This window comes from Castor canadensis, chromosome 3 (genome assembly GCF_047511655.1).
Source record: "Castor canadensis chromosome 3, mCasCan1.hap1v2, whole genome shotgun sequence".
NCBI classification, from domain to species: Eukaryota; Metazoa; Chordata; class Mammalia; order Rodentia; family Castoridae; genus Castor; species Castor canadensis.
In genome coordinates, this window is record NC_133388.1 from 117,525,219 (window position 1) to 117,597,307 (window position 72,089).

The 72,089-nt window shown below is 39.7% G+C and overlaps 1 protein-coding gene across 2 annotated transcripts; it reads right to left on the reverse strand.

The window, feature by feature from the left end:
• Positions 1-8,965: 8,965 nt before the first annotated feature.
• Oprk1 (opioid receptor kappa 1) lies at positions 8,966-35,034 on the reverse strand. 2 transcript variants are annotated; one of them, XM_074068535.1, is made up of 4 exons: positions 34,843-35,034; positions 34,078-34,381; positions 17,796-18,148; positions 8,966-12,589 (listed from the first exon to the last, which is right to left on the reverse strand). In XM_074068535.1, exons 2-4 carry the CDS (start codon positions 34,332-34,334, stop codon positions 12,057-12,059), a joined length of 1,143 nt encoding a protein of 380 aa, XP_073924636.1. In that variant the 5' UTR covers positions 34,335-34,381; positions 34,843-35,034; the 3' UTR covers positions 8,966-12,056. The 2 variants fall into 2 exon arrangements, with proteins under 2 accessions (XP_073924636.1, XP_020010989.1); XM_020155400.2 differs by having other exon boundaries at positions 34,758-35,034.
• Between the last annotated feature and the right edge of the window lie 37,055 nt (positions 35,035-72,089).

Consider the following 72,089-nt stretch of genomic DNA (forward strand, 5'->3'; position numbering starts at 1 on the left):
CCCATAGGTGATGGGTTTATTAGCAGAAATTCTATAAACAGGACATCCTGCTAAGGACATTCTCTAGATAAAGTCTCTTCTACACAAGGATCACTATTTATTGGAGGTTCAGTTGACAAGTTAGAAAGTCACTTGTTTTCTTTTCTGTCCCCACCTAGGGGATGGAAGAGCTCCCCTATAAAGCAAGTGAATTAGTTATAGACCAGCTATTTTAACTCTTTTCTCCTGAGTTACATTAAACAATGCTAAAATTAACTAACTACACTAGACCTTATAGATTTGCTTGGATCTTACATATTCCTTTACAGCATAGATCATGATTATAAATTTCTTATTCTCTGGTATGTTATTTCTAAATTATTTAACTTCGAATATATTGGATTTCTTTGCTAATTCAACCTCAGATAAGTGACATATTATGTACTAGTTGTTGTCATTTTAACTGTCTCCAAATATTGGAACAACTAGTTATTTTAACTTTTCCAGTAATTTCAAACATAATATAAAGATACATATAAAACAGGAATGTAAATCTAGGTATCTGGACAGCACCCCTTTTAGAAGTGGTTACATGCACCAATTTGTGCCTGTTTTGCAATCTACTGCATTTACTCGCTCGGTTGTTTGTCTTTCTTAGATTATAAGAATCAAAGTGTATCTGCTTTGTTTTCCTCTGTTTACCCAAAATCTAGCATAGTTCCTGTAAGTATATGAGTAAAATTCTCTCAATTGCCAGTTATTGAAAAACTTCAGATTATGATGTTTTCTTATTTGTTTTATATTGTTATAACTAGTTTCCACAAACTTTGAGGTTATCAGCAAAAATGTACAACACTGCAAAAATAATTACAGATGGAAGATATGATTTTTACCTAAAACTTGCTGGATATTGAGTTTTTTCCAAATATTAATTCCCTTCAAAAATAATATTCTAGTCACATTCAACATACCCTGACTTTTATTTGCCCAGATATAGAGCATCCAGCAAAAGAAAGGATCTTGTTTCAAATGAAAAGCTATTGATATCCTCATTTCCTCAGACTTTTCCTGATTTTTTTTGTTCCTATTTTACACAGACCAAGAATCCACTAAAATAATGGAAGTGGAAGTTCATAACACTCTTAGGCTCTAATACTGATGAAATTGAATTATCAATCAAGGATAAATAGGAATAAGAAGTTTGCTGCTGATGTGTTCTTCCCAATGAGCAAGGTGAGTCCCTTTTTACTTCCCTAAGTTTTTGCTTCTATTTACAGAAAACTTTTGTCAATGTATTGACTTCAAAATTACTCTTTAATTATGTGTACAAATGCCATGAAATTTTAAAGCAGTCTGTGACAGTGGTGTGGTTATATGGCATTGATAGTAGGGTAGAGGGCTGAATGCATTTGTAGGGTGAGTTTGATTTCTTTAAACTTTTAGTAGCAGGAAAGATAGATTTTGGATTTTGAATGTTTCCATACCAAAGAAGTAAATTTTCATGGAAATGACATGATTTAACATAATTCTGGGATTCTGACGGCATTATTGTGAAAACAGGTAAATTTCCTAAGTGATTCTACCAGTCTGGGCATTGAAGCTCATAGTTTAGAATGCTACATGTTTTGCTCCATTCCATTAATCATTTACAACATTTTTATGGCTAGATCGTTAAAGTGGCAGAGGTTGAGAAACAGTTTACATTGTTCTTCATGTACAGTAACACTGAAGTCACTGAAGAATAAATGAGGATTCCAAGATGGCGGCTAGAGGGAGGAAGCAGAAAGCGAGCCTCCTATAGTGAAATCTTGGAGAGACGCTGGAGACACACTTTGCAGGCATAATCACTGAGAAGAGGCACAACTTTGACCCTCCACACCTCCAGTCAGCGCAGAGCATCTCCACTTCACATTAAATGGAGAAACCAGGAGAGCCCCTGGGCCACCAGTCACCCGTGCCCAGATGGCTTGGGAAGATGAGGACCAGGTGAGCTTCGCGGTACTGTGGTACTCCCACAGACAAGCCTGGGCCAGAGCAGCATAGCCCCGTGGACAGACTGACCTCCACCTGGGGGAAAAAAAGAGAAACTGACTAATAAGCAATAAGAACAATAAAGATATGCAGGAAAGAGGGTGGGGCGCACTGAGCGCCAAAGATTGGGGGAAGGGAATCCTTCTCGGGACTATAAATAAACAAGCCAGGCAGGCTGGAGAGGCTCTGGCCGAAGCAGGGTGCATGCCCAGCAACCAGGAGTGGGAAAGCTTGTGAGAGTGGTGGAAGGAGGAAAACTCCACAGGAGAGGAGGGAAGACCCACTTCCCATGTGATCTATAAGCAAACATGGCGGCTGGCAGGAGCAGCAGCACCACCCAGTAATTAAGAGCAGGAAAGCTTGTGAAAGTGGCGGTGGGAGGAAAACTCCACAGGAGAGGGGGGAAGACCCACCTCCCACATGAACTGTAAATAAATACGCAGGCCTGAGAACGCAGGTGCAGTGTTACCTTTCCCAGTGTGCTTGGAAAGGGGAAAGCTTGTAGCAGAGGCTCATGCAAAGAACTCTGAGTAAAGAAAGCCTACAGGGCCAGGTGAGGGCTAAGCTCACCCCAGAGATCTGCATAAATAATGCCGCCAGTGACAGCAGGCTGAGAGCAGCGGGCAGGCAAGCCACAGTTGCAGATACCATTCTCAGAACTGTCTCGAGACTCTCTTTTTTTTTCTTTTTCTCCCTACCTTTGATGAGAGAACAACTGAATTACACCTGCATGCTGAAAAACTTACTGAAACTGTATTGCATTTGAACTAGGGACACTTGGTGGGGTTTTGTGTGTGTTTGTGTGTGTGTGTGTGTGTGTGTGTGTGTGTGTGTGTGTGTGTAGTTTTGTTCTACTTTATGCATCCCCTTTGATGAGACAACTACAGAACAACATCTGAGGTGCCATCTCCAGGACTGGAGACTGAGACAGACACCCAAATTATTAAGACTGAAACTTCATTGAATTTGAACTTGGAGGTTTTTTGGTTTTTTGGGTTTTTTAAAAAATTCTCTATTCTTCATTTTATTTTAATTTATTTTTATATATAGATATTTCTTTCATTTACTTATTTTTTATTTTTTTCTTCTTTATTTTTTTTATTTTCGATTTTCAATCCTCTCTCTGTCTCTCTAATGTCTGTTCAGCTTACTGTCAATTAGTACACTAACGCTCCCTGTTTATACCTTTGAAACTTTCTTGTCTGATACCTTGTTCTGTTTTCTCCTTCTTGTCTATGTATTTGTTTTTCCCTTTTCTTTAACTTCCTGTATTCCATCTCAGCTCACCCTTCCATTCTAAATATTACCATTGTTATTATTACAAGCTAGAAAATACTTAACTGCACACAGTACAGAGACAGTAACAACACTAAAGACAATGATGGGAAGACAGAAAAAACAGGGAAACCAGTTTCCCCACAACAAAAAATTAGTACAGGAACCAGAGGGGAATGAAGAAAACAGATACTCAGATCCAGACTCCAACAAAATGAAGATAAACTATGCCAAAGGACCCAATGAAGCCCACAAGAATAATTTAAAAGAAGACATACTACAGGTACTCAATGAGAATTTTATAGAGATGATACTGGATAAAGTCAACCAAAATGTACAGGAGACACTCAAGAAATTCCAAGAAAATAAAAATAGAGAATTTGAACAAGCAAAAGAAGAAATAAAGGAAACCATAGAAGCACTGTATAAACACCAAAGTGAAACAGAGAACACGATGAATAAACAGATAAATGAACTCAGGACAAAAATAGACAACATTAAAGAGGAAACCACCCAGGATATGGAAAACCTCAGAAAAAAGAATGAAACAGAACTGCAAAACAAAAGGGAAGGCCAATCCAGCAGAATAGAACAAACAGAAGACAGAATCTCAGAACTTCAAGATGAAATGGTAATTAAAGGAAAAACTGAAGAACTATTAATTAAACAACTCAAGACCTGTGAAAAAAAATGCAAGAACTCATGGACTCCATCAAAAGACCAAACTTGAGAATCATGGGCATCGAAGAAGGAGAAGAGGTGAAAGTGAAGGGAATGCGTAATATATTCAACAAAATAATAATGGAAAATTTCACAAATCTAGAGAAAGATATTCCCATACAGATGCAAGAGGCCTCCAGGACACCAAACAGACCAGATCAAAATAGAACTACCCCATGACATATCATCATTAAAACAACAAGTTCAGAAACTAAGGAAAGACTATTGAAGGCTGTAAGAGAGAAAAAACAAGTAACATACAAAGGTAAACCCATCAAAATCACAGCAGACTTCTGAACAGAAACATTAAAAGCAAGAAGAGCTTGGGAAGAGATCTTCTGGGCACTGAATGAAAATAACTTCAACCCCAGGATACTCTACCCAGCAAAACTATCATTCAAAATAGATGGGGCACTAAAAGTCTTCCATGATAAGCAGAAACTAAAACAATATGTGACCACAAAGCCACCACTACAAAAGATTCTGCAAGGGATTCTGCACACAGAAAGTGAAACCCAACTTAACCATGAAAAGACAGGCAGCACCAAGCCACACAGGAAAAGAAAAAGCAAGACAGTAGAGAGTAACCTCAACTTAGGTACACACAATCAAACCTTCAAACAACTAAGACAACTAAATCACAGGAATCACCACATACCTATCAGTACTAACGCTTAATGTTAATGGACTTAATTCACCCATCAAAAGGCACTGCTTAATGAAATGGATTAAAAAGGAAGATCCAACAATTTGTTAGTTACAGGAGACCCATCTCACCAACAGAAATAAGCATAGGCTTAGGATGAAAGGTTGGAAGAAGATTTACCAAGCCAGTGGCCCCCTAAAACAGGCAGGAGTAACAATACTTATTTCTGACAAAGTAGACTTCAAACCTACATTGATCAAATGAGATAAAGAAGGACATTCCATACTAATGAAAGGGGAAATAGGCCAAAAGGAAATAATAATCATCAACCGGTATGCACCCAATGTCAACGCACCCACTTTCATCAAACATACCCTGAAAGACCTAAAAGCATATATAAATGTCAACACGGTGGTTGTGGGAGACTTTAACACCCCATTATCATCAATAGATAGGTCATCCAAACAAAAAATCAATAAAGAAATCCAAGATCTAAAATATAGAATAGATCAAATGGACCTAGTAGATGTCTACAGAACATTTCACCAACTTCTACACAATATACATTCTTCTCAGCTGCCCACAGAACCTTCTCCAAAATAGATCATATCCTAGGGCACAAAGCAAGCCTCAGCAAGTATAAGAAAATAGAAATTATACTGTGCATACTATCTGATCACAATGCAGTAAAAGCAGAACTCAACAACAAAAGTAAAGACAAAAAAACAGCTGGCAACTAAATAACTCATTACTAAATGAAGAATGGATCATCGATGAAATAAAAGAGGAAATTAAGAAGTTACTGGAAGTCAATGAAAATGAAAACACAACCTACCAGAACCTATGGGACACAGCTAAGGCAGTCCTGAGAGGAAAGTTTATAGCCATGAGTGCATATATTAAAAAGACTGAAAGATCCCAAATCAATGACCTAATGATACATCTCAAACTCCTAGAAAAACAAGAACAAGCAAATGCCAAAACAAATAGAAGGAGAGAAATAATAAAAATAAGACCTGAAATCAACGAAATAGAAACAAAAAGAAAAACACAAAGAATTAATGAAACAAAAAGTTGGTTCTTTGAAGAAATAAACAAGATCGATAGACCCCTGGCAAACCTGACTAAAATGAGGAGAGAAAAAAACCCAAGTTAGTAGAATCAGGAATGCAAAAGGGAGATAACAACAAACACCATGGAAGTCCAGGAAATCATCAGAGACTACTTCAAGAACCTATATTTAAATAAATTTGAAAATCTTAAAGAAATGGACAGATTTCTAGATACATATAATCATCCAAAACTGAACCAAGAGGAAATTAATCACCTGAATAGATCTATAACACAAAATGAAATTGAAGCAGCAATCAAGAATCTCCCTAAAAAGAAAAGTCCAGGACCTGATGGATTCTCTGCTGAATTCTATCAGACCTTTAAAGAAGAACTGATACCAACCCTCCTTAAACTGTTCCATGAAATAGAAAGGAAAGGAAAACTGCCAAACACATTTTATGAAGCCAGTATTACACTTATCCCAAAACCAGGCAAAGACACCTCCAAAAAGGAGAACTATAGGCCAATCTCCTTAACGAACATTGATGCAAAAATCCTCAACAAAATAATGGCAAACTGAATTCAACAACACATCAAAAAGATTATTCACCACGACCAAGTATGCTTCATCCCAGGGATGCAGGGGTGGTTCAACATATGAAAATCAATCAATGTAATAAACCACATTAACAGAAGCAAAGACAAAAACCACTTGATCATCTCAATAGATGCAGAAAAAGCCTTTGATAAGATCCAACACCATTTCATGATAAAAGCTCTAAGAAAACTAGGAATAGAAGGAAAGTACCTCAACATTATAAAAGCTATATATGACAAACCTACAGCCAGCATTATACTTAATGGAGAAAAACTGAAACCATTCCTTCTTAAATCAGGAACCAGACAAGGATGCCCACCTATCTCTACTCCTATTCAACATAGTACTGGAATTCCTAGTCAGAGCAATTAGGCAAGAAGAAGGAATAAAAAAAATACAAATAGGTAAAGAAACTGCCAAAATATCCCTATTTGCAGATGACATGATCCTATACCTTAAAGACCCAAAAATCTCTACTCAGAAGCTTGTAGACATCATCAATAGCTATAGCAAAGTAGCAGGATATAAAATCAACATAGAAAAATCATTAGCATTTCTATACACTAACAATGAGCAAACTGAAAAAGAATGTATGAAAACAATTCCATTTACAATAGCCTCAAAAAAAAGTCAAATACCTAGGTGTAAACCTAACAAAAGTTGTGAAAGACCTCTACAAGGAAAACTATACACTTCTGAAGAAAGAGATTGAAGAAGACTATAGAAATTGGAGAGATCTCCCATGCTCATGGATTGGTAGAATCAACATAGTAAAAATGTCGATACTCCCAAAAGTAATCTACATGTTTAATGCAATTCCCATCAAAATTCCAATGACATGGAAACACATGATATGGAAACACAAGAGGCCACGAATAGCCAAGGCAATACTCAGTCAAAAGAACAATGCTGGAGGTATCACAATACCTGACTTCAAAGTATATTACAAAGCAATAACAATAAAAACACATGGTACTGGCACAAAAACAGACATGAGGACCAGTGGAACAGAATAGAGGACCCAGATAGGAAGCCAAACAACTATAACCAACTTGTCTTTGACAAAGGAGCTAAAAATATACAATGGAGAAATAGCAGCCCCTTCAACAAAAACTGCTGGGAAAACTGGTTAGCAGTCTGAAAAAAACTGAAACTAGATCCATGTATATCACCCTATACCAAGATTAACTCAAAATGGATCAAGGATCTTAATATCAGACCACAAACTAAAGTTAATAAGGAAAGACTAGGAAATACTCTGGAGTTAGTAGGTATAGGTAAGAACTTTCTCAACGAAACTCAAGCAGCACAGCAACTAAGAGATAGTATAGATAAACGGGACCTCATAAAGCTAAAAAACTTCTGTTCATCAAAAGAAATGGTCTCTAAACTGAAGAGAACACCCACAGAGTGGGAGAAAATATTTGCCAACTATACATCAGACAAAGGACTGATAACAAGAATATATAGGGAACTTAAAAAACTAAATTCTTCCAAAACTAATGAACCAATAAAGAAATGGGCAAGTGAACTAAACAGAACTTTCTCAAAAGAAGAAATTCAAATGGCCAAAAAACACATGAAAAAATGCTCACCATCTCTAGCAATAAAGGAAATGCAAATTAAAACCAAGCTAAGATTCCACCTCACCCCTGTTAGAATAGCCATCATCAGCAACACCACCAACAACAGGTGTTGGCGAGGATGCGGGGAAAAAGGAACCCTCTTACACTGTTGGTGGGAATGTAAACTAGTACAACCACTCTGGAAAAAAATTTGGAGGCTACTTAAAAAGCTAGACATTGATCTACCATTTGATCCAGCAATACCACTCTTGGGGATATACCCAAAAGACTGTGACGCAGGTCACTCCAGAGGCACCTGCACACCCATGTTTATTGCAGCACTATTCACAATAGCCAAGTTATGGAAACAGCCAAGATGCCCCACCACCGACGAATGGATTAAGAAAATGTGGTATCTATACACAATGGAATTTTATGCAGCCATGAAGAAGAACGAAATGTTCTCATTCGCTGGTAAATGGATGGAATTGGAGAACATCATTCTGAGTGAGGTTAGCCTGCCCAAAAGACCAAAAATCGTATGTTCTCCCTCATATGTGGACATTAGATCAAGGACAAACACAACAATGGGATTGGATTTTGATCACATGATAAAAGCGAGAGCACACACGGGAGGGGTGAGGATAGGTAAGACAACTAAAAAATTAGCTAGCATTTGTTGCCCTTAACGCAGAGAAACTAAAGCAGATACCTTAAAAGCAACTGAGGCCAATAGGAAAAGGGGACCAGGAACTAGAGAAAATGTGAAATCAAAAAGAATTAACCTAGAAGTTAACACACACGCACAGGAAATTAATGTGATCAACTCCCTGTATAGCTATCCCTATTTCAACCAGCAAAAACCCTTGTTCCTTCCTATTATGGCTTATACTCTGTCTACAACAAAATTAGAAATAAGGGCAAAATAGTTTCTGCTGGGTATTGGGGGGGGAGAGGGAGGGGGCGGAGTGGGTGGTAAGGGAGGGGGTGGTGGCAGGGGGGAGAAATGACCCAAGCGTTGTATGCACATATGAATAATAAAATAAAAAAAAGAAGAAATGACTTATTGAGACAATGACTATTGCAAATTTTTGGCAGTTATGATTTTGGTTTTATTTCAAGGCACACAATCATATATACAATGCATTATCATCTAAAAGTACAAGATACAAACAGTATACATATATGACTATTTTCATTCAGAGAAAAGTTTCTTGGGGCAAGCTTGTTTATTGTTTTTTTTTTGGATAGAATTTTCATATTAATGCTGAAACATCCAAACAACTCTGGCTTAGTAAATAAATCTCTCTGCGTGGGCATATAATCTTGTCCTAGATTTTTCCTTGAAATGCTCTCATTTAAACCCAGCTAAATGTATTCCTTTTTTCTTCAGTTATTCACCTTATGCCCCAGTACTGGTTGAAACATCTATAAATTATTGCATCCAAGTTTAAGAACTTTTATTTGTCAGTAATACATCATCAAATGAAATCATCATCTCAAGATGTATGTGAAAATTCCTAGGGTGCTCCTGGATTCATAAGTAGTCTGATACCTTATGTGGGGGGAGTTTCTACTTTCCTTCCTGTTAGAATAGTGGGTTTCATCCTCATGGCTGCCTCCTGCATAGCTGTTCATTGCTCTGTACTTTCTGTCATGAGGTCCTGCCTTTGTGGAAGATAGAGCTCATGTGGTGTCATTCTCAAGGTTAGGTGCAGTTCTGATCTTGAGATACAGCAAGTAAGCAGCGCTGTGTGATGGAGAACAGGAATCTCAGCAATGGGAGATACCAGAGAGGTGGTGGGTCTTTGACAAATTGATGCTTTGTCTGGAAGGATGAAAGAATGGCCACATGACCACTGCTTCACAGCAACACACGTACACACACACACTCACACACATGTGCACACATGCTTTTTCTCATACACACATACATACTTTTGACAAAGAAACACATTTGTGTAAATGGTATTTTTCCTACCATATATAATTTACCTTATCATTATTGAAAGCAGTGCCCTCAAATGATATTGGCATCTTTTCTCCTGATCAGTTTGAGGAAATCAGAGTTACCAAAGATCAGGCAGCTTGGATCACACCTCATGGTATTAAAGCTACTTCTTGCTCTCCTTGGGCTGCAGACTTACATAGGAAGAGATGGAGGGCAATCGGATAAAGGTTCAGATTCCTGAAATGGCAATTAATGCTTAGAGAGCATGCGCAGTGCTCATTTAGAGAGAGCACACTGCTGTAATTTCATCACATGGTGGTGGGTACCTCTGTTGTATTTTCGTTCTGGGTAAGAATCCAACAAGAAAATCTGGGTTTTGCCTTGTTTTATTTCACTTGTTCCTTGTATAACAGTCAAGATTTTAAACTACTGGGTTAATGTCAATCAATATTTAAGCCATTCTTATTTACACTTTTACAAGAATACGGGGGCACCTAAGAATTTCAGTAACAGTTAAGAAATACTCAAAAGAGCACTTTATTTACCTTAGGGAAAATCCCTGCCATGCTGCCATACATCAGCTGCATGTATGGAGACAAACAGTTATAGAAAATTCTGAGGCCATGTGTAAACCTTCGGTGCAAGACTTTGTTTCCAGAAGGAGAGGGGGTCTGTCTAGAGAGACAGTGTGTGGCAAGAGCTCATAGACGGAGTGAAGGCTACCGTCGTACAAGTCCACACATTAAATTCTCCTATTAAACTGCAAAGGGTGCTGCCCTAATAAAAGACAGACTTAGAGATGGGTGTTATTTCAAAAGTATCCCTCTCTTCTTCCCAGGCAAATTACAGCAAAAGCCATTACCTCTAAAACCAGGAGTTTCGGGATAAAGAAGAGAGAGTTTATACGTCATCTGGAAGTTTTAGCAAAATCATCCTAAATGCAGTGGTCAGGGCATTATCCTCAGCAGGTACACCCTTCTCATCATGCAAGTTATGTCAAGGCACACTGAGTAGCATCATGTCCTCATCCAGCACACATTTAGGAATAATTCTACTACTGATGAAAGCCACAAAATAGTATCTGGGATGCATATAATCAAAACACCTTCCTCTCCAAGAATAGATAGAATCTGGTAATAGCTCCATATTCATATAGAGATGCCACAAACAAACTAGACCCTGCCAAGGCTGTAACTTGGGAGTGTGTTCAAGGTTTGGGGATTTGTTAACACTAGTTATAAGCACTTGTGTTCAGGGAGTCTGGAAGAAATCACGCCATGATCAGCTCCCAAAGAGTAGCTTACACTGCAACTAAATGTCTTAACATCACCTCTTAACTCCTCAAGAGATGTCATTAGTGTGCCCTTGAGAATTTTTCTGGCTGGAAAGGGAGTCCATTCCTTATTTACACATAGACTATTATTTACAGATGAAGTTATGTACATTTTCAGTGGTATTTAAACCTCTTTATGTTTCTTGATATCAGTGCATGCTTTATCAGAAGATTATTTACCTGACTAGCATGCTAAAAAAAAAATAACCAAGCTAGTAACTGTAGTTTTCAAGATATTGATTATGTTAGAACCCACCTTTCACATGTTTAAATAAGTTCATAAATGTCAAGATGATGTTCTACCAGACGTGAGCATCAGAGGTGTCCTATGTGTACAAGTCTTACTTAGCCTGGAATTCTCTCCTCTCCACATGACCCATGAAATATGTGTCCATCTAGCAGAAAGTGAGCTGGGCATGAGCCCTGGAAATGGCCCTCATTCTTGTTGAGGTTGTTGTTGTCAGTGTTGAACATCTGGATTGGATCTCATTAAGCTCTGAAACCAATGTTTTCTTTTCCTTTTCCTTTTTTCTTAAACAGAGCTTTGAAACCACATTGCATAGGAAGGCCACAGAAGAGGGGGCTGAACTAAACCTAGGGAACTAGAAAAAAAAGCCTATTTCTTTTTTCATCAAAAGGACCAGGAGTCAGCTTGACTTCCCCACCCTAGAGAAGTGATGCTTTTGTTGCTGGGACCTTTTGTCCTCCATCTTTGCAGACTTCATGTTTCTACTGACCTGGGCCGCTAATAAACCTGCATCATACGACTTCAGACCATGAGATTTCTATAAGTTTATTAAAAACTTTATCTTCCCACCTCAAACTGCAGTAGTAATCTGGGTTAAACCTAGATCATTGAACTCTTCTCTTCCGGTAGAACTGTAAGAGGACATCTCCACGACTAGTCATACTGGCTTATTCATCCCATCCACATCCCTCATGTAAGTAGGATCCTGAACTGTGTTTCTCACTCTGCTAGTGCTCTGTCGCTCCATCCTCATCTTAATGGGGAAGCAGAAGTCCCTAAAACACCGCTTAAAGTTTTCATCCAGAAAGGCATAGAGAATGGGGTTCAGGCTGCTGTTGGTGTAGCCCAAGGCGATGCAGAAGTAGTAGCTGGAGAGGGCAGCTGTGCTGTGCGAGGTGCTGCCCAGAGCTTCCACAAGGATGAAAATGTGAATGGGGGTCCAACAGATGATGAAGACTGCCACCACCACCAGCACCAGCCTGGTGATGCGGCGGAGGTTGCGATCTTTCTCTCTCGAGCCGGAGAGGAGGCGGACGCTCTTCAGGCGTAGGATCATCAGGGTGTAGCAGACTATGATGATGAGGACCGGGATCACGAAGGCAAAGACAAAGACACAGATCTTCATGAAGAGGTCCCACCAAGAGTAGTCGTCATCTGGGAACTGCAAGGAGCACTCGATGATATCCACATCTGGATACAAAACCACAAAGACAAACCTACCATTGTTAGTATGTAACTATGTTATTGTAAATGTTAATCTGAATACCTTTGATTGCCAAGGTCCAATTACAGTGACATATTGCTTGGAGTGGACCAGCAAATCAGGAAAGGGTACCATATTGTAATAATCATCCAGTTGTTCATAAAACAGTGAAGCCATAAAGCTGCCTTTCTGTTGGTAATATTCACGAACCTGTGGAATAAATAGATTTCCAGCAAATAGGATTTATCTATCTGTGAAAGCTGGTTTGACATTGATGGCTTTCGGAAGAGCTAAGTCATTAATTTCTAGTATGGGCACTTACTTGTATTTCTGTGCACAAATGGTTCTTCCAGACTTAAGGCTCTGGCAATAGCAGTTGACACCTATCTGTAAATAAATGACTAAATGTTTTAAATCTAGCCATTGTATTTAACAAATACCAACTGTCTGAAAAACATTAATTGCTTATGGGAGTCATAAAACTCAATAATGAAATCTGTCTAAATATGACACAGGCATAGTGATTGAATGGAAACAATCATCTTCATTATAATTAAGGTATTAACTGAAATATGAACAGACTTTGTGAAGGAGATGAGAACAAAAAGAAAGAGAAAGAGAAGAGAAGGAAGAGGAGTAATCAAGAGAACTCTAAGCAAACCAGACATGTTTTTCATTTTAACCAACATTTAATCCCTGGCACTAGGGTAGTGCCTGAAGAGACTACATTGTTCAATAAATGAACAAACATATCCCATGTGTATAGGAACACTTGAAAGTATGTACTATTTACAGCAGGGAATGTGGAGGAGTCAGCTTCCAGCCCAAGCAACAGCAGCACAAGGGCTGTGAGCTGAATGCATCCTTCACTCAGGATCAGCTTTCTCTTGTGTGTATAGTAGGAATTGAATAAATTTTTGATGAGTAGGTAAAATAATCAGTAGCAGCTACCATACAAGTCCACTGGAAATAAACATCTAATGATGGAGTTGTAAATATTCTCCAGAAGGGTTAATGAAGCTAAATTTGTACCATTAAGGCAGAGGTAATCATCAAGAAATTCCAGGCCAAGCCTACCATTTTCCTTAAGCATTCTATTTCCTATTTAAAAAAAATGGGCAGTTTCAGGTTCAATTATGCTCCTAATTGTTTCAGTTTAGAAAGTAGTTTTTCCTATCTAGGTGCCTATAATGTGCCTGTTATCCTAGTGACAGCAGAAAATAACAGGAGGACCGCAGTCCAGGCTAACCAGTGCAAAAAGTGAGACACTCTCTCCAAAATCACCAGAGCAAAGGGCTGGGCATGTGGCTCAAGTGGTAGAGCACCTGCATAACAAGCTTGAAGCCCTGAGTTTAAACCTCACTACCACCAAAATTAAAAAAAGAAAAAGAAAGTAGTCTTTTGTCAAGTGTGAAATGATCTGTCTGAATCAAGAAAAGTTGATCTCATGGAAGTTAAGTGGAGAATAGTGGTTACCAGAGGTTGGGAAAAATAGAGGAGTGTGGGGGTGGGAGAGGTTGGTCAGTAAATACAAAGTTACAGCTAGATTACAATAATATATGCAACAGTATAAGGTATTTGTAAAAAACAGCTAGAGGAGAGGATTTTGAATAATCACCACAAAGAAATGGTAAGTGTTTAAGGTAATGGTTATGCCAATCACCCTGATTTGATCATTCCACCAGTATACATGTACTGAAACATCTTCTTGTAGCTCATAAATCTGAACAATTATTATGTATGAATCAAACTTTTTAAGTAGTCATTCTTTCCTTTTAGATTAATGCCAGAGGGTCACAGCTCCCACTGCCACATGTTCCAACATCTCCTGGCTTCCAAAATTACAGAGTTAGATATACCAGCCAAACTAAAGATTGTCTTCTGTGTATTACTTTTTGTTAAGAATGGCTCTGTTTCTCTTTGTAGGTGTAGTTGTTATAATAATTCTTAGCAATTATAATAATAGTAATAAGCAGGCATGAAATCCCAAAATAAATATACAAATACTTGTGAAATATCAGATTCAACATTTTATGTTCATGAAATGGAAGTGTTGCTGTGTACGGGAGCACTTCCTATTGAATATTGATAAACACAGATGTTAATAGATGTAGTAATATCCCGGACCTGGGAAGATCACTCTGGCAGAGGATGACGCTAACATGTATCCTGATCTGTTATCAGAGATTATCTAAAACACTCCTCTTGGTCATCCAAGGGTCTTAACACTCAGCTTGGGGCAATACTCCGAAATGAATGCAGGCTATGAAGACAGTCTTTCCTCATATAAACAAAATATGCTTTTGAAAATTAAAAAGGGAAGTAGGGCCTTTTTATAAGACTACTTCAATTTTCTCCCATTTTTCTCCTTTTTGCTGCACAAATTAATCTTCTTTGACATTGATGGGTCTTTTTGTCCATTGTATCTACACATTCATCTGCAGCAATGTCTTCCTGGAAAAACCACATCTATCTTCATTTTCTCTTTTAAAAACCTTATCAAAACCCATTTCTTCTAGGATATCATTTGCTGACAAAGATTAGAAGGAATATAGTGGTTAAGTCTACAAGTGCAACATGAAATATAAAAATCAGTTCTTCATTTGCCATGGGAAACCATCCATCTTTCACTATTTAGCTCATTCTTCTCACCCTCTATCCAGTGTACAATAGCTTTGCTCCTGATGTGAAGCTGTAATGCACAAGCACCCAAGCCTCAGAAGAATTTCTTGCAATTTATTTCCATTTGTTGTAGGCATGTAGAAGCAAAATCCTGTGTTAGGTTAATCATGTTTTAAAATGCTTGACTGATAGGGTTGTGTATTTCTTAAAACTTGCCAAGTATTATTGCTTATCACTTACTATGGCTATGCCAGAAATTCACCTTATAGTTCCAGAGGAAAAATATCAGATTTCATTATCTGAAATGTATGAAATATACATGTGACCAAACCCATAGAACATAAAACACCAAGACTGACCTCTAATGTAAACCAAGGACTTCAGGTGATAATGATGGGTTGATGTTGGTTCATCGTTTATAACAAATGTACCACTCTGGAGGGGGTGTGGATCATAGTGGAGGCTGTGTATGTGTGAGGACAGGAGATAAATGGGAACTCTCTATACTTTCCATTCAGTTTTGCAATGAACCTAAATCTGCTCTAAACATTGTCTAAAAACAAACAAAACTAAGCTATGCCTGTACCATACAAGATAAGCGATGATTTTAGCACCTATCCTTTTCCTCTGGCTTAGGAAGTCCTGCTGCTCAAATTCACCTATCAGTACTCACAGATGTCACAAGCCTCCCTAAAAAGGGGAAGCATTTTGACACAGGCTGGAGCATTAAATAGCACTTATGAAGTTCAAAGTGATTGCTCTTCTGTCCTCCCCCAGTGAATTTCTACTAAGACCAAAGATATTTTCCATAACCTCATTTTTTACTAGTAAAGCAAAACTCCAGAAACAATGATCTCTAGAGTCACTTGGAGAGGCCTTCAAAATCTTGACATCCAGGTCACACTCCACATCAATTAAACCAGACCCTCCAGGACTGGGACCGAGGCAGTAGTATATTTTAAAGTGCCCAGGCAAGTTTAATATGCAGCCCAGAGTGAGAAATGTAGGGGAAGCATCCCATATCCCAAGCACATGGGGCAAGAACTAATATGTCCAAAATATAATGGGTTTTGCTCATTTGTAACTGCCATCTGTGAGCCTGATTTTGAAGGGCCTATAGGCAAGAAAGCTGTCACAACAGTAATGTGGGGATTAGCCTTGAAGAAGAAAGGAGAACGTGCCAGCAATGTCTCCAGTAGTTTAGTCTCTTGTTAGGGAGAAATAAAAGAAAAGAGACAGTGTGTCCTGGAATTGCCAGGTTGCATTTTCACAATCCCTTATCTGTGCTTTCTTACTTCAGCCTCATGCTTACAGATTCTGTTGTCATTGTTAGAAATAAGAATTTATTGAGTATGTTGTGCTTTGGGGCACCTGGAAGGCTCACAGTCACACATCTCTCTTTCTTTGTCTTGTTATCCTCTGAAATGCTATTAGACTTATTCCTAAATACATTTTTGGTCTTTCCAAGTTGTTAATTAACATACAAATATCTAGGCCACAATCTCCCAAAATATGTTCTGAAAAACTCTAATCTCTCAAAATCTTCCATAGAAAAATGAGGAAGACAAATAAATAGGAAGCCACAGCATACTGTGTTCTCATCTTAGAGATTCATGGCCCCTCCATATTCCAACCAGCAGGTCCAGAATGAGAGACAGGCTGGGAGCTGTTCTGGTGATGCCATCACCTCATTCTACGTTTTGAGATGGAAGGAACACAAATTATTCTATTTATTCCACCTTGGGTAGATTTAGGGGTTATATTTCCATTGTTTTTTTATTTTTTCCCAATAGATATGACTTCTAGTTATTCCCAAATAAAGTTTGTATAATTAGAAGTTAGTGGTTTTTTTACTTAAGCATTTTTTATTTATGAGCATATAACATTGTGATATTTACATATGCACTTACAGTATAGCTTAATTAGATTCACCCCCTCCATCATTCTTCCTCATTCCTCCCCCCTTAGAACAATTTCAAGGTTTCATTGCTCTATTTTTATACACGTATGCAAAGTACAAGCATCATATTCGCCTTCCTTCACCTCCTCTGTTTATCCTCCCCCTTTCCACTGATACCAACCCCTGGACAGGACCCATTTTACCTTCCTTTTTCGTGTGTTGATTGTTTAAGTGGCTTTTGCCTTGGTATTTCACACATGTTTATATTGTCTTTTAATCATATTAACTCCCTCTATTACTTATTCTTTCTCTCTCGCCCTGCTCCCCAGTATTCGACAGCTTACAGTGCATCTTGTCTGTGCATATGTCTTCATAGACAGATGCATTGTGTTTGCACATTACTCCCTCTTATCATTCTCTTTCCTCTCCTGCCTCCCTGTAGTTCCCTCAGACAGACCTACTAATACAATCATGCTTCTCTCTCTTTTTCCACCCCCATATCTGTACATATATATATATACATGCATATGATGGCATCTATGTATTTATGTATACACCCAACTCATTAAGTCTAGCTTCCATGTATGAGGGAAAGCATATGACCTTTGACCATCTGAGCCTGACTTAAAGAGTTAGGCTTTTATATATGGGGTAAAAATGACTGCTCTTACCTTCTCTGACTTTAGTGCCTCCCAGGACTATTGCAGATATGCCAACAGATGATGACAGGAGCCAAATACAGATATTAATGATCTTCGCCTTCAAGGGTGTGCGGAAGTCCAAAGCCTTCACAGGGTGGCACACTGCAATGTAGCGGTCCACGCTCATCATGGTCAAGGTGAAGATGCTGGTGAACATGTTGTAGTAGTCAATGGAAATGACCATCTTGCACAGAACATCCCCAAATGGCCAGGAATTCATCAGGTAGACGGCGCTCTGGAAGGGCATGGTGGTCGTAACTAAAGCATCTGCCAGGGCCAGGTTAAATATGTAGATGTTGGTGGCTGTCTTCATCTTTGTGTATCTGAAAGATAAGAAACAACACTGTTTCTCTCTATTTTACAAGTTAAATTCATGAGATAAATATGTTTGTGACTGCCTTTGGATTATTAATTTTGCTCATTCATTCACTTCTTTACACAGACATTGAGTGTCTCGTATGTAAAAGGGCTGTCCTAGTCATTAGGGCTAATAGAAAAACAGTCACAAATCTAAGACTATTGAGTTTTTATTTTAGTGCTTTGTTCAAAAATCCTAAGTAAAACAGATAATGAATATGGCATAGGCAGATAAACAGAGAAAAAGACAAATATACACATAGATCTTTTCTGTTCTTTTTTTTTTTTTTTTGGTAGTACTAGGGTTTGAATTCAGGGCTTCATGCTTGCTAGGCAGGCACTTTACTGCTTGAGCCCCACTCCCAGCCCTACAAACAGATCTTTTCAACAGATTTGCATACAGTAGAGGTCTTTATTTTGTCCCTGACAATTCATTTTATTCCTTCCAGAGCTGCTTGGTTTCAAGCATTTTTTGAAATACTGTTTTTCTTCTCTTTGTATAAAATAAACATAAAATATTTTCTCTTCAAGTCCTTTTGAGAAATCAATCATTGTTAGTATTCAACCTTTTGAAAATGCAAAATGGTGTTCAATTTTTTTAATGTGTCCAATTGCAACAACTAAAACACAATTAGGCTTGTCGATTTTTGTTTGCTGCCATGCCACTAGCTTGCCATTTTAAGTATATTATATAAATAAAACAGGCTGCGTTCTCCACTTGCATGTGTCACAGCAGTAGCACAGTGGATGAGAAATAATTTTGTCTCTCCCTCCTCCAATCTTGAGAGATATTTAAAGCACATACTTGTCTCATCTTTCAATGGAGGAGACAATAATTTTCAAGATAGGTAAAAAGATTCCCTTTAAGCCCAAATTATTGTTGATAACACGAAGTTTAGAGCAATGTCACTTTCACCTAAATCTGATTTAAGAGGGCTATTTTGCTTGGAGAAATGCTTCCTCAGAAATACATTGAGCATTATACATTTCATACTATCCCATCAAGTTTTCAGAGGCCTATCTATGTTAACTATTTTCCACCCATCTCAGATTTGTAGACTTTATCACAACGAATTCATCCCTCCCCCATTCAATGCATAAATTTCTACCCTGGAAACATCTTTCAGCATTCAGCAATGGAACAGCCCTGGCTCCTTTGAGGCAGGGTGGTGTAATTGTGCAGTCAGACAGTCTTGAGTCTGAACTAAGTTATGTGACTTCCTGAGTCTCGGTTTCTGCTAGTAATGAGAATAAGTCCTCAGCTGCCAGTCCATGACACAGGGGCAGGACACGGGCTGGCTGAACATATTTGAAACATAGGATCACATTTCACCCTTGGTATCCACTGCCCTTCCTCCCCATCCAGTCTCTCCTCTCCCTTTTTGTTGGGAGGTGCACGTGTTCATGGTTGGATGGGGAGGCATTACAAAGCCTGGTGCCAGAGCCAAGATCTGTTTGTTTCTATTTTGATGTTCTGTTACCAAAGGAATAGTTTAATCTGTAGAGTGAGGAGTTTATTTAAAACTATGTTTTGCCTTTGTGCTTTTTTACTCAAGTGTTGTTAGATGACCTGTAAATTTTAGAAAGTGATGAAAACTCTGTGGACCAAGACTCATAACATAGGCTTTCTAAGAGCACAGATAATTTAAGCAAGTACTGAGAAGAAGCCAAATGTTTCCAATGAGAAAAACTGAAATGCAATCTATTCAGATATTATCTTTTTTAAAAATGTGATTTTGCTTGCAAGAAATACATTTTTATAAATCTGCCTTCTACTCTTTCAACTTTCTCCTCCATCTTCCAACAAAATCCTTAGTACTAGAAAAAATATTGGCAAGCAATATCTTTGATGCCTGCTATTCTGCTCTTTCTTTATGAAGTTAGACTGGAGTTCTTTGCTTTATACCTGGGTTCCAGTCTTTATTTTTTCCTCTATCTAACAGGTAGACTTTAGAGGTATGTGTTAGTCAGCTTTCCATCATTATAACAGATACTTGAGATAATAGCTTATAAAGAGAAAAGGTTTATTTGGGCTCACTGTTCTAGAGGTTCTACTCCATAATTTATTAGCCTTATTGCCAGACATCATATCATGACAGGAGCACATGGTGGAGAAGACCTACTCACCTCTTCACCAGGGAACAAAGAGTATGAGGAGGGGGCTAGGGTTCCAAAATCCTCTTCAAAGGTACACCTAAAATAACCTAAAGGCGCATAGGTCTTTTGGGAACATTCAAAGTCCAGACTATAACAAGGGATCATTAACTATCCTGAGTTTCATTTTCCTTAGCTATAAAATGGAAAATATGATGTTTATCTTATAGCTTTCCAGAGATAATTAATGAAATGCATGTGACCCAGAGAACATGTTTAATTTATTTCATTTACCCAACTCCTCCTCCCCCTCTTATATGGTAAAATCTACCAGATGGCACATGAAACAGAAGGGAATGAGTTTCCAGGTAACACCGATGGACATATTTACTCAATTTGGCTTGAATATGAAAGATGGGAATGAAAATGAAACTTAGGATCTGACATACTGAAAGAACATAAATGGAATGATACATAAATTACACAAAATATAACATGCATCTTTAAGTAGTCATAAAACATTGAGTGATATCATGCCTTTCGCTTTTCAAAATACTTATAACCAATAGATGTATGAAACTGCATAAGACTCAAACAGATAAAAAAATCAAATTTTGTCATCAGATCTCAGAATGAGAGATAGGAGTATGAACAGTAATCATAATAATCAGTTATTTCAAAAATTTCCCTGTGTCAGGCACTCTGTACATGCCACAGACTTTGCCTCATTTAGTCCTCACAGTTAACTCCACTGGTAGGTATTAGTGTCCCTAATCCATAGATGAGGCAACTAAGAATCACAGGATTTTCTTAAAAATACTCAAAGCTATATAGTTATAAAAGGCTTAGCAGAAATTCAGACCCAGGAGTTTGATCCCAATTCCTGTATTCGCACATATATTTTGTCTGCACTTTATAATTTACAAAATCCACTACTTTAAATTACATGTATCTTATTTGATTCTCACAACAGCCCTTCTAGCTGATCCTTGAGATTTGTGTCTTTTCCCTCCAATAGCTGAAGAAAATCAGGCTCAGGTAAGGTAGGTGCTCTATGTCTACAGGTAGAGGTAAGAACGTGTGAGGGGTGTTGTGGCAGAGCCCCAACCACGGTTCTAAAGATACGTGTTCACAAACCTGCAATACTAAAACAGCCCTCACAGGTATAATCAAAGTAATGAATAAACTGGGAACTTAATAAATATTTGCTGACGTGCTTTTATGTGCTATCCTGGACATAACATGTGAATCTAAAACAAGACCCTTTCCCTCAGAGGTAGTCTGGTTGAACCTTCCAGGTATTGTTTGTATTTAACTAATGATGAAAAACCAAATAAGCTTTCTTGCTATGATCAGAGATGGAATTCTTGCCCATTTCATCCACACTGCTTTATAAAAATTCGCAATCATTCCAAGTAAAATGGCACCATCTGGGTGGAAGTTTTGGCTTGGATGAGAAAGCTGGAGGTGGGCTGGCAGCAAGTGGTTGCACTTTTTAGCACACACACTGCGGGAGCATATGGCACCAAAAGAGCAAAGTCTGGGGGCTGTCCTCTCTAAACTCGACAATGATACAATCCTGGAATCAACAGAACAGTGCCCTGGACAGGATGCATAAGGCAGGCCAGGAAGAAGGGTCAACAAGGGAACTTGGAGTGCGAGCCTGAGGGAGGGTATTTCAGAGTTAGAAATGCTCCCCCAGGACACATTATCTCAAGACCATCCTAGTGAGCTTCTATTTACAGAGAAAGGAGGGGTGGCTTCCAAATCTGCAACCATAGGCAATTGTGTCAGAGTGTGTGTGGGGGAACAGGGAAGAGGCAAGGTTATCTGCTAAGATATCAGGAAAAATGTCACCAGGAATTTTCTGGTAGAATGTGACTGTGGGTGCTAGAAATGAAGCACCCACAGGAGCAACACTATTGGATGAGAACAGGGATGTAAGTCCTCTCTGTGCAGAGGACCTTGGATTCCAGAAGGACAAAATCATGTGAGGTATTTGACAGTGGTTTATTATGTCATAGACACTGTTTTAGGAACTTCCTATTATCTGATGTGATGCAGTGGTCTTGGTGTGTCTTGTCCTCTCCATGTGCCTGCTGTGCTCAGACAATACACAGGTGGAAGAGATAATTATTGGAATATTGGCATCCTTTGCTCCTTTGCTATGGAGGTACATTGCCCAAGGTTGCTCCCTGTTTTTTTAATTTCAATTATGCTTCCTTAATCAGGAACTTCATTTCCCCTCATGACAAGAATACAATAAACCTTTAATGGTGATGACTGAGCACCAACACACTTTCAGTTTTATTGATTTCTGTCATTGTTAGCCTTTGTTTCCATTGTACCCCATGTTGACCTACACATCCTCTACTCTCTCTCTGGTATGCTTCTGTTTCCTCTGCTGTTTTTATCACTTTATGTTTTCAACGTGTTTCAAGCACCTATGCCACAGACAGCAATATGTTAGAATTTGAGGATGATTGGAAAATAAATTCAATACATAAACCCTAGCTTCTAGGATCTTTCAAATGAACTGAGTCTAAATTATCATGTGAACAAAAGTAACACAGAGAAGGGAAAGATCAGAGAAATCAGGGCATATTTTGAGGAAGTTAGTTTGTTGGGAAAGAATGAATTGGATAGATAAGAGAGGTCTGATGGCTAGCGTCTCATGCAATAGGTAGTAAGGAAAATAACTTTCTGTTTCAAGAATCCTGTTGGAAGTAATAGGAGGCTGGTTTTGCCATCGAAACAGTCATGCTCAGACACAGAGGACCTTGTTCTTCAGAAGGACGAAATCATCTGAAGCATGTATTGCTGACTTATTATACGACAGACACTGCTTTAGGAGCTTCATATTATCTGAAAAAGTTGCCATGATGTTTAAATGACACATGCATAAAATTACTCAGCTCAAAGCTTGGTTCTGATAATTGCTCAGTGGATGTCAGCCAGCACTGCCATCATTATTGCAGCTGCTGCTGTTGACATTATGGCTCTTATTAATTACCTGCCCCATGCCTAACAACTCATAGTACACTCCCATAAGATACCATTTATACTACTTTTGCTGGAGAGGAAAAGCTTGACAAAAAGTCTTAGCAATACTTTCCATGCTTCTCAGATGTTCCTAGACTCCATTAAGTAAAAGAATTCAACCAGGCCCATTTTTTTCCCAAATATCCTTAGGGAATCAGGTGTTTTATCAGAGAAATACGTGATTCTGTGAATTCTGCTACTTCTAGCAGTTAAAGGTTGAAGTAGTCAGATGAATGTGGACAAGTCTGCGTCCTGAGGGAACAAAACATTTCATATGAGGAAACAGCATGGTCCATAGGATATACTGCTTTAAAACATCAGTATACAGTCCCTGCTGGACAACAACCACCATACATGTCATGGCATTTGAGATTTTCCAGAGGTGATGCAGTTGTCCATTGGTATTCACCAGGGACTGGTTCCAGGACCCTCACAAACACCAAAAGCCATGAATACTCAAGTCCTTTATATAAAATGTCATAGTATTGTCATATAATAATATATAATCCCCACACATCCCCCCATACATTAAATCACCTCTAAATTACTTATAATATCTGATACAATGCAAATGCTATGTAAATAGTTGTCATACTATGCTGTTTAAAGAATGATTTCTTTTAATTGTATACAGGTTCAATAAAAACATAACCAAGATAGTCCTAACAATATTTGCCTTAATTCATGGGAATATACCTATAGACATGGAAGGACAACAGTGCCCATTTTGGGGCAAATAAACAATTCAGAGGAAGTTGGTGAATTGCTTGAGACACAAACTGGTGAAAGGTCAAACTTGAGCACCAATGTAATGAAAAAGAAAGATTTTCAGAAATTTGTAAAGCTTAGCGGCCATTTTTCTGAGTGGACTCTTTTAGTATAGCAAATATGTGAAGGCCCATGGAATGTTCTTAAACAAAGGTTGTTTGGTGAAAAAAAAAAAGAATGTGATCAAATGCTACCAACCCATGGGACCTGGCAGTCCCAAGGATTGCCCAAGACCAAATTCAGTAGGAGGATCATTCTGTACCAGCAGGGAAATGCAGTTGCTTCTGACAGAGAGTAGGAGACTCGCATGGTAAGAGGCAGGCGTTGAGCGCTATTTTCCCTGCTTTGCCAACACACACGATTCATCCACTTTCTTGGCATGTTTTCCAGATGGATAGCATTATAGCTTTTATGTCTTGAATAATCAGAAAGGGTAGGAAGGGGAGAAGTTTGTCAAAGGGTAAAGACCTTCATTAATGAGATGAATAAATTCTAGGGATCTAACGGACAGCACAGTGACTGTAGTTAATAACATTTTATAGTATATGTGAAATTTGCTGAGTATATCTTAACTGTCCTCACCACTCACACAGACATATGCACAAAATAGCAACTGTGTGTTGATGGATGTGTTAATTTTGTGTTAAACACTTCCCAATATGTATCAAACTGTGTTAGTTAGATTTCCGTCACAAGGACAAAAACCCTGAAGTAATCAACTGATAGGTAGGAAGGTTTATTTTGGCTCACAGGTTTGGAGGTCTCAGTCCTTGGTGGATTGGCCCATTTATGAAAGGGGCCTGTGGCAAAACAATTCTTTATGGCAGGAGCACAGAGCAGAGGAGGTCTGTTTACCTCATGGCAGCAAGGAAGCAAAGAGAGAGAGAGAAAGGAAGGGGCAAGAGCTTCAACATCCTTTTTCACAACACACTCTCAATGACCTGTCTTCCTTCTGTTAAGCTCAACTTCTTAAATGTCCCACCACCTCCCAATAACACTACAGGTGGTGACAAAGCTTTGAGGGCTATTCGAGATCAAACTATAGCAAAAACCACCACATTGTGTCCCTTAAAACAATCTTTCCTTCCTTCCTCCCTTCCTTCCTCCCTCCCTCCTTCCCTCCCTCCCTCCCTCCTTCCCTCCCTCCCTGCTTTCTCTTTTCCTTCTTTTAAAACAGGGTCACTCCATGTAGCCTAGCCTGGCCATGAACTTGCAATCCTTCTGCCTCAGCCTCTTGAGTACTGGGATTACAGGTATGAACCACCACACCCATTTGTATACCTTGTATACATATAGTTTTTATTCGTCAAGTAAACCTCAACAGAGCTTGGGGGGGATGAACCCTAATGTAAACTGTGGACGCTGGGTGATAATACTGTGTCAGTGTAGGTTCATCAATTGTAACAGATGTCTTACAATACGGAGACTGTGTATGTGAGGATCATGGGTATTTGGGAAATGTGTTCTTTCCATTCACTTTTACTGTGAACCTTTAAAGAGCTGTTTAGAAAAGGCTCTTTAAAAATATTAAACAAAATAAAATAATCAGGGACAGTGATGATTGTCTTTATGGGATTTCTCCACAGAATTATTTGAAAACATAATGAGTTTGTTTCATTAAATTCTCCAGACATCTTCAGTTCAGCTCAACAAAATTAATTTGCTGAACATCCTTCTGGATTTCTTCATGTTGAAATTATGGTTCTTTACAAAAAGGCCACAGTTAATTCATTTTTTAAAAGAGCAGAAATTCAAGCATTGTTTCTGAAATGATCTGACTTTGATAGTCCCTCAGTCTGTGGTATTGTAAAGGAGTCATGTTCCCATAGGGGTCACATAGGTATCAGTCAGGTCCTCGCGGTCCTACGATCACTGCCTTACAGGCCCAGAGCAAAGCTGTGGGGAGTGAGTCCCCAGCCTTTGCCCTGCAGTTACTGCACAGGTAGCAATGCAGAAGCTGGACAAAGATGCAGCTGCATGGCACCCAGCAGTCTGTCTGTGCGGGGCTGTGACCAGGAAAGAAAGTGATTTGTCAGTGCCCCGGAACTGGTTCATCCCTTCCTCTCAGCAGCTATTACAGTGTAATGACGCCCCTTTCAACTCCCAAAACCATTGTTCTAGCACACCCAACCTCCCACGCTGGTTATGAGTTTATCATGTGCACCAGCGCCCAGGAGAAAACTGCAAATCTCCAATAAACATGCTGCTTCCTGTGCACAAACATCCGCTTAGAGGCATATGAATACTCAGAATTGTTTTTCTGTGTTATACAGAAATCTAACCTAGTTAGGGTCAAGCAATAGAGTGTGGGTAAGTAGAGGCTCAGTGATCCCTCCTTCCTCAGATGAAGCTGTCCCTTCCCTGGATGGGAAGCATCCCTGTAAAGTGGGGAGCAGAGAGGGTCACAGAGTTAGGCTTGGGCTCAGATAGTTATCATTTAGCAACTGTGAGCCCTCGAACAAACACTTGAGCTTCTGCAGCTTTATTTCCTTATCTGAAAACAAGCTTGGAACAACCCCATCTCCTAGACTCGTCTTGAATTTAAATGAGTTCATACTTCACAGGAGCTTGGAACCTTCTTCCTACCATCATAGCTGATGTGTATACTCTCCCAATGCCCCATTCCTACCCAAAGGCTTCCCTGCCTGGTTCCTTTGAGATCTCTAGATTCAGCGTGTTTTCTGTTTCTTTCATTTAAATTATAATTTGCTTAGTCAGTCAAGAATGTGTTAAACAATAAGCAAACAATAATCCGTAATTGTACTTTTACAATATTGTCCCCATTCCTAAAATCGATTCTTCTGGCAGATGTGGTGGTGCACACCTGTGATTTCAGTACTGGAAAGACAAAGGGAGGAGGATCATAAGTTTGAGGCCAGCCTGCCCAATTTATCAAAAGCCTGTGTCAAACAACAACCTATTCTTCCTTAAGTCCTACTTATTCCAGATAAACCCACAACCCCTCTAAAGAAAGAAGGGGGCATCTACTGGCTGGTTTTTCTGTTAAGAAATTTAAAAAGTGTTCCCAAATTCTTGTTAATAGGCTTCTGAGTCTGTATTACTTGTGCCATGAAACCACATAACCCAATCGTAAAAAGGCAACTGTCTTGCAGCCACATAATTTTAGGTTATTAGCTGAGCACAGAGCCTCCTGGGGCAACAACAGTGGAGTGCATCCAAACTAAATCTGGAGGAAGGAAGTGCCAACTACACAGTTCACACCCAGATATTGCTGCTCTGCTCCAGGAAGATTGATAGAGAGGAACTCATCCCTCCTAGGGAGAAATACACCCCTCTTGAAACTAACTTGGAGACAAATACCAGGAAATATTGTAGTCAACAGAATCAAGAAATAATTTTGAAGGCTCCAGTTTTGTCTATAGTCTGTTAAAAGTTCAAGAGTTCTAGACTAGATTTATAAATAGGTTTCCAGTCTCTCTCTCTTTCCCTTTCCTTCCCTCCCTCCCTCCTTGTCCTCCTCCCCCACCATGGTTGCACAAGGCTTCGGTTAGAGTTCATCTGTGATCACTTATCCCACAGAGAAGGAAATAATTTTAGCTAATCCATATAAGCAGTTGCAGTGAAACCAGTCTCTCTTTTAAGAGGCTGTTAACATGTACAAATTAATTTGAGTGATGAACGATAGGCTCTTAATTTCTGAAGCTATTTTTGCAACATTCGCATTAAAGAAAATCTTTAATGTGGACTCCAAGACAAGTTTCAGGAAAATTAGAATGTGCTTTTTTAAAAAATTTTTATTTTATTGTCTTTACATTTACTTACATGTGTATACATTATTTGGACCACTTCCCTCCATCCCCGCTTTAATCAAAGCCCAGGACAAGGCTGAAGTTCAATAGGAAGCATCAAATGGTGGGTTGTACAGGTACCACTTGGGAGCCTCACCTTTTATAGTGTTTCTCTACAGTGGTTTGGTGATATTTTCTAAAGCAGGTGAACTGACAAGGTAGGGTAATGGAAGATGTAAGTACATCTCCTACAGGGATTGCCAGTACCTTGAGGAGGGGGAGGAGACACCTGGCAGGGAAAAGGCAGGCACTGTGGCAGACACTGGGATTGGCTCACCCCGTTGCTTCCCATGCTTCCCTGATTCTGAGATTACCACACAGTTCTGACACAGTGCAACCATGGTGCCCAAACAGATGAGTGAGTGAGTGAGCATTTGTCCCAGAACCCAAGATGGTATAAGCAAAGTGGAGCTTGGAACTTCTACTCAATAGGCTGGCAAATTTCTTTCCTCCTGTTTATGAGAAAATCAGTTCCTTCATGAGAATCTAGCTCCATGCCCAGCAAGCTCAAATGGGTTAGCTCTGCCTTTAGAGAGGAAACTTGAGTTTAGGAAGTATAACCATTTCCGTAATATGTTTGTGGTTTGCTTCTTTTCCAAGTGCCTTATTAAGTTATTCTTCAAAGAAATTGCAGGGAAACAAATGTCTTCCATTCCCAGGGCAGTTGGAGGGGTCAGAAACCAAACAACAAATTAGGGAAAACTGATGAGAAAAGGGAAAGGGCAAAACAAGACCAAGAAACAAAGAATTATCTGATTCTTCTCATGTTTTTCTTAGTAAAATTTCCCTTGTTTGTCCTTAACAATTAATGTGCAGGAGTAGAGCTTTTCTCTAAGTAAAAGAGAATGTAAATGTAATTACCATTGAAGGGAAGCCTGAGAGTGCTCTTCAAAGAATGGAAAGAAGCGGTCCTCCCCAGGTTCATATGGTGAAGTCCTAATCCTCAGTACCTTGCAGTGATTCTTGGGGGCTCATGCCCTCATGCCTTCAATGAGGTAACTAAGGTCTAATGAAGTCATAAGTATGGGGCCCTAATCTGACAGGTCTGATGTTCTCATTGGAAGAGAAGATGCAGGCACAGTTATGTACAGGGGAAGACCACATGAAGACAGGGAGAGGTCAGCTATCTACAAGTCACAAGAGAAGATCCAGAGAATCCAACCCCACTGACATTGACACTTTGACCTAGGACTTCTTGCATCCCAAACTACAAGACAATAAATTTATGACCTGAGCATAGTAGCTCATGCCATAATCCCAGCACTGAGGAGGCTGAGGAAGGAGGATTGGGAGTTTGAGGCCAGACTGTGCTACTACCTAGTGAGACCTTCTCTCAAAAACCTAAAAATTAAAATTAAAAAATGAATTTCTGTTGTTTAAGTCATCTGGTCTGTGTGCTTTGTTATGACAAACCTAGCAGACTAATGCAGGCAGACCGAGAACACCTGAAGTGCGTGTGAGAACATCATATTCAGTCATCCAGACTAGTTGAGTCTGCAGAGAGGGATGGACCATGAAGAGAGAGAGAGAGATGTAGGGTCTGTTGGAATATACCTGAGCATTGTGGCCACAAGAATGGATGAGGTCATTGAAAGACAGTATTATGGTCAGTTAGATATGTCCCCTGGGTCAGACTACAGCTCCCAGGGCTTCAAACACTCATCTATGTGTTGCACTGAGTGGGGTTTTGTAGATGCTATTAGAGTCTGTAATCAGTTGTCCCAGAGGATCTAGGTGGGCTGAATCCATCAGTGGAAAGGCTATCACTGCTGAAGAAGAAATTCCACCTGCTGGTGGCAGCTTGTCCTTCCTGGTTTCCTGAATTACAGATTTCAGATGCCAGCTCCACAATCATACATGCCAATTTCTTGAAAGAAAATCTTAGATGTACATTTACTACTGGTTCCACTTCTGTGGTTGAACCAGACAATGTGTCAAGTGAGGACAAGAGGAGAGCTGAGAAGACCCTTGAGAGTTCAATCACTTAGAAAACATCAAAGGAAAAGGAATCCATGGAGGAGCCAAAGAGAAGCCCAGAGGAAGCGGGGACCAGGGAGGCTGAGAAGAGAGTGCTGTCAGAGAAGTGAAGGACCTGAGATTGGTCAAGCATTCCAAACCCTCTACAGAAAGTCAGCGACAGTTGGTTTCAAATGAGCCTCTGAAACATGAGTACCAAGGCAGTGTAAGGCGTTTCAAGGACAGCAACTACAGGCAAGGGATAGAAGAACCGTGGCAGGGGGAGCAGGGAGAGAATACACAGAACTAAGAGGAAGGGTCATCCTTCCATGGAGCTAACCTGCCTTAGCATTAGCTAAGTGAACTTGAGAAAATGGAGGGTTTGGGATATTTGGCTCTTATTAAGATGACAGATACTTGAATATGTCCATGGGGGGACAAGAGCCAGTACACAGAGAGAGATACCAGGTGGAGCAGAATGGAGATAACTGAAGTGCCCAAGCCCCAGGAGATGATGAGAGTCAAAACACAGAAGCAGAACAGAAAGAAAGACTCTTCTATCTTTCTGAGCTGGAACAGAGGAAGGGAGGGCACCACTAATGTGGGATTGCTCAGTAGCCTGACTAACATCTCAGTGAAATACTGTTTGTTTTGGTTGTTTTTTTGCTTTTTGAGACGGGGTCTCACTATGTAACCAAGGCTGGTCTTGCAAATTCAAGATCCTCCTGCCTCTGCCTCCTATGTGCTGGGATTACAGGCAGAAGCCCATGCCCAACTGAATTAATTTTTATGGAAAATAAGAGAAGGAATTGACTGCCGCTGGAAAATCAGACAGGGACATAGGAAAAGTTCTAGGCAGAATTGGAATCAGATACTCTTGAAGGCAGCAACTTTGCCTTGACAAAAATAAATTTTTTAAAACTTAATTTATTACCCAGCATCCAACTAGTTGGGTATAGGAATGAGAAATGTAGATTAGTGGCTTAATGGAGAGTAAGGACTTTGTAGAAGACTGTGGCAGAAGGATAAAGAGTTTGGGCCGTCAAATGTATAAAGACAGAGGCTGGAGTGACAGTGCATGAAGCCCAGGGTGGGCCAAAGAAGAAGAGATAGAACCTCCAGGGAAGAAGGCATCCAAATGTTTGTAAAAACAGTCCAGTGAAAAATGAAGAGCAGACTAGATGAGAACACAGACTATTGGGATGGTCTGGTCTCCTGAGTTAGCAAGGTGTGACCTGAGTTTATCATTTTTTTCTACAGTTTCTTGATGTGTTAAGTGGTATGGTAATAACATGGATGGTTGTTAAGATTAAATAATATAATTTACATGAAGATTAATAAAATTCACATGAGGTAAGTAGTTTTCCCTGCTTCGCACATATTAAGTGTTCCTTAAACTTTAATCATCCTTGTTAAGGAAGGAGACAGCTGTAAGTGTGGGAAGTTGTGGTGCAGATAGAACAGATGCTCAAGGTATCAGACATAGGGCTGACTGGCAAGGTCAAGGGTGTAGCTATGCTGGATATCATGGTATTGATGGTGACCTGCAAAGGAGGAAATCAAAAGGCCATGGACTCAGGATCCTGAGCATCACACCAGTCACCACACCCAAGGACCACAGCTCCACGAGGAGAGGCTGGAGCATACAAGTTTTAAGGTGTTCACAGTGAAATGTTAATGCGTCTTAACCTTAGGGGGTTGTGACAGTTGGCACACATTAAGTGTTGAGAACCCTTGAAACTTTGAATATCTTCAGAAGATACTGGCAGCATTCCAGGTGCCCAAGGTAGGAAAAGCAACTTGTAAGGCAAGATGTTGTCTAAAAATAGTCAACACTTGTCCACAGCTCTAACTTTCTCCCTACGTCAGAGCGGGTCATCCTAGACCTGCTCCTGACCACCATCTGAGTGTCTAATTTCCATTTCTAGAATGACTCTCTGAAAGATGGAACTATGCTAAGACCCTTTTCCATGTTGAATACTTTAAAATAGTCTCCTTCTCAAAAGAATCCTCCATCTTTCCAAGCAAAATTGCTCAGGACCAACTTCAGTTAGAAGAGCTGCAGTATGGATGGCTCTGCTCAGTTCTGACCAGCACACCATAACCCCTTTCTTGTTACATTTCTCAAATCTTTAGTCTGTTTTTCCCCTGAGATAAATGCAAGTGCATCAACTTTTCTTTGAAAGTTTTATTTTTCAATTCTTTGATCATCTATCAGTGTGAACAAATTCTAAAAACTCCTTTCCCCTTTTTGCAATGGATTGAAGTGAACTATCATTTCAGTAGGCGACAGTATAGCACTTTATTTTTAACTTACTATCAAACTAAACATCTAAGGAGTTGAGAATGGGGTGAGAGGATGGATGATGTTGTGAACTACTTCTAACTTTTAAAATATTTTGGCTGAATTGATCTCAAGTACCAAAGCTTAGTGCTGGATATCTTCAGAAAATCTATTCATTAAAACTTATAGTTAATCTACAAGAATTCTTTTTGTCCTTCTGATGCATCTATCTTTGCACATAGCATCTAAGTGCTATTTTAAGATTCTTCATTGCTTTTAATCCTAGTCTGCAGGGCCATTACAATGTTGTAGAGCAAGTAGGAAACCCTTTAAATGCAAGACTTTGGGTGCTTATTCAAACAACAGTAAGATGTGTCTGCTTTTTATTTAAGCACTTAATATGACATGAGGAGGAACAGAGCTGATTTTTAAAAACCAGAGTCCTCTTTTTGTGTAACAGTGTTTTATTACCAAAGACATGGCCTCTGTACTTAGAGCTCCTGAAAAAAATGTTAATTATAATTTAGAATGCAGATCTCTTTTCTTTTCTTTAATGACTAGCCCTGGAGTTACTGATAACTTGGATAAATAGTTTGCCTTTAACATATTTCCCTGCTAGGAGGACATTACTCATCATAGACAGAATTCCTGTGAAATTCAGCTAAGCAATTATGGAAAGCAAAGGCCCCAAGTTACATGCACTAATTTAGGTGAAATGAGCTTTATAATATGAATTAATTTATTGATCAATTATAATATGCTTAAATGATGGCTTTTAATTTCAGAGTATAGATGGGCATTTCAAAGCCCCCCCTTTCCAAAAAAGATTAAGAAGTATTATGATGATTTCCCTGGAAAACGCACATGCTGTTGTAGATATTACTTTTAAAGGTCATAGTAAATAAAGAATCTGCCTCAAAATTGAAGTCAAAATGAAAAAGAACAGCAAGAAGTCAGTTCTTCATCCTTTCACTGTCCCTAACCAGGACTTGCATCCTTCCTTCATTTTTAGCAATGTCTCAAAAGAATACAAGCTTCTTATGCACTCTCAAAGCTGTATTTCTGAAGCATTAGATCTCCAAGAAAGTAAAACATGTATGTATCAAAGGGCATGCAGAACAAAGTTTTTCTTTTCTTTCTGCCTTTTTAAAAATAAGAATCATTTCACTTACCAGAATATTAGGGTGGTTATTTGAAACTTTATCATTGGATGTTGACTTCAAGAAAATTACTCAAGGGAACAATACAGTGACACCTTCAAATTGTCACGGCTGGGGAAAATAGCAAAGCAATCTCCACAGCACACGGTTTAGAGATTAAATATTAGAAAGCTAATACTCTAAAGAAATGAGAAAGCATTTCAGTACTAAAAGGGCTGCCATATGGATATCAACAATCCTAAATAGCATGTTGGCTTTTATTTCACAAGGCATAACAGCAGTCTGGTTGGTGAGTCACCAGAAATTCAGAATTATCTCCAGAGCATTCAGTGGACATAAAATTTGCCTTAAGAAATACTTATAAAGGGCTAACCAAAGTGCTCCAAACTGGAGCAGGCAACCAGGCAAGAGACCTTGCAAATGGACCAACTTCTTTACCTGGAGACATTACCTTGTGGTCTGAACCCTGGTACTTTTCCCACACAGATTGTGGTCTGAATCTGGCTACTTTTCCTACAGAGTTTATAGCAGGGGATTGGAGCCCTGGGGTCCAGGAGAGCAGGTCTCTTAAATCCTCCAGGCACCTCTGGCAGCTCGGATTTGCCCTGCGTGGACATCTGAAGTCCCCTGCTAAAAACTACACCTTGTACGATGTCACCCTCTGAGATTTCCCAAAGCCTTTAGGGAATAGAGAGCCCCGCCACCTGGCTGGCTGTCCTACACCCGGCTGGCCCCCTCCCTGCCCCGCCCTGCCATTGCCGCCCCGCTCACACTGTGCTCACCGGATGATCACGAACATGACCAGCGAATTGCCCACCAAGCCCACGACGAACACCACTGAGTAGACCGCCGTGATGATGACCGGGATGGCCGGGGAGATGTGCGCGGGCTCCAGCTGCACGTCCTCGGAGCTGGCGCTGCTATTGCTGTCGGACTCGGCCCAGCCAGGGAACCAAGAGCTGCCATTGGGGAGCAGGCAGGCACTGGGGGCGCAGGTGGGGCCTGGCTCTCCGCGGAAGATCTGGACCGGGGACTCCATGGTGGACTACTGCAGCTGTGGGGCGAGGAGAGGCGGCACCTGCGGGGCTGCGGGGAAGAGAGGACAGGCTGGACCCAAGGAGCAAACTTTGCCCACGCCAGGGCAGCGCGCAGAGGCTGGCAGCGCTGGAGACCCGCGGTCCTTTGACACCCAACCCGGCCGCACTTCCTCCGGGGGCGAGTAGTGACTACTAACCTCTCCTTGCCATCCCCTCCATCTTACGCGCCACTGGGTGCCAGGCAAAAGAGTACTGTAGCCTCCTCCGGCTCCTGAGATCCCCACCTTTCATCCCCGGCAATGTCCACTGGTGTAACTGTCCCTAGATTGCCCATCTGGGCTTCCAAAGGCAAGGAACCTTCCTCGCCTCCCCATCCCGAGCACTGAGCCATAGCTAGGATTGCGCCTTGAAAGCCCAAAGCTCACCCCAGGTTCACAGAGACAGGCGAAGTGGTCGCTGCTGAACCGCGCGCTACCAGGTCCCTCTCAGCCTTAGCGGGTCGCCGCGCACCTGCCTCCCAGCGTCCCTGGCTCTTGGCCCCGGTCTGGGCTCTCTGGCCCGAAGGTGCCTGCTCTGCCGAGCGCGCCCCGCGTCCCTGCTGCTCGGTGCGCGGCTCCCACTACTGGAGGCGGCTCTGCGGGATGGGACGCAGCTAAGATGCCAGCCAGGCGCAGGGGACCCGCGGGCTGAGAGCCCGGCAGGCGCGCCCGCGCGAGGCCCGCCCATCCCCACCCCGCCCATCCCAAGCTCTCCCAGCCCCGCAGCCATGCGCCCCACCCGCCCCACAGGCTCACCCCGGGCACTAACTGCCTCCCTTAGTGGCCCAGCAGCCTTCCCAGAGGCCTAGGGCTGAGTTCTGGGCCATTTCCATTTAGTAATAGGAAAGGGCGCGCATATTCCTTAGTACCAGTGTGCAACAGATTCTTTGTAATGTGTCCAAAATTTACTGTCTTCATAGTTCACAGGACAGGTCTTTTCTCAGGTGAGGAGAAAAGGCGTCACAATTTTGAGTTTTAGTTATTGGAGCATTCCAAATAAAGTAGCACAATGATCCAGTTAGAGTAAGACCAGGTCATAAAACATTAATGATTTAAGATGCATAAACAGAATATTTCTGTCACTCTCAGTCTTTATTAACAGGGATGGCAGGTTGCATGTAAAATGCACCTTCCAGGCACTATCTATACTGTGTGCTCTTACCTAGGGAAACAAACACAGGCCTCACTGCTGGTCCATTTGGGTGACAGTCTCATCTTGCATTGATCCCAACAGCCATCACATTCTCCCCACTTCTCCCTCACCATAGCACCTTCTCTACCAAAGATGGAGAATCTGAATCTGTGTACTCAAGCCACAATTTCTTTGCATAACTCTGGCAGTCTAAAGACCTTTGTCAAATTCTTCTGAGTGTTAGATTCTTTTGGGCAAAGAGACCTGATGGACAAAGGCACAAAGGTAGGAATACAGGGCTCAGTCACTGAGGGGAACATCTTGGAAGAGAGTGGAGAAGTTCACCTTTCCCATCCAGTACTGCAGGTTGGATTGGAGGAGAGACCAAGAGTGAAGCACTTGAATTTCTGCAGTTGATTCAGTCCCATACCAACAAACCTGGGCCCCAGCTGCATGTCTTAGCTCATATTCATGCCCACACCTAGCCATCATAATGGCTGATACAGCCCTTCCACCTATCAGATGACAGGTAGAAGAGATACCCTGACCCCAAAGGAGATCTGGCCATCTGAGTCTTCTGGAAATGCATAACTCTTTATAGCCATGCAAAATGAAGAACAAAGAGGAAACTTCCCTTTGACCAAAAGTGTCCCTTCAACTCTGAGTTTTGAGAATTATTATCAAATCTTGCATCTTTGAAGTCTGATTGCAAACTCTCATTGGAAAGGAACATCTGCTTTTGCAAAACATCAGCCTTGCAGTGTGTCCTCTATGTATCTAAGGGTGTCCTCTGTTTTTATAAAGAAGATGGCAGCCAGAGTGTTCCCTGTATGTCTAGGGGCTTACTTCCTCCAGAGTGATCCCATATTACCACCACTCAGCCCAGAAAAGATGTTTATTTTGGTTTGAGTCAAGTGGGATGGCTCAAGTCTGTAATCCTTGCTACTTGGAAGACTGAGATCAGAAGGATTATGCTTTGAGGACATCCCAGGCAAAATATTCTAGAAGCCCCCATCTCATCCAGTCTCTGGGTGAGGAGGCACACATCTATCATCCCAGCTATATAGGGAGGCACAAACACAAGGACTGTAGTCCAGGCTGACCCAGGCATAAAGCAAGATTCTGTTCCCAAAATAACTAACTACTTGGAGTGGTCTGCCTTCCTAGTAAACAAAAAGCTCTGAGTTCAACTCCCAGTACTGCAAAAAACAAAATAAATTGCTTGATATTAACAAAAACTGAGTAGTTTTGGAGTTGAAAAGAAGTAAAAATAGTTTGTCAAAGAAAAGTATTGGGATGTGCAGCACTATCCATCTATCTTTTTATCTATTTACTACATATCTATTTATTTATGATGTCCCGCAGTAAAGATACCTGCCTTTGTGCTACACACTTTTGCAGTGTGTCTATAGTACCTAACCTCCTCTTGCCCTCCTCCTCATCGGCTGTTTCTTTATTTAGCATGCAGCTGGTTCACAAGCTGGTAAAACCGGATAGTGTCTGAAACACAGGTGTTTCTGCTAAACAGAACAAATACAGATCCTTTCTTCCCTCCCCCAACACAAAGCAAATTTAGGAAGGAAATATTTTGCAAAGACAGAAAAGAAGAAAGGAAAATGTATTACCTGAAATGTAAAAAACTGTAGAGGTGTCCAAGTTGACACAATCCCAACAATTCTCACCTGTACAGTCATCTAGAGGGATTGACTTAGAGCCCCCACATATTAATTAAAATCCACAGATGATTAAGTCCCTTATATAAAATTGTGCAGCATTTGCATATAACCTACGCACATCCCCCCTCTAGATTGCTCACAATACCTAACCCAACACAAATGCTTTATGTAAATAGCTGTCATGCTGTATTGCTTAGGGACTAATGCAGGAAAAAAGTTAGAAAATGTTCAGTAAAAAAAAATTTTTTTAATATTTCAATCTGCAGTTGGTTGAATCTGTGGATGTGGAGCCCACGCACAAGAGGGCAGACTATACGTTGTGTGCATGAAGGCTTTTCTCTGGGATGTACCTCTTTAACTAAAGCAGGATGCAGAATGCCCCAGTCTGTGACTTAAACTGTCAGATGTTATTCTAATTTGGATCATTGATAAGAAACCTCTACAAGTTCAGACAGTCTTTTGAAGATAAAATAACACTAATTATAATAAAAAATGGTTGTTTTATTTGCATGCCCTTATTCCCCCCCCCACTTTTTTTTAACCAAATTAATGGCCAAAATAAAGTGAAGTTGAGATTGGCAGAGCACTGAGATGCCTTCAGGCAGCTCTGGTTGCCAGGGAACGGGTCTGGGTCTCTGAAAGCAGAGAGTGTGGCTGCCGCTGTGGAGGAGTTGGGGCCTCAGGAGTACGAGATTTTATCATACTATTGGATAAAACCTTGTAAAATAAATTCTAAGATGCTGTATCCTATTACACACTGATAGAAAGCACACGTATTAAACTTACCAGTACTTTATCTCTACTTCCCATGCTTTTCAGTGCAAACATTTGCTTATAACTACAAGAAAAGATGAAAATGTTGGGATTTTTTAAATTGGTTACTTTTCCAAAGCATCTTGGGTAATGACCAGTTTTGGCATTTCTGTCAGACTGGACAACTCACTGGCCACCTGTGATTAGATTGCTTTCTACCAACAGGCATGAACCAGTCATGAGTGCAGAACTAAAGGAGCAGCTCTGTGTGCTGAAGACTCCAGCTGCAGCCATCTTAGCCCACTGAGCCAGGACACAGCCAGCCCCAGCTTATTCCACTTGGCACATATTACTGAGTGTCTTAAGTGGCAGAAGAAAAAGCAGTCCATGAGGGTGTGACAGTAACCCAAACAGAAGCATTATCTTCTCAAAGGGGATGTACACTCTGGTATAAGAGGTGGAATCTAAACTATGACCATTTTATGAATAATTAATAGCTATCAAATACTGTCAGATCTGGCAAGTGTTATATAAAGTATTAGATAGGAAGTAAAATGAGGTAATTGATAAGCCAATCAGCACATTTTTGCACAATTTTTAAAATAGCTCCCCTTCTGGGAGACATTTTATAAATAATCAGAATAAATATTGAAGTCCACCTTGTCTTGGAAGTGAAGGCATCCAGAGGTGTTGCACACTTGTTTGGTGTACAACCTGCACATTTGTGTAGGATCCATCCAGAAGATCTGGTGCCAGGGAACCATACTCAGTAAGTAGCATCAGGAGCATCCATCCTGCAGAAGTGGCACTGAAGCTGACACTTAGCGGTCATTATCCAGATACAGAGGAAGAAAGGGGCCATTCTAACAGAGAACAGCACATGTGAAGGACATAGGGGGCCATTTGTGGCACTGTGGTCAAGGTGCCTGAGCCTGGTGCTCAGGGCAGTGTGCAATAAGGTAAAATGGCAGACCCAACTGGCCCCTGGGCTATTTTGAGAGTAACAGAGAAGCCACTGAAGAAGCTCAGACAGGAGTGGAGTGTGCTCAGGTTTGGATTTTTGAAATATTGCTTGCTTTAGTTTGGGGAATGTCCAGGAGAGGTTAAAAGATGTGAAGAGTTTCATATTAAAGCAGCCTGGGTCATCATGATTCACTGTCATAACTAAAAATCACCTTAGTGTGATACTTAGTGTATAAATGAGGGATGAAATAAGAACTTCCCCATGGTCCTAGACTCAAACCCGAAACTTCTTATACTAAACATGAGTGAATTGAATCCACCAATTCGAAAATTCATTGCCAATCACATCAGTCACCAGGCTTGAAGGAAACAGAACTCTGGCAACACAAGACTAGAATCAGACATCTGGACAGAATAGGTATAAAGGAAGCCAGGATTATCATTGGTGATGGAAGAAAGGAAACAACAGGTAGGGATTGAAATGTGAGCAAGATTTTACTACCATGAAGGGCACAGTAGCTCACACCTGTCATCCCAGCTAGGCAGGAGACAGAGGTAGAAGGATTGAAATCCAGGCTGGCCTAGGCATAGAGATCCTATTTGAAAAACAACTAAAGCAAAGAACAGCTGGGGGTGTGGCTCAAGTGGTAGAGCACCTGTCTAGCAAGCACCAAGGCCCTGAGATCAAATTTACCAAGACAAGAAGGAGAGGCACATACAAACGTGTGAAGTCCTGAAGTGTTGTGGAGAGTTTGCTGTGCCACAAGCACTCAGGAGTGCCAAGCTGAGAGCTGTGGAGGGTGGAAGGATATGAGTGTGGGAGGACAGGGGAGTTCAGACCAAGCAGAGAGTAGGCTACTTGAGGAAGAGAGGTTGATGGATATGGGGAGGGCACCTTTGAACAGATAACGACAGTAAGATTCTCCCAGATGGTCTAGGTGAGGAAGACTCAGCACTAAAGCAACCCAATTGCTAAGCAGATGAGGAGATGATAGTTTTGAGAACCATTTAGGAAATTAAATTGGCAAGACTTTGTAGTTTGAATACATTTTGAAGTTACAGAGGAAGAAGAGCCTAGAATTACTTTTGGATTATGCTTGGGTGACCAAGTGAATGATGGTGTCATTAACTGAAATAAGAAACTCAGGGAACTCACAGCGAGTTTTGGGTAGAATGTAATGAGCTCTGATTTTGGAAGGCTGTGTCTGAGGCAGTAGGGAAGCATTCATTTGTGTTCATGATTTAAGGCCTTCTAATGCTTGGGAGGTTGAGTATAGGAGAAGCAAAGAGTAGTTAGGCCCAAGGAAGAGAATAAGGGGTGGGGATGCCCTTTCTCTGCCAAACAAGGTCTCAGGCTCTCGGCTTACGTAGTGTTTGAACATCTAGGACTCAGCTCTGGAGCACGAAGGCAGCAAATTTGTTTACTGGATATTGTCTGTCTGCCCCTGTTCATCCACTCTCACCTTCTCACTCATCCCTGGGTCTGGGAATGTCCTGGTTAGCTTCAGGCAACGCGATGTACCTGGTAACAGATCAGCAAGCAGGTGGGAGTAAAGTTGTGTTTTCCTCTCAGTGCCCCCTGATGGGGCTCTGTGGTCAGTCTACATGTCCCCTGGAGGGCAGAACTTCAGTCTAGCAGCCCTCTTTGTACAGCTACCCTCTCAGAACTCCAAGATTTCTTCCTTCCTCTTCACTTCAGGCAAAGCGTGTTAAGAACCACTTCTGATTCTCTCTCTGGGGTATGAAATTCATCCTTTTTTGGTTTACCCAGGCTGTTACCACACCTTGTAATATTAAACTCTCCTCAGTTGCTGAGTTTGATGTGATCTGTCCTGCCTGAGGACCTGTGTTCCCTAGCTCATGTGAAATCTGTACTCACCCTGCTGCAAGGAGGTAGTTGGGCAGCCTTGCAACTCATCCAGTTCCCTGAATATTTTGTTAACCCATCTTCACAGAGTAGGAAGTTGTTGCTTCTAAGATCACTTCCAAAGAGTACAGATTTGTGTTTAATCATCTCTCTTCCAGAATGCTCTGATTGAGCCTGAAAATACACTATCACATCTCACTTTGATTCTTCTGGGGAAGAGTTTGTTGTTAACTTGGTATGGATGAATTAATCCATTAAGTTTGTAAAACAATGACAATGCTCAGTGTACCCAAGCAGAAGCTCACCTTCCTTTTAATCATTAAAATTCACTATGCTTCCCTGGAAGTTAAAACATAGTCAACTAAGGTCATCACAAGACTGGATATTAACCAAGTGGTGTCCTCATTTACTATTGTAGAGGGAAGGCTCCTGATCCAATGGTCAGCTGATCCATTGTGACCAGGCCATGTACTCACACATGTCAAAGTCACTTTTTATATTTCAACCGATCAGACTCTATGGGCATTGTTTGGAGAAAGTTGAAAATTTTTCATGAGGTTCCCAAATAATGTCTCAGCTCAAATCATTTTAGCTATCTAAATCCTTCTGCAAAGACATATTAGATTTCCAAGGGATTCTTTCATCTTTTTTCCCCTTTCTCTTTGGTTTGTTTTCTGTTGTGGTCAATAGGTTTACCCTACACAAAGGCTCCAATCAATACCTTACATTCAAGACTAATTCCGGGAATGCTGCTCTCTTTCCTAATACCTATATGTTCCTCATTTGTGCAGGAGAGCACGCTTGGGATTCTTTTCACTCACACTGTCTGAGTTCATCCTCCACCTCTGAAGTGGCCCACTCCCAATAGGTCTGGAGAACAGGATTGCCTCTCCACTGCCCTTGTTACTATGCTCCCTCTTCTTGAAAACATGGGTTGAAGTGTAGCCGCAAGCACTTCAGTTCTTAAGCTTCAGAGAACCAAGCCAAAACCCCATGTTAAATATGCAAGCTCACTCATTAAGTGAAAGTGTTGTTCATAACTAATATGGGTGTCTTAGGATTTCACTTTATTTATGAAGACATGAGTCACAGGGATAGCAAGAGGGCCAGGGCTTTTCTTCTTCAGGAATTATGATAATTACTGAGGCACAGCCAGCAAGCAAGGACATTGAGGGCAAGTGGGCAAAGGTACCGCCAATTTGCAGACTGCTATTTGGGAGAATAACCAGTTCTCTGGAACCATGGGAGTCCTCAGTTTCTCAATGACCACTTTTTTGTCTCATCCTTGTATAGGCCATGAGTCTATGCAGAACCTCAAGAGGGTACCCAGGCAACACCCAGACAGTGAGTCTTCCCCTCTACTCACCTGCTCCTTGGTATAAAAGCACTCAGACGAGGCAGTGGTGCATATCGCCAGCTATGCAGAGGGAAGATATACCCCATGCCCCATGGCCAATCCTTCTACCAAGGCTAAAACACCTAGTCACCCAGAACTTGGTCTGTTCACATTAGGTTTTTTCTGTTGTTGTTGTTGTTTTTGCCATCACCCTTAAATTCACCAAACCCACTACCTGTTTGCAAAGACTGAAAAACATTTTGGCTAAATAAGTATTCATACTAATGTGACTATTTATATCCCTTAGTACAATCTCTGGCTTCTGCAAAGCATATATTGACTGAATGAACTAGGAATAATGGCAGAGGTTTGGAGGTATGGCTCAAGTGGTGGAGCATCTGCCTAGCAAGCCCGTGGCCCTGAGATCAATCCCACTCCCAAAAAAGAAAAAGAAGAGTGGCTGGTAATCTGTTACACTCCATGGTGTAGAGTTGATGGCCTTGGGACCAGTACTGGTGCTGACAGACTACTAGCCTGTGTCTGAAATGTGGCACTACCCTGAGGCAGTAGTTACGTTGGATTTACTAAATACAATCGCATTTTCTTTCCCTTTTTCTTACATAAATCTTAAGGTAAAATTATGACCAAAGTGAGAGAACTCCAGGGGTAATAAATGTAGAGAAAACAAGTTGGTGAATTCCTTTAAGCCCTATGTAGCACTGTGTATACTTATTAAGACCGGTAAACTCACTGCTCTTTACAAAAGCCCAGGACTCAGGAGGGGTCAGACTCAGAATGCACTTTGTATCTGAAGCTTTGTAAACTACTCACCTGAAATGTTATTTATTTTGCAGTAAATCTCACAATTATTCAGTTAGCCCTCAGAATCTAGAAACAAAAATCTCCTGAGTGGAGGAACCACACTCACTTATCATATCCAATAATACCATCTCTGACTGATTCTTTTGTCTTATAAGAAAAAGATCTCCCATTTCTAGCACTTCACAGCATCTATCATCAAAATCAAAAGCCTGAGACTGTACCTAAATGCGATATTTTAAAAGATCAAAGCAAAGTTCTATAACCTACCCCCCAAAAAAAGGAATAAAGAATGCTTAAACAATGTGCCCTAAGAAAGAAAGAGATAATTACAAGCATGTTGCAGGTGATTTCTGTTTGATCTTTGATATTAGTTCTTCTTTTTCCTCCCAGATTAACAGAAGACGAAAATAAGGGCATGCAGACAGCAGAGGGGGTAGGTGCTATAAAATCATACTTTCAGTAAAGAGATAAAAGTGAACAAATAGAACTGACATAAGTACTTTCAATACCACAGCAAAATCTGAATTCAGCTTTATTTCAAAGATACTCTTTCCTTTCAAGATCTATGCACCATATTAAACCACCTCTTTGTGGTCATGGTAATAAGAGTATCATAAATTCGTAAAAGCCTTTGATTTCATCAAAGTGCTTCCTATAATAATTCATTTGGTCACGATAACTTCTTTATGCAGGAAAACCCAGACTATCACTGCTTTATAATTTAAAAAACAGACTGAGAAGTGAAGGCACGTAACCATGATCATTTAATAAGCGGAGGAAGTAAAAAGAAACTCGTTCTTTTGAATTACAACCCAGTGACCTTTTCACCTTCTCAGGTTGCACAAAATTTTTAGTTTAAATGAAAGCACGGATGAGTCATAAGAGTGAAATTAAAATGTGAGAAGAATCTCACGTGTTCACTTTAACATTGAAGCATGAACTATGGCTTCATTGTCTTGCTCGTGCAGGAGCTAGCTAATATGGTTTATGAAACAGAGACAAATGGTCTCAATGGAAATTAGTTTCAAAAATTGCATTAATGTTAGTGCAGCATGCTAAGCTCTCCCATAAAAGGGATATATTTAGGCAACTTAAAGCGGAAGAACTGTCTCACCAATTCTGTAGGCAATTAAAAGGAAAATGTTGGAGAAGTGAATACTGCAAATATGTCTATTTGGAAAAATAATTGACATGGACAGGATTATATAACACATCTGAAAACACGCCTGAAATTTAAATGTAGTACAATTTATCAGATGGTAAACATAAAGAAATTGTCATTCATAGTTCAAAATAGACAATACTTTCTTTTTGTTGGTTTTAAAAGATTGTTCATTGTTTTCATAATATGTTCACATGAACCATAAATTAAACTATTTACAAAAGTATCAAGAACCTTTGCTCCCCCTCATTCTATCACCATCCCATATATGTAAACTACTTTTTGGTGTTTCATATATGCATGCTTTTTTATGCAAATGAAATTAAATTCTTTTTCTACATCTTTATACAAAAATATTCATTGTTCCATGTCACATATTTTCCATGTATCTTTTAACACAGGAGATATTTCTATAGCAAGATACAGTTTTCCATTCAGTTTAAAGTCTTCTCTTTTGTGACTATTTCAGAGTTTAGGTAACCAGGCCTTCACAAATGGAAACTTGGACTGGACATGGTGGTGTATGCCTATAATCCCAGCACCAGGAGGTTGAGGTAGGAGGATCCAGAGTTGGAAGCCTGTCTGGTCTACATAGCAAGACTCTGTCTAAACATTAGAAACTTAGATTGTTTTTGTATCTTGCTATCACAAACAAAGTTGCAATTGTGTGTGTTTGTTATCCAGCACTAGCACAAAAATATCTTTAAGATAAATTCCCTGAAGTGGACTGCTTTGATCAAAAAGTAGCTAGAGAGTTTTGCTTGACTCAGCTGTAAAAATCTGGACGCTCTTTTGATGTTAAAAACAGACACCATTAAAAGTTAATTTCATATAAACTTCAGTTAAATGGATTGTAAATAAAAGTAAAAGATACTCAAACGAGTAAATAGTGCTGATTTACTATGCTTTGCTGTGGTCTGTGCCCTGGAGGTCATGTGAATTGCGGATGTGGGAGACACTATGTAACAGTAAGCTTCCGTCAGTCTGTCTGTCTCTTCCCATTCCATGCCCTGTAACCATCAGTGGCTGAGTCAGCCATGGCAGGAGAATTTACACCACAGACACTGGCAAGTGCTATGAGTCAGGGTCTTGTTCTCTTTTTTCCAGAGTCAATTGTAAAGCAGCTTAGGTACAATCTATTCATTACAGGCTTTTAAGCAAATTCAACCCATAAAAATTTAGTAGATTTTGTTAAACTGAAATTGAAAATTTTTAGCTTACTCTCCACAGAATTGCTTTTCTTACCAAGTATTCTTACATTTACTGCGATGCAGGTATTTCCAAGAGGAGTCTGCTAGCAGTATGTAATTAGAAAAATCATGAAAAACCAGGAATCTTTAAGATTCTGGTGTAAGTTTCCATAAATTTATCCCCTCCTATAATTTCATATTTCCCTCCTTATGATTATTTAATTTTACATCTTATTTTTCTCCTTTTCAAAACTAAGCTATCCAGTGTTTTATAAATTTTATTATTTCATAGAACCAATTTGAATCTATTACATTATTTTCCCTTTTTTAAAATTCATAACTTCTGTTTTTAACTTTAATAATTCCTTTTTTCTTCTTTTTTGGGGGGAGGCATTGCTATTCTTAGAATCCATTGCTATTCTTCCAACTTCTCCATTTGTAAGATCATTTTAATAGGTAAAAGTATTTAGGTTATGGTTTTTCTCCCTGAGTTCTGTTTTTATTTTCTTCCAAAGTTTCTTTACTACAATGTTTTCATTATTTTGTTTTTAGGAAATTCTCTAATTTTGTTGTATGTTTTCTCCTTAATCCAAGGGTCATTTACATGTGATTACATTTTGTAAATGTAATGTTTTATTATTTTTAAATTCATTTCTAGCATTATGGTACGGGGACAAAAATGCTGTCTGAATTTCTTTTCTCCTTTTTTTGAAGTGTGTTGAAATCTGCCTCTGTGACTTAACCAAAGGTTCTATAAACTTTTCAGGAGAAGTTGTCTCCTCAGTCTAAAGACCGTCTATTCCTGTCATCAGATGCAGTTCAGTCCTCATGTGATTTTAGTGTCTCTCATTCTTACTGACATAACTCTCCACTCGATATATCACATTAGAAGCAAGTTAAATTCCCGTACTACAAGTGGTTTCTTTCTGTTTCTCCTTTTGTTTTCTGTCATTTTTGTTGTGACTGTATTTTTGAATCACTCATAAGCGGGAGCAAGAGACAGAGTCAGAGGAAAAGAGGATGTGATGATGGGTGCAGAGGCAGAAGTGATGGACTTGGAAGGAGGAGGAGGTCACAGAGGCAGGAATGTAATAAGCAGTCACTAGAAGCTGAGAAATGAAGGACATTAATTCTCCCCTCAGAACACTTACAGGAAGTAACCCTGCCAAACTTTGACTTCAGCCCAATAAAATGAGTTGGACATCTGACCTCCAAAAAATTCATATGGTTTTAAGCCACTAGGTTTATGGCACTGATAAAACAGCAACAGGGAGTCAATGCAGTTCTCTATATAAGATGAAAATTAGCATGTTTCTGTCCTCTTCCACTGCCTAATTTTAGTCAATAATATATTTCATCATGTTCACCTTTGAATTATGAAATATGGTTATGATTTAGGTGCTTGATTTTACAACCTTATTTGATATCTTTTACTCCCAGACATTACAGATTAGGCAATTAGCAGTTATCCTACCTCACACCATTTTTCTACCTTTTCTTTTAGCTATTACTATATATTTCTACATTTTTAAGGCATGCATATTTGCATTCTATTCTGTCAAATTAATTCTCTTGTTTTCCAATGTTAGTCAGATAGAGATTATCAGTACTCACCACTATTCCCTTTGATAGAGCTGCTTTTGATTTTTTTCTTCTTTTTCTGTTACAGTTTGTTCTTTATTGTTTTCCTTGGAAATGACTTGGGGAAATGGTATATCTAAGCTTTTACATTTTCAAATCAATTTTTCTTTATAGAAGAAAGGAAGTTCAGCTGGATATAAAATTCTTGACTCAGACTTTCTTTCCTTGAAAACGTTTTAGGTTTTGTTTCACTGTTTTTTAACTTTAAATGTTGCCATAGAGAAATGAATTGAGCTTAATTGCATTTTTTCTTATAGGACTTGTTTTCTCAACTTCCCACATTGTTTTTCATTAATCTTTAATGTCCAACAAACTTACTTCAATGGTTCTCAATGTTGACTGTTTTAGGACAAATTTTGACATACAGGACATCTCATTTCTCTTTTAAATTTTATTAGCATTTGTTAATTGTACAAAGGGATTTCATTGTGATATTTCTATGCATACACATAATGTACTTTGATCAAATTCACACCCTTTATTATTCTTTCATACAAGGCATGCCATTTCAAATTGTAGAATTCCGTGACACAGACTCTGAGTTTTAAAGTATGAATTGGTATTCTTCCATCACCTGCTCACCACAAGAACCTGCTGCAAATAGATACTCCTAGGAAACAAAAGTCAGTCACTGATGAGTAAAAAAAAGGCAGGGAAATGAAAAGAAAATGCATATAAAACCAGGTGCTGGTGGCTCATGCCTGTAATCCTAGCTACTCAGAAGGCAGAGATCAGGAGGCTCTTGGTTTGAAGCCAGCCTAAGCAAATAGTTCTTGAGACCCTCTAGTGAGGGGCTGTTTCCCATCCCCACACCTTCCTCTTCCCTGCCTGTCCCCACCCCACACTGGGCTCTGCCTTGTCAAAGCTGTTACAGCAGGCCAAGCAGCTGAATGGCATCTTTCTCCCCCTACCCCAGCTTCCTGGACTGGAAGAGCTAATCCTTTTATGGGAGTTGTGACCAAAGGCCTGACCCTAAGGAGCCCCAACAGACCATATCTGGACACTCAACCCAGAAGAGCAAACAGAGACAAGTGGTGGTGAGGGAGGAAAGGAATTTTTTCTCAGTGAGGCCAACGTCAGGGAGAAGCAGCTATCCAGTGACTTCAGGTTTGCCTCAGAGGCATTAACAATAGTTTTGGGGTCGGATAGGAAAGGAACAAAAGCAAGAACGAGTCTAGGATTTGAGCCCGGCTGGCATCCAGAAAGTTGGTGCTGCTTTTGGGGGATGGTACAGTTTCAATTCCCATCACACAATGTAGCCCACACTGGCCTGGAACTCACTATCCTCTTGCCTCAGCCTCCCAAGGGCTGGAATTACAGGTGTGTGCCACCATGTTTTGTCCCCACTCAGTGTCCTAATATAAGCCATCTACCATTATAGGTAGATTATAGGTCCCCAACCCCATATACAAAACCCTTGGGCCCATATGTTTTAGAATGTAATATTTTTCAAATTTTAGAAAAATAATATCATAGATACTACATGTTTTACCTAAATTCCCCAGAGAGGTGTAATACAGTACTTCTATAATCCAGAATTAATAGTAATCTATATTTTGATTAGTCTTGCAGCCAAGCATTAACAGACCACAAAGGTGGAATAATATTTATTTCACCAGATTTTGCTTCACGGTGAATTTGTTGCAAATTTCTGGAAAAGAAAGATTTTCAGGGCACTTTGCATTTTTAAATTTCAAATAAATATCTTTGTGTAATATAAATGGCTAGGACACATAAAAATTTATGAATGCTTCATGGGTCAAAATTAATAAAGAAAAGAAGAAAAGATGCAATTCTTCAGATGTAATAGACACCTTACTTAATTCCCTTATCGTCTCACTGTCCCCCCTCAAGCTGGATGGAATACTTTGGAGATGCCATTAACCTCCAGAATGTCACAAATTTAATATATTTAAATGCAATTGAATTCTAAGGAGTAAATTCATTCTCTCTCTCTCCCATGGTCCTCTCTGCTCTAGAGGACCTCTCTGTGAGGTGAGCTCTAGAAGTAGGGAAGATAACTGGGAAAGTTATGTATACATAGTGAACTACAGATCAAACTTTTCTGAATCCATGTGGGCAGAGTAAGTTTTTATAATCTTAAAGTGTCATTGAGAAAGAAAGAAAGAGAGAGACAGAGACAAGACTCATATAACTTTTATTGCAGTATATTGAAAAAGAAGGAAGGAAGGAGAAAAGAAAGGGAGAGAGGAAGGGTTTTAAATTTAAATATCATTTTGGAGGTTGGAAATAGCCAATACTATTTAGGTTTATATAGTAAGCCAACTTATTCATATTATTGTTTTGGATGTACGATGTTTTCAATGTGTCCACTCTAAGATCCATATAGAAACTTAATCCCTATTGTGTTGCTAAGAGGCAGAGCCTTTGGAGAAGTGATTAAAACATGAGGCCTGTGCCCTCATAAATGGATGTAGCAACAACTGAATCAAGCCTTTTCTTGTCCTGCCTTTCTGCCTTCTACCACTTGAGAACACAACAGGCACCATCCTGGAAGCAGAAAGATCAGGTCCTCACGAGACACACAACCCACCAGCACCCTGATCTCTAACTTCCAGCCTCCATACTCTAAGAAATAAATTTATTTTGTTTATAAATTACCCAGTATGTGGTATTTTCTTATAACAGCACAAACTAAGATAGGCTGGTTCATTATCATGTTATGAAATAAAAGAATAAATAAAAAAAGGATTTCCAAACTTTTGAGCAATGCAACATTTTGCAAATATGTGTTTGTATCGATCAGAGTCCAGTCAGAAAAACAGCTACCAGCCTAGGTATCTCAAACAAAGGACATTTAATCTAGGGAACTGGTTATATAGCTATTAAAAGGGCTGAAGAGACAAAACAGAAGATGGAAAGGGGACCAGAGAACAGCAGAAAGTTATACCAGAGCTAGGACTGGAGGACTACAGGGAAAGTGATATTTGTAGAGGCCAGATAGAATCTGGGAACATATGATAGAAGATAAAACCATAGGAAAGGCTTCCCAGGGGGAGCTCAGACCATAGAGGGGAACATTGAAAAAGAGAACGGGAGCCACAATGAAGCGTAGCTCCTGCTGGAGAGACTGGGGAAGCAGTACTCTGGCCTCTTCTACCTTCTCTCATCCACACTTCTCCAGGATCTCTGTGGGTTAAACCTCTGGAAAGCCAGAAAATGGTGAACCATGGAAATGTATCTCTTGCAACACAGAGCAGGGAAAAGGTATGGGACACAGCTGTAAGCAAAGAAGTAAATATTTGCTTAACCTCCTAAATTATTTTGAAAACAAGACTTGCATGGAGTATGGCATTTTTCTGCCTCTGTTCATTTGTCCCGCAGATAATAGAGTAGGTAATATACATAGGCACAGTTATAATACCTGGGAGGAAAATGATAAAACAACATCTCCTGCCTCACAAAGCTTAGATACTAGTGAGGGAAGCAGGCAATACAAAAAGAAGTAGGCTGGGCACCTGTGGCTCACACCTGTAATCCTAGCTACTTAAGAGGCAGAGATCAGGAGGATCATGGTTCAAAGCCAGCCCAGGCAAATAGTCCACAAGACCTTATCTCAAAAAAACCCATCCCAAAAAAGGGCTGGTGGAGTGGCTCAAAATGTAGGCCCTTAGTTCAAGACCCAGTATTACAAAATAAATGAATGAAATAACAAAGCATATATATAGATATACAACTGTACGATAAAATAAGGCCTATGATGGAGAGTGATTGTTGGGCAAAGCCTCTCTGAGGTCTGCATATTTGAACTGAGGTCTGAAAAGCAAGCAGGGTGAACTGTTGGGGAAGCTTGATGGCACGGTCCTTCCCAGTAACAGAAAGAAGCCATGTAGTGGGAGCTCAACAATTGGAGGAGAGAAGGATAAGGGACCAGACTAGACAGAAAGGCACGTCAAGGTGATGTAGTACCTTGAAGTCCTATAAATTTCCCTATTCTAAGGAAGTCCATAGAAAAATTTAAAAAAGAAACAGGCACGAACTGATTTTTTATTTCAGAAATATCACTCATGTCACTCTATTTGCATAATATTATGGGGGGAAGTACAAGAGTAAACGCAGGGTGCAAATTACAGACATTTGAGTGGTCAGGAATAGTGGTATGGACAACAGAGAAATTAGTGAATTTGAATATTATTTAGAAGTTAACAAAAATGCTGATGGAGTGGATCTAAGGATTGAAGGCTAGATTTTTGCTGTTTGAATAACTGGGAAGATAGGGGCACCACTGACTAAATGGAGAAAATGGCTCAGAAAGCTTCAGAGTTCAAATGTCACTAATGCTGCTTTGGATTATTCTGCAGCAACCAAAGTATTTTACTGTGCTGGAAATAGAATCCTATTAGTCAGTGGAGGGAGGCAGAGCTAGAGATATCAATTTAGCAGGCACTGACATTTCAGTGGTACGGTAAAGCCATAGGATTGGGGAAGATCATCAAAAAGAAAGCCTAGATACGGCTGTCACCTGGAAGCAGCTCGCTTGGCTTACATGGGAAAATTCCACACAAGAATCTTCTGTGTGAGGGATGCCTGGAGCACACTTGGAAACAGACAATCATGAATCTACATCCTTCCTTGGGGTACACTGGACAACACTGATGGAAGGGTCATTAGGCATTTGTCACATGGAAAAGTGCACTGCTTGCAGTTTAGATTTTTCCTCCTGTCATTTTCAGGCATTTTTTTTGTTTTGTTTTTGGCTATACTGGAATTTGAACTCAGGACTTAACACTTGCTAGGCAAGCACTCTAAAAAACTTGATCCATGCCCCGACCTTTTTACTTTAGTTTCTTTTGTCACTTTCGCCTGGGGCCGGCCCAGGACCATGAGCCTCCCATCTCTGCCTTCAGCATAACTAGGATGTGTCACCACATCCAGCCCATTTTCAGCCATTTCTCACTTTTTTAGAACTTTAACTAGATTTGGAAAGTTTCCAGCTATTACTTCTTCAAATCTGCTTTTTCCCCGTTTTCCTTCCTCTTCTTCTGAATTATACAAACATTTAGACCATGTCTTTTTTCATGCTCTGCCTTGTTTTTTCCATTCTGATTTCTCTTTTTGCTTCCTTTTCAGTATACCCAATATGATGTTTTCTTCTTCACTAACACTGGCTTCTGCTGTGTCCAGGTTACTGTTAAATCCTGCTACTGAATGATTATTTAAGATATTAAATTTTCAGTTCTAGAAAATTCACTGGATTTTTTATAAACTCTAATTCTTTGTTGAAATACTCGTTTTAAAATCAATTTTTGCACCATTTCTATTTTTCTTTGACATTGATAAAAATTACACTAGCACATTATCTATTACGTCCAAAGTCAGGATCACCTTTGGTATTCCACTGACCACTTTACCTTTTGACTATTGGTCACAGTTTCCTTCTTGTTTATGTATCTATTATAGTCACGTGCTATGTAACAACGTTTTGGGCCACACTGGAGCACATATATGACACCAGTCCCCTAGATTATGTGGTCTAAGTCATAGCCTTCTTAGTTCATGTTGAACTTTGTCCCAACAAGCAGTTAAATTAGGGGCAGATCACCTATGTCCTGCCTGGCCAACATAGGCTGAATGGGGTTTTGTTCCTTTTCCTAAGGCAGAGCCTTTACTCTCCATGTGTGAGTCTTCCTGCTAAGGCCTGCCTATCTCTCCTTAAGGTCTCTGCACACCAAGCTGGAGGAATCTAATGTCTTCTGAGAAATGTGTGCTGTTTGGAGGCACCACTTGGCTCTCAGCCTTATGGCAACTGCTTTCTTTTGTGTACTCACACAACGGCCTATGGAGAATGTCCTCACTGTGGTTCACTCTTCTTTGTCATTCTGGCTCCCAAATCCTAGGCTCCTTGGTAACTCAAGCTCACCTTTGTCTCTTCTGTCTTGCAAGTCCACTGCTTCCTTCCTGGGACCACTTCCCCAAGCAGTGGTTGAAAGTATGGCCCCAGGATGCAAGCTTGCACTGCTTGCTTTCCAACACCTGCACATTTGTTTGTTACACATGCTTTTCCAGATTGTATAGTTTTTTTTAATAATAGGATGGCATGACTCCATCTACTTTCTTATAGCTAGCAATCTAGTTATATTTCTACAATTGATTCTAACAATCCAATTTGGTCTCAGAATGTGATCTCTATGAGACCAAACTGCAATTTCCTGAAAAGTTCTTATAGTCTAGTACATAGTTAATTTTTATAAATAGTACACGTGTGCTAATAAGTAATGTGAGTTCTTAACTGGTGAATGTTGGATTCCACATGCCCCAATCATGTTGAGCTTACTAATTGTACTGTTCACCTATTATCTATCATTATTAATATTTTTTCTTGTTTGATATATTAGTTACTGAAAGGGGTACATTAAATTCATCAGTTTCTCTTTGTGGTTCTTTTCATCTTTGCTTCACATCTTTGGGAGATAATATTGTCAATTCATATAATTTTAGAGTTATTTTAGTCTCCTGTATATTTGATTCCTTGCCCATTACTATTTAGTGACTCCTTTTTTTTATTGCCAGTAATACTTCCTGACTAAAAGTCTTGACTATCTTCTACGAATATGGTAACACCAGCTTTCTGTTTTACCTTTTTATCTTAAACATTTTTATTGGCTGTATGCCTTGTATGGATATATTGAGTTGGGTTGTTTTTGTATTCAATATGACATTCTACGTCTTCTCATTGTTGAGGTAATCCATTTATAGTTTATAATTATTGCTATATTTGTACTGTTGAGTTTATTTGAGACACTAAATGTATTTTGTTCCTATTTTCCAGCTTTTCCTATAGTCTTGCCTCCGCCCTTTGGATTGACTTGGTTTTTAAGCTTCTATCCCCCAATCTTTACTCTACTCTTTCAGAAGTGAGCCACAGATTGCTGTTGACACCATGTTCTCCTTACACCGTTACCTGTGGTATAAATTAAGGAGCTGCTGGGAAATTAATAGCTTACAGGAGGACATTTTAATAAAGGGCTTTTTGTTCATTGGTTTTTGAGACAGGACTATATAAAGCTTAGGCTCTCTCAAACTTACAATCCTCCTGCCTCAGACTCCTGAGGGCTGGGATTACATGCATGAATCATCATGCCTGGCTTAAAGGGTTTTTTCCTAATGTATGGTTAGGGTCTAGCAGGATTTTGTGAGGAACAGTGAATGGTCTGAACACACTTAGATTTGGAAGGGCTGGATGAGGAGAATGCGTTCTTTACCCACAAAGAGCAACCACAGCTGTAGCTGTAGTTGGGAGCCTCAAGGAAGCTTCCATAGGAGCTCTGTTTGGAAAACCGATGCAGCCCACCTGTGGCAACCCAGCTGACAAGAGCTGGGGGAATACCTCTCTCTAGCCTCCTTTCACCTCCAGGGCCTCCCATGAACAAGCCAACAGAAGTCCAAAGGGTAGGGAGTCATGGAGCAGGCCACTGGGCCAGCCTTCCTTACAGAAAGCGAGAGGATGGGGAGAGGCATTGATGGTGGCTATCTGACACACAATTGTAGTAAGCTCTGAAGTAAACCCACCAGCCTACTCTCCCAAGGTAAGAAAGGACCTGGAACACACTGTACCCTGCTGTACCACCATAACTTACCAACATTGCCCGTCTCAGCTCTTTAGTTGTAATTTTTTAACACTCCAAAACGAGCATTGTTGCTTTCTTTTTTTACTCCCTTACTAACCTAAAAGGTATCTTTCTGCACCCCAGACCTTCTACTGTGGGTCTTTGACCTTCTTTCTCAATTTCTTTTAAAATGTCTTTCAGTGAGAGCTTGGTGGTTGCTTGAAATTTTCTTTATTTTGTCCTTACTCTGTAATGAAATTTACACTAACCACACATTTTTAGAGTGAGTTACTGTCTTTGAGCCTCTGTAGACCTTACTACCATTCCTTCTTGGTTCCATTGTCTGTTAAGGACACCAGTTTCAGCCTAATTATCATGTCTTATCAATTTTCCCTTCTCTGCTTATAATTATTTAGGGTTTAAAAAAATATATCCTTCTTGAAATAGTCTGTGTTCCTCTTGAATATCTTTGCTTAAATATATTCCATCAGTTTTTAAGTCTTCTCAACCTTGTTTTCCTTAACTATTTCCTTCCCTACTCCCCTCTCCATTTTTCCTGTTCTCTCTTCCTGGAATATTGATGGGTGTCTAGTGGACAGCTAGCCCTTCTCTCTGGACCTCTTAACTTCTCTGATGTATTTTCCATTTCTTTATCTCTCAGTACCATATTTTCAATGCTTTCAAATTACTTTTCTGGACCACAGTCCTCCTACCCGAACCTCCTGTGTAGCTGAGATTATAAGTATGCATCACCACACCCAGGCTTTGTTTTTGAGTAAAACTTTGTATTTATTTTTTTCCAAGTGTTGCTTAGAGAGGGAAGACCAGTTCATTCTCAGTCCCTCCTCTTGCAATTAACATATAATTTTATACAACTATTACATTATGTTTAGTATATTCTGCTATTAAAGTCTAGAAAGGAAGTAATGTACTTATTAGTGATTCAAAGAAAAAGGAAGGAAAATGCAGAAGGAGGCAGCCGGGTCTTGATGGAAGGAATACAGAATTGCAGCTGTGAAACCTGGGTTCCACTCTGCCCAGTCACTACAAAGGTGTATGTGCTTTTATTGTCATGATATCAGTCCACTCATCAGTGAGGCAAATCTCATTAATGAGACAACCTTTTCTAAAAAAAAAATTGCATAAATTTTAGTTACTTAAAACATTTATATTTGTTTGCTATATACTGAATAAATGAGGGAAAGGATAGGACCAGAGCCTTTATTATGAAGATGAATATAAACACCTTAATACTGAATGCTAAACCTCTTTTAGTTTAAAGGGAAAGAATTAAGATTCTTAGATCATAGCTCCACACGCTTCTAAAGGTTTTCATCCTGCTGACTCAAGTAGGGCAGGTGACTCCTGGTGCTAATACCATATATTACCAAAATGAAGCTGAACATAAAACCAATAAATATCAATACCATGATTTGAGTTTTCCAAGTAGGTAAGAAGGACTGAAAGTCTTGTATGAGGTAGTGATGAGCACAACTGTGGCAAAATCCTCATGATTCACTGATACCATCTCAGCCCATGGCTTTGCTCCAGTCCCGGCTTTGGCAACCAGCAGCCACCAGGTACAGCCTGAGAGCCCTCACCTCAGTTCTACCATGAAGCTCTCATGTTCTGCTATGATTATTCAGCTGCTGTTGGGGACAGTCCTACAGAAACCTGCTTAAGCTGTCTGGCACAAGACAGATCCAGAGGTGTGAGTGTTAACAGCCCTGGAGCAGCTCAGGTCCACCAGGGACTAAGACCAGATAATGGCAGCTCCCCTAGTCCATGACATGGACATTGTTGAGCACTGGGCGATGCTCACGGTTCCCAGCAAGAGCCCCATCTCCACAACGGTAGCTGGCTCAATTTCTGAGGGCAAAGTCCTGCCCCTCTCCTTTTTATTCTTCCCAGTCCCTACTCGTTTTTGTTTTTGTGGCCTCTCCTTTGGGGCCAGCTGTCTTCCTCCTGTTTTTCCTCCTGCCCTCCTTAGAGACCTTCCTCTCCAAGGAGGTTCATACCCCAGATGCTGGAAGTATTTACTGCTTCATGGTAAGTCTCGGAATTGTTTTTGACTGAAGGCGCTACAATACTCAAGGGACTACTGCTTTCTTAGGGCCAGCTACCACCTAGTGACTGCACCGTGTTGAAGGTCAAGGTCCAGACCCCCCCATGCCTCTATTTGGGACAAAGCTGTGAGGACATCTCCTATTCAGAGTGCACTGCTATGTATGGGCGACTCTGGCAGTCACTCCACTGCTCTCCACTTCCCAGATCTGCTTCTCCTGTGCCCTTATCTGAGAGCACACTAACAAGCTTGCCCAACAAAGTGTCTCAAGGCCTGTTTCCAAGTTGCCCAAGACATGAGCCCTAGGCTGTGTTGGGTTTATTTGTTTGGTTTTGGTTTGGTTTGGTTTTCTTTAGGTGGAGGGGTGTGGGGGAAGAGAGTAGCTGACAAACCTAGCTAGCTAAGACAGCTGAAGTACCTTTCTCTCTGTCTTCTCACCTTTTTCTTTGTCCTCCCTTCTGTCTTCGTCCCCTTCATGTCAGTGTGTATGTGTATGTCTGTCTGTGTGCCTGTGTGTATTAAGGGGCATCTGGGATACTTCGGCAAAAAGGTTTTTAATTATAGTATTTCCCAAATAGAAATGATCGTAACAGAAGAGATCATTACTTTTTCAGATGGAATTCAAGTCGAATAACTAAAGCATCCTAATTAGTTAATGGGTGGGTGAAGAGCAGTGGAAAAATCAAGTATCTTGGGATGTGGTTTGTTCTTCTGTCTAGCTGAAATATCATATTAATTTATCATTATTTTGGGACATAACAACCAGTGAGATTGTAAATCTATATTATTGTCTTCAGTGTTTCTAAGGAAGGATAATATATAATTAATTTTCACCTTCTCCTTCTAGATGTTCCTAGAAATCCTTGGCATCTTTGTATCTTAGCTCTTAACTTTGCCAACTTAGTATCTTCATAATCTAAAATTAGCGGGTAAGATAATGCTGTTTCAAACTTACCAATAATTTAATAAAGATGGTAAACTCAAGTCGAAATCTGATTCCTGCAGGGCATTCAGAACCACCTGCCTATACAGGAAATTAAGTACTGTTCTTTCCTTGACTGTGACTTTTTTCTTTTAATGGTGATATTAATAGAATAATTGATGAGAAGAAATAAATCAGAAGAAAACGGAAAACAGAACCATGTATGTAGCTGTTTGTGACAACACTGCCTTTCTCAGTAAGGCACAGTGAAGCTGAAGATGAAGTAACAGTGCAATGATATTTACAAGAATGAACACGCAGCCTAGAGTGCTCAAGTTTCTAAGAAGGCATTTTCTTTTAATGGAAATAAATTTAAACTGGATAATTAATTATCTCCAATACTCATTATATTTTGTTGGTTGACATCAAAGCAAAAAAAGAAAGTGTTTTGCTTTTCTATTCTTGGTCCTTTTATAGTTCATGTACAGCATAATCATCATTTCAACAGCACTTCAGAGATTGAAGTCTCATTGGAAACTGCTTGGGTTTTTTTTTAAGACGAAAAAAAAAGCGTGGAACTTGGTGAGAAGCAAACACTGTGTGCCACTTTGTTTCTCTCTGGTCCAGAAGTGGTCACTCTGCTAAATGTAAATAAAACAGTGCCCAGGTGATGTTCCATGGTAATCTGCACACCCCACCTTCCCATTTGCTCTAGTGACCATGCCCCTTGCCATCCCCCTGACCATCTGGCCAAGGGCATCCGAGAGCTCTATCCTTCCTCTCTTCTCTAGTTTATCTATCTTCCTTTCCAAACTGTTAGTTAAGGTTTATTTTTAAAATAACAAGAACATCCAAATCTATATGACAATTTGATGAGCATGTACTTTCAAACACATACTTGTCATAACAAAGAGCTCCACCATTATTTTCAGATATGTTGGTATTTTAGACTTGAAGGGTGGCTTATTAAAAATTTGAAGACACCTGGGATGATCATAATAGCTAAATATCATCACTGACACTGAGTGCTGGTGGCTCATGCCTATAATCCTAGCTAGTCAGGAGGCAGAGATCAGGAAGGTCACAGTTCAAAGCCAGCCAGGGAAAACAGTTGAAGAGACCTATCTTGACAAAAAACGTCACAAAAAAGGGCTGGCGGAGTGGCTCAAGTAGTAAAGTGCTTGCCTAGCAAGTGGGAGGCCCTGAGTTCAAACCTCAGTACTGCCAAAATAAATAAGTAAAACAAAATGTAAAAAATGATAAAATAAAAAACACTAAATTAAACTACAAAAATCACCACTAGCACCTGGAGTGTGATTCTAACCTATCTGAACACCATGGTTGTAGATATGAGGAAACCTATGCAAAGAGCAGAATGATACAGAAGCCAATCATTGAGACAGCCTCCTCCTTGTAGCTGAAAATGGGTGGATGGTACATAGGGTTCCTAATATGCAATTAGATTGACAACACAGTATGGCAGGTGTGGAGATCATACTTGACAAATTCACAGTCGAGAGGCTTTGATCATAGGACATTGTCAACCAACAAGTCAATCTCATAAATAAATCCAACTTAACATAAGATGTTAATAAAGAATTTCCAGAAGTACTTGTCCAATACATACATACTCACACACACCATGTCTCATGGCTTCATGTAAATTCATCAATTACAGTCTTTCTCAAATGGTGCAATTACTGACTGATTCACATTTTCTCTCCTTCACCTTGGCCATGTGCCTTAAACTCAGATGCTTGCTAGGTCTCAGCAAACAACATGAATGCCTGGCTGAGTAGAGGCAGGTAAAGCCTGAACCTTCTTGATCTCTTTAGGATCAGTAATCATTTCTAATGTAAAAAAGTATACTGAATTTATATAAAATTGACTGGAAACTAATTCAAACTTTGAAAATCTAACACTGTGTAAAGTAAGTATAAAATTCATCTTTTGGCCAATTGGATTGCAGGGAGCCAATGTTATGGCCTCTGAAGTAGAATTTGATGCTCTGAAAGTGCATGATTATATTCTTCCATCTTTGGCGCTTTGCCGAGAGTGGCACACACAGTCAGAACTGATCCACGGAGTTGCTGAGGATGTATACAGGGCTGAATGTAACACTGAGAACACCACTGTGGTCCTAGGAAATCTGTATATTTCCTTTTCTCCTGTAAGAAGAAAATCTCTATCTTTAGAGGCTCTTCCCCTTACTACAATATATCAAAAATATGAAAGAAGACATAAAAATGAGCAAGATGGTATTATCAAAAATATAAAGTAAAGAGCTTTATTAAGGTAGCCAACTCTTGATATTTTATTATGTCAGGTTTGATGATAAAAACAAGATCAGGTATAAAACATCTAGATGGCTTCTCAAATTTGCCCTTCTGGCTACAAACCATACTTTGGATGATTTTATACACAAGCTTTCACCCACATTAATGTTTATAGTCCTCTCTATATTTGTAAAGTTGCTGCACATAAAATTGTCAGAAAAAAAATTCAAAAGTGTTCCAAAGATATTGATGAGTCACTTGGCTTTCCGGGTTTGCTCTTTGCCAAGAGAATTAAAATGAGCAATGAAGCAATATCCCATCGTTACCACGTAAAAGGACAGTACAGGCTAAAGGAAATTATACTTAGTTTAGACAGAAAGGAGAGTTTAGCCCAAGTGACTAAAAAAAATTGATAACCTATTTGATTCAAATTTATCATCCACTATGTTTTTTACTTGTTCAGATAGACTAAGCTTAATCTCCTTACTTTCTGTTTATGTTGACTCCCTCTGTTAAAACAAAAAAAACCGAACTCTGCCTTACTTGTGATTGAATCAAAGTGTCTGAATCTGAGCTGCTCAAATGAACTTGTATGTAAAACACTTCATTTCTGTTTTCTTTCTAAGAGATCTTGGAGCTTTTGTAGAAAACTAATGATCATAGACATAGAAAGCCTCACAGTTCTCTCCCAACACTGAAACTTTTATAATTATTTCAAAAATTTATGCAAAGTGATCATAGAAATGACTAAGAATTGTGTCCATATTTTATTGGATCAATAAATTAATCAACTTAAAAATAAATGGTAAATTTCTGACATGTGTGGATCCCATATTCTTTGATTGTTTACTATTGTTATAATATGCAAAATCAACTCTCAATATACAAGGAGTGCCATCAAATCAGTAAGATCTAAAGTATTCAACAGGAAAAATGGGCAAATGACCACTGTCCAAGCACCAGCTATGGTATGTTACATATAAGTAAAAGTATGACTATTCTAAAGGCTACATCTAGTTATGAATTGCTGTGTAACAAACCACCCCTAAATTGATTGTAGAAGACAGTCATTACTCATTATAAAGTGTCATTCCTCTGTGGATTGATTAGAGCTTGGGAGAAACCATTTTGGGCTTACGTGTCTACAAGTTCACTCAGAATTCTGCTGATGATTTTTATTATCTAGGGCAGCTTAGCTTAAGCAGTTCTGCTCCATTCACCTCCTGGGGCCAGTGTGCAAATAAAGGTCTGTCGTGCTCATGATGATGACAGATGTGCTCACATAAGCAGAAACTCGAAGGCCTTATAAAGTCTAGACCTTATTAGGTTGGAACAATCATACCATCACCTCTGTCTCATTCTGTTGCTCCAAACAAGTCGTGTCATCAAAGGGCAGGGAAAGACACCCTGCCGCTTTAATGAAAAACCATATGGAAAAGAGCATGAACAGAAGTACAGAGAACTCAGACACCAACTCAATCTATTACATGCGCCACGCATTAGAGGAGTGCAAACAGAAAGCAGCTTTCTTTTTCTCCCTATATTGCTTTGAAATATGTCCTAGTGCATCTCCCTCCTCCTACCCTTTGTCCATATATGTAGTTTTAGCTTTAAGATAGTCTTTTTTTAATTGTTTTACTATTCATATGTGCATAAAAGACTTGGGTCATTTCTACCCCCTGCCCCCAACCCCTCCCTTACCACCCACTCCGCCCCCTCCCTAAACCCCCCACCCCCTCAATACCCAGCAGAAACTATTTTGCCCTTATTTCTAATTTTGTTGTAGAGAGAGTATAAGCCATAATAGGAAGGAACAAGGGTTTTTGCTAGTTGAGATAAGGATAGCTGTACAGGGAGTTGACTCACATTAATTTCCTGTGCATGTGTGTTACCTTCTAGGTTAATTCTTTTTGATCTCACCTTTTCTCTAGTTCCTGGTCCCCTTTTCCTATTGGCCTCAGTTGCTTTTAAGGTATCTGCTTTAGTTTCTCTGCGTTAAGGGCAACAAATGCTGGTTAATTTTTTAGGTGTCTTACTTATCCTCACCCCTCCCTTGTGTGCTCTCGCTTTTATCATGTGATCAAAGTCCAATCCCATTGTTGTGTTTGTCCTTGATCTAATGTCCACATATGAGGGAGAACATACGATTTTTGGTCTTTTGGGCCAGGCTAACCTCACTCAGAATGATGTTCTCCAATTCCATCCATTTACCAGCGAATGCTAACATTTCGTTCTTCTTCATGGCTGCATAAAATTCCATTGTGTATAGATACCACATTTTCTTAATCCATTCGTCAGTGGTGGGGCATCTTGGCTGTTTCTATAATTTGGCTATTGTGAATAGTGCCGCAATAAACATGGGTGTGCAGGTGCCTCTGAGTAACCTGTGTCACAGTCTTTTGGATATATCCCCAAGAGTGGTATTGCTGGATCAAATGGTAGATCAATGTCTAGCTTTTTAAGTAGCCTCCAAATTCTTTTCCAGAGTGATTGTACTAGTTTACATTCCCACCAACAGTGTAAGAGGGTTCCTTTTTCCCTGCATCCTCGCCAACACCTGATGTTAGTGGTGTTGCTAATGATGGCTATTCTAAAAGGGGTGAGGTGGAATCTTAGTGTGGTTTTAATTTGCATTTCCTTTATGGCTAGAGATGGTGAGCATTTTTTCATGTGTTTTTTGGCCATTTGAATTTCTTCTTTTGAGAAAGTTCTGTTTAGTTCACTTGCCCATTTCTTTATTGGTTCATTAGTTTTGGAAGAATTTAGTTTTTTAAGTTCCCTATATATTCTGGTTATCAGTCCTTTGTCCGATGTGTAGCTGGCAAATATTTTCTCCCAAGACCATTTCTTTTGATGAACAGAAGCTTTTTAGCTTTATGAAGTCCCATTTATCTATGCTATCTCTTAGTTGCTGTGCTGCTGGGGTTTCGTGAGAAAGTTCTTACCTATACCTACTAACTCCAGAGTATTTCCTACTCTTTCCTGTATCAACTTTAGAGTTTGTGGTCTGATATTAATATCCTTGATCCATTTTGAGTTAATCTTGGTATAGGGTGATATAAATGGATCTAGTTTCAGTTTTTTGCAGACTGCTAACCTGTTTTCCCAGCAGTTTTTGTTGAAGAGGCTGCTATTTCTCCATCATATATTTTTAGCACCTGTGTCAAAGACAAGTTGGTTATAGTTGTATGGCTTCATATCTGGGTCCTCTATTCTGTTCCACTGGTCTTCGTGTCTGTTTTTGTGCCAGTGCCATGCTGTTTTTATTGTTATTGCTTTGTAATATAGTTTGAAGTCGGGTATCGTGATACCTCCAGCATTGTTCTTTTGACTGAGTATTGCCTTGGCTATTCGTGGCCTCTTGTGTTTCCATATAAATTTCACAGTAAAGAATGTCATTAGAATTTTGATGGAATTGCATTAAACATGTAGATTACTTTTGGGAGTATAGACATTTTTACTATGTTGATTCTACCAATCCATGAGCATGGGAGATCTCTCCACTTTCTATAATCTTCCTCAATCTCTTTCTTCAGAAGTTTAGTTTTCTTTGTAGACGTCATTCACATCTTTTGTTAGGTTTACACCTAGGTATTTGATTTTTTTTGAGGCTATTGTAAATGGAATTGTTTTCATACATTCTTTTTCAGTTTGCTCATTGTTAATGTGTAGAAATGCTAATGATTTTTCTATGTTGATTTTATATCCTGCTACCTTGCTGTAGCTATTGATGATGTCTAGAAGCTTCTGAGTAGAGATTTTTGGGTCTTTAATGTATAGGATCATGTCATCTGCAAATAGGAATATTTTGACAGTTTCTTTATTTATTTGTATTCTTTTTATTCCTTCTTCTTGCCTAATTGCTCTGACTAGGAATTCCAGTACTATGTTGAATAGGAGTGGAGATAGTGGGCATCCTTGTCTGGTTCCTGATTTAAGAAGGAATGGTTTCAGTTTTTCTCCATTAAGTATAATGCTGGCTGTAAGTTTGTCATATATAGCTTTTATAATATTGAGGTACTTTCCTTCTATTCCTAGTTTTCTTAGAGCTTTTATCATGAAATGGTGTTGGATCCTATCAAAGGCTTTTTCTGCATCTATTGAGATGATCAAGTGGTTTTTGTCTTTGCTTCTGTTAATGTGGTTTATTACATTGATTGATTTTCATATGTTGAACCACCCCTGCATTCCTGGGATGAAGCATACTTGGTCGTGGTAAATAATCTTTTTGATGTGTTGTTGAATTCAGTTTACCATTATTTTGTTGAGGATTTTTGTGTCAATGTTCATTAAGGAGATTGGCTATAGTTCTCCTTTTTGGAGGTGTCTTTGCCTGGTTTTAGGATAAGTGTAATACTGACTTCATAAAATGTGTTTGGCAGTTTTCCTTCCCTTTCTATTTCATGGAACAGTTTAAGGAGGGTTGGTATCAGTTCTTCTTTAAAGGTCTGATAGAATTCAGCAGAGAATCCATCAGGTCCTGGACTTTTCTTTTTAGGGAGACTCTTGATTGCTGCTTCAATTTCATTTTGTGTTATAGGTCTATTCAGGTGATTAATTTCCTCTTGGTTCAGTTTTGGATGATCATATGTATCTAGAAATCTGTCCATTTCTTTAAGATTTTCAAATTTATTTGAATATAGGTTCTCAAAGTAGTCTCTGATGATTTCCTGGGCTTCCATGGTGTTTGTTGTTATCTCCCCTTTTGCATTCCTGATTCTACTAATTTGGGTTTTTTCTCTCATTTTAGTCAGGTTTGCCAGGGGTCTATCGATCTTGTTTATTTTTTCAAAGAACCAACTTTTTGTTTCATTAATTCTTTGTATGGTTTTTTGGTTTCTATTTCTTTGATTTTAGCTCTTATTTTTATTATTTCTCTCCTTCTATTTGTTTTGGGATTTGCTTGTTTTTGTTTTTCTAGGAGTTTGAGATGTATCATTAGGTCATTGATTTGGGATCTTTCAATCTTTTTAATATATGCACTCATGGCTATAAACTTTTCTCTCAGGACTGCCTTAGCTGTGTCCCATAGGTTCCGGTAGGTTGTATTTCCATTTTCATTGACTTCCAGGAACTTTTTAATTTCTTTTTTTATTTCACCGATGATCCATTGTTCATTAAGTAATGAATTATTTAGTTTCCAGCTGTTTGAAATTTTTTTGTCTTTACTTTTGTTGTTGAGTTCTGTTTTACTGCATTGTGATCAGATAGTATGCACAGTATAATTTCTATTTTCTTATATTTGCTGAGGGTTGCTTTGTGCCCTAGGATATGATCTATTTTGGAGAAGGTTCCATGGGCTGCTGAGAAGAATGTATATTGTGTAGAAGTTGGTGAAATGTTCTGTAGACATCAAGTAGGTCCATTTCATCTATTGTATATTTTAGATCTTGGATTTCTTTATTGAGTTTTTGTTTGGATGACCTATCTATTGACGATAATGGGGTGTTAAAGTCTCCCACAACCACTGTGTTGGCGTTAATATATGCTTTTAGGTCTTTCAGGGTATGTTTGATGAAATTGGGTGCATCTTATTTGAGTATCTGAGCTTCACTTTCAGGCAAGATTTTGTTGGGGCTAACCACAGCTAAACTTCAGCATCCAAATTAGAACTGCTCTCTTCTCAGGATTCTTGGTTCAGGTTTCTGGTGAAGCAGGTATGAGATCCCAGACAACCCCTTGAGGGACAGTGTGCTGCCAGCTGCAAGGACTGGCCAGCAGACAGACCCAGCTGGTGGTCAGTCTCAGCTGCAGAGATAGCAGCCTGCCAGAGGCCATGCCCTTCCCAGGCAGCTGCATCCAGTGACTGAGAGTAGAGCATAAAAGCCTGGCCAGTTGACACTAATCCAGGCAAGGCTGGTGGGCAGTTCTTGCCTTAGTTCTCCTGCCAGGTTGGCTGAGGCTCTATTTGGCCTGCCTCACAACCTGCCTAATGCTGCTTGTGCTTTCTTCTTTTCATAAGAATTGATTACAATAGGCATCTTGCACCCCAAACACTACTTCATTCTCTGCTTCCAGAAAACCCAGCTTGTGACAGATTTGTTGTTTAATTCCCCCTTTTCCCCTTTCTTTCTTCTGACTTCTCCATGGGATACTCTGAGGAATGGGAGGCTAGGGATTAGGTAGGAAGGTCATATACTCCAGATGCTGTTGTATTCCAGATGTGCAGCTCTCTCTCCATCTCTCTATCTATACAAATCTATACATATATCTATGCATACTTATATATATATTTATTTATACATATCTACATGTGTATATCTGTCAATACATACACACATACCAAAACAAAACTATTTCTATATACATACAAAACTTCTAATTCTTTAATTCTCCATGTATGCCAAGTATATGTCCTATAATTTAATTTTTGATTTTGACACTTTACTTTTGTGTGTGTGTGTGTGTTACTGGGGTTTGAACTCAGGATCTTGCACTTGCAGGTGCCCTAACACTTTAGCCATGCCTCCAGCTGACTTTGACACTTTCTACACAGTGTTGGTGTCAAATACCACAAATGAAGGGCTCAATCTCACAAGACTTCTCCCACCACGGATACTGATTGCAAATCCCAAACCTCCTGTACATCTAACTGATCCACAAATTGGAGAGTTTCTAACACCGCTTTCTTAGGCTGGCATGACTCATGGAACTCAGGAAAATAGTTTCCTTTCTACTGCCTTGGCATTGTTAAAGATGCTACTCAGAAGCAGTCAGTTGGAAGAGAGGCACAATAGCCAAGTTATGGAAACAGCCAAGATTCCCCACTACTGACAAATGGATTAAGAAAATGTGGTACTTGTACACAATGGAATTTTACTCAGCCATGAAGAAGAATGAAATCTTATCATTTGCAGGTAAATTTATGGAACTGGAGAGCATCATTCTGAGCGAGGTTAGCTAGTTTCAGAAGACCAAAAATCATATGTTCTCACTCATATGTGGACTTTAGATCAAGGGCAAATGCAGCAATGTTGTAGGACTTGGGTTACATGACAAGAGGAGAACATATACAGGAGGTATGAGGTTAGATAGAAAACCCAAAACATGAAAGCAGTTGATGTCCCCACTCCAGAGGAGTTAATACAGAAACCTTAAAGAGACAGAGGTCAACACAAGAAGGGAATCAGGAACCAGTGTAAAGATCAGTTAGAGATGAATCAACTTGGGTTGTAACACATTTGTACATGAAAGCAATGCTAGGAATCTCTCTGTATAGCTGTCCTTATCTCAACTAGAAAAAATGCTATGTCTCTCTTATTATTGCTTATTTCTACTCTTCAACATAACTGGAGAAAACCACAGAACAGGTTCTGCCTGGAAGGGAGGGGAGAGGAAGGGAGAGGGTGGAGGTGGGGGCAGGAGGGAGAAATGACCCAAACAATGTATGCACATGTGAATAAATGAATAATTTTAAAAAACGTGACGAGAGGCTTAGGGCAAGGTGTGGGGGAGGGGTATAGTCTCCTTGCCCTCTCTGCTGTGCCATGGTCCTAGCTCCTCCATGTGCTCACCAACCCAGTGCATAAGATTTTATGGAGTGTCCACTACATATGCATGGTTAATTAAATAATTAGCCATTGGTGATTGAATTCAATCTCCAGTCCTTGAGGAGGTGGGAGAGTGGGCTGAAAGGTCCAAACTGTACATCCCATGGTTAGCTCCTCTTACAGATAGCCCCTACCCTGCAGCTATCCAGGGGACCCAACCTCTAGTCACTTCATTAACATAAAGTTAAGCAGAGTTTAAAGGGGTTTATTATGAATGACGAAAGATGTTCCCCTCACCCTTGTCACACAGAAAATTCCAATGGTCTTAGGAGTTCTGTACCTAGGACAGGGGATATCTCTTACTATATCATAATATCTATTTCTCATCTCCCAGGTACTTGCCTGCTTATCATGTCTCCATGTACCATCGTTCTCGACATACTTTCATTTTAAGGGAAGAGAGAAAGATTATCCTGTGTGCATCCTAATACTTGGATACCTGTAAATACTTCCCTGCCTTCTTCTTACCTCCACCTTGAGCCTCAGGCTCTGCAGAGAGTAGCCTAGATATCCATAGGAATCCTGTCCTCCAGCTTGCTCAGTCTCTGAGACCCTCCTATTCACTGCTTATGGATGTAAACAGATTTTAGTGGAGTTTCAGGGATATCTATTAAAAATTGCAATGTAGAGTACATGTTTTAAACTAAATGCCTAGTAAGACTGATCTCAGAGCTCAAGAGGAAAACAAACAAGAAAACAGTTACATCCTTCACACAGAATCTCCATTGGGTGCACCTGTTACTAATCTCATTTTTCTTGTGTAGCGTATTTCCTCCTGTTTATCCCTCATACAATGAGCCCTTCACATCTCCATACAAACTCCAAATCTCCTTTTTCCCTGGAGAAAATCCCTCATATCTAACTATCCCTAATGTCTAAATTATCCAGCAAATCAACACCTTTTGGGATCAATTGGTGGGAGGGTAAATGGAGGTGGGTTTCAGCTTTACAGACCAGGGTGGATTCAGAAATTGTCCCCTCTTCACCCCTGACTCTGCCATTTGAAGTGTCATTGCCTTTCACTTTGAAGTGAGATAAAAATGCACTCCATGTGTGCTTATGTCTCCTGTACATGGTATAAACACCTTTTCCCACTCCAATGTTTACCTTATCTCCTCAGCCCACCTCAGATCTATCTATACTGGTCATTCAACCAAAAGAGGTATGGCCTTTGAACAACTCCTATTGGCTCCCTCTACTATTTCAAAGAGCCAACTAAAGTTACACAATGATTTTTCAGAGACATTATGTTGTACCCTTTTGTGGTTTACCCCATTTGGCCAAGCTTAAATAACTTTTCCAAAGTTATAGTACAAACAAATAGAAAATATACAGTTTGCTCAATCGAGTAGCAAGACAATTTTTTGATATCTTAGTAATATAATCAAACATTAAAGAACAAGAAATCCTCAGGGCATCTGGCAAAAGTAAAATAATTTACAAAGGCAAGGGGAATTAGACTGACATCAGACTTTTGAAAATTAACATTCAAAAAAGATAACAATAGATCCATCTTTTCAAAAGACAAAGGAAAGAAAATGAGAATCAATATTCTTATATTCAGCCAAGTTCTTTTTTAACTCTCAAGACTACAGAAAAAGAGCTTTAAACATGCGTGAGAATATTTACTAGATTTTGATCAATCTAGTAAAGGATGAGTTTCACCTAATCATGAGATGACTGGAGAAACTTCAACAAAAGACTGTTGGTAGCTGGGTGCAGTGATATACACCTGTAATCTCTGCCCTTGGGAGCTTGAGCCAGGAAGATCACAAGTTTGAGGCCAGCCTGAGCTACATAGTGAAATCCTGCCTCAAACAAACAAGCAAACAAACAAGACTATTGGTGAGTGGTTAATTTACTTAGTTGCAGATATAAGAGTAAAGCAAAGTGAGGGAGGCTGGCCTAGTGGCCTAAGTGGTATGCCTTGCAAGCATAAGTACCTGAGTTCAAACTCTAGTTTCATTAAACAAACAAAAAAAAATGCTTGTAAAAGTGAGAATAAAGTTGGAAGGAGAATATGGTGTATGTTATATATTGTCAGCTATGTGTTATGTATCACATATTCTGACAAAGTTGCAATAATGCAGCTAAAATAATATAAAATAAAAAGCTAAAATAAAATAAAAACAACAATTAGGAAAGCAAAATAAGCTCACTGTTGTACGAGCAAACATTAGGAATCAATACATTTAGTTACTAGTTTATAAGCTAGTTAATTAAAGGTTTGCAAGACAACACGGGGCATAGTACATTCAAAGGAATTGGAACAAAGAGACTCAAGGGAATAGAAAATTGCTTCTAACTACCAAAGTAAAGTTTTAAGGTAAATAATAAAAACATGTAATACAGAAAAAGAAATATAGAAATTTTAATCTTGCCTGTGAGGTGAATAATATAAGTGGTAAATAGAAACATTCAGAAAGCAGGAAGTGATCCTACTATCAGACCAAAATAGAACACATACTAATTTGAATGCAGAGGTCATAATTTCTAAAAAGATAGAAGAGTCACAAGTACCTATCACAAATAATACACAAATCACCTGTAGAAAGTAAAAAACAAAGAGACATCGGTAAAAATATGATTATAACAGGAGACTTTAACGTACTAGGTTAAGTGAACAAAAATAAATAAGACTAAGACTGACAAAGATGTTACCAGCAGAATCTATGTGGAAGCTCTTACAGATACACCTCAAACTTCACATTTTGGTAATGAAATGACATCTTTGCTCCCAATGCACCTCAAAAAATTTTTTGAAATTGATTACATGTTTGTGAAAATATTAGCCAGTTGCCAGTAGCTCATGCCTATAATCATATCTATTCAGGAGGCAGAGATCAGGAGGATCACACTGCAAAGCCAGACTGAGCAAATAGTTTGTGAAACCCTATCTCAAAAAAAAAAAATCACAAAAAAGGACTGCTGGAGTGTTTCAAGGTGTAGGCCATGAGTTCAAACCCCAGTACCACAAAAAAAAAAAAAAAAGCCCAAGAGACTATTAACAAGCTTAGTGACAGAAATATGAGCACATTCTTTGCCCCCCAACAAAACTAAACTGCCATAGACAGAGAGCATAATTCACTGCTGCCTGGTGGGAGTGGGGCAGAATGCCAGAACCAACCTTTGAGAATGAGGACATGGCAAGGAGCCAATCCATGAGAGTGGGGATGGGGCAAGGAACCAACCACCCAGAGTGGGGTGTGAAAGATCTCTGAGCTTATCTGCTGGGACTATGGGTGGGCCACAATGCTGAGTTGCCCATCCTTGTTGGGGCAGGGACTGACCAGCTGAAGCCAAAGCATCTGTGGAGCATCTCAGCTGCCTCCTGGCAAAAACAGAAACATATCTGACCACCTTAGAGAATCTGGTAGTGAACAATCAGATCACTCGATTGCAACTTGCCCTGTACACAGCAGGGACCAACGATTGCTCACAAACCAGCCTCCTGAGGAGACCACTTCAGAGATCCCATCTCCACTAGACAGCCCATTAGACCAAAGAAACACTGAGCTCAAAAACCACAAGCCGAATCCCCCCTGAGCTGTCTGACAAAGAGTGGCAACATCATTGTCACACAGCCCAGCATAACAACCTACCTTGAGAAGGGACAGGGACACTAAGATAACCCCAGCCAAAGCACCAGTATCTGGATTTGATGTCGGAGGAATAAGTACAGAGCTTTTAGTGAACTGATTTTCTCTTCCCCTTTTATATTTAGTATGTTTAATTTTATTGCTACTATTTTCTTACCTTTATTCTTACTGTCTTTATTCTCTTTCCTTTCTTGTGCTACAATCCATTGATACCTAACCTCCTTTCTGTCCAAATATCATCCTTCTTAGCCCTTTTTTGCCCCAATTTCCATTCCCCCCCTCATTATTTTTTCTGCCTTTTTCTTCCATTCTCTCTTTCTGTCTTCACCTTCCCCTCCTCACCTCTCCCTACCCTTAACCCCACTTCCCCTACCTTCTCCACACTCATCACTTGCAAATTAGTCTACTGTACCAATCCTACACATTACCCCCAGCTGTCCTACCCTTTTGCAATCCCTAACACAAGCACCCTCCCCTACAACAATTGAACTACACCCTAACACACACAAAGGCCCTAATACTCTATAGCCCTTCTAGTACCATCTTTTTAACTAAGTATCTACCTCCATCCAAACAACCGTTATTTCCTCAATTCCCACTGCTTAAAGATAACATCACCAAGGGGTTCTCTATATATTTTATAAATAACTAGTCTGACATTGAACCTGTGAATTTGTTATTGCTAATTTATATATCCAGGTCAGGGAACAGAAATAACACATCAACCTAGTTAATGACTAAGCCAGTCCACAGCACAGTAATTAAGTCAAGGGAAAATAACAGTGATTAAAACCCCCAACTAGCTAATGAATAACATAGGAGCAAGGCACAAAATAGAAGTATGGGAAGAAGAAGAAGGCAAAAGACTAACAATTCGATAGAAGATTTAGTGGAAAATGAAGGAAATGAATACACAGTGGCTGACCCCAGTAGAATGGTGATATTATGTCCAGTGAGCTCACTGAGGTTCATAAAAAGATTTTCAAAGAGGATCTCAGAAAGGAACTCAGAGAGACTCATGGAGCAGCCTCAAGAGAAGCTTAAAAAGAAGATACTAAATAAGACAACACAAATAAAAAACTTGAGAAGACACAGAAACAACTAAATGAACTCAGGACTTCAACAAACTCCAAAATGAAACTAAGAAGATTATAAAAAAGAGATATATTAAATAAAGGCAGCACAAGATATTAAAGA

Excerpts from the sequence above, each read along its gene's own strand:
- Oprk1 (XM_074068535.1), bottom strand. The coding sequence starts at position 34,334 with ATGGAGTCCCCGGTCCAGATCTTCCGCGGAGAGCCAGGCCCCACCTGC. Across the intron at positions 18,149-34,077 it reads GTCATGTTCGTGATCATCCG|ATACACAAAGATGAAGACAG; the intron begins GTGAGCACAGTG and ends CTTATCTTTCAG. Across the intron at positions 12,590-17,795 it reads AGGCACTAAAGTCAGAGAAG|ATGTGGATATCATCGAGTGC; the intron begins GTAAGAGCAGTC and ends TTTTGTATCCAG.